The sequence below is a fragment of the Heterocephalus glaber genome, unplaced genomic scaffold (assembly GCF_053883595.1).
Source record: "Heterocephalus glaber isolate CG9 unplaced genomic scaffold, H.glaber_assembly_v1.0 deba00001428, whole genome shotgun sequence".
NCBI lineage: Eukaryota > Metazoa > Chordata > Mammalia > Rodentia > Bathyergidae > Heterocephalus > Heterocephalus glaber.
Window position 1 is genome coordinate 8,860,197 of NW_028258293.1, and position 60,948 is coordinate 8,921,144.

General features: G+C 39.4%; 1 protein-coding gene across 2 annotated transcripts; it reads right to left on the reverse strand.

The window, feature by feature from the left end:
* Window positions 1-5,223: 5,223 nt before the first annotated feature.
* Window positions 5,224-47,083, reverse strand: Slc17a6 (solute carrier family 17 member 6). Of its 2 annotated transcripts, none has more exons than XM_004851564.4 (12): window positions 46,037-47,083; window positions 43,237-43,489; window positions 41,787-41,905; window positions 24,237-24,351; window positions 23,183-23,270; window positions 21,649-21,735; window positions 18,971-19,113; window positions 14,515-14,664; window positions 9,140-9,272; window positions 8,590-8,700; window positions 8,063-8,190; window positions 5,224-7,296 (listed from the first exon to the last, which is right to left on the reverse strand). In XM_004851564.4, the coding sequence occupies exons 1-12, from the start codon at window positions 46,120-46,122 to the stop codon at window positions 6,961-6,963; spliced, it is 1,749 nt and encodes a 582-aa protein (XP_004851621.2). In that variant the 5' UTR covers window positions 46,123-47,083; the 3' UTR covers window positions 5,224-6,960. The 2 variants fall into 2 exon arrangements, with proteins under 2 accessions (XP_004851621.2, XP_021119589.2); XM_021263930.2 differs by lacking the exon at window positions 46,037-47,083 and adding an exon at window positions 44,047-44,131.
* Window positions 47,084-60,948: the final 13,865 nt, after the last annotated feature.

Below are 60,948 nucleotides of genomic sequence, written 5' to 3' on the forward strand. Positions count from 1 at the left end.
GGGAAGCAGTACCATAGACTCTGCCGAGATCTGCTAGAAAGATAGCTTTCATCTCTGACATTTATTCTCACGCAGGCTTTTGTTGGCTTTGAGCAGAACTTCATTTGGATTCATAAACCTGTTCACAAACATACACAATTCCTCCTTTACTTTGACTTTATAAAATAAAAACATTTTCCCAAGGCTACTGAATTAACTTTTATAAATTCAAAAGCTGTCAAATGTCCTTGGATATCATCACAATATCTTCATTGTCAGCCCAGAGATTAAAAAATGAATAAATAAAAAGATCAGAGTACTGTAAGACTTGCGTTTTCTGGGGGTAAATGTCATATCTGATTGGCTTACTTTGTGTTTTAAAATAAAGAATATCGCATGAAAAATGTAATAAAAGTCTATATGTAAACTCCAAGGATAAAAAATGACATTTTATGTTATTTGCTTTAGATCTTCCGTCAAGTTACAAAATTACCATATTTGAAGTTTTTTTATGCTTTGCTAGATAGTTTCTTCTTCCCTCCCCAGATGCAACTATGAGCACCATAAATCTGTGTGTCTTTCCAACTTATGTCTGTCTTCTTGCTGTAGAGTATCTAGCACATTGTTATATTATTATAGTATTTTATATAATTAATGTTTTATGGTGCATATTATTCTCCATTTGATTTATATCAAATATAATGTATAAAATATATATAGAAAAATATTGTAAGCCATCAATTTGAGTATTGTAGCAGCAGTAAAAATACCTTTAGATGGTTTCCAAAATAGCCTGTTGTAAAGAATCCTACACTGACATCATATTTCAAAAGTTAATGTATTATATTTATTTGGTGTCATGAGTTATGGGGGGTAAGGCAATGGCACCTGTTAAACACTAAAATGCAGTGATGTGCTACGCACATTATATGTTACCAATTTATTCATAAAACCACCTACAAATTGGGCACTAGAAGGCTGTATTATAGATAGAAAATGTGAATTTTCAGAGAAATTAAGTAAATTTCCCAAGTCACACAAATATTTATTGGCAGTGGGCTGTAGTCATGAAAGCTACAGGATATGGAGCCAGACTGGCTCACATTCTAACTTCACATTACACCTTGGGGAAGTCAGGTAAGGTACACACCTTCCCTGTGAGTTTCCTCAGTTCCCTTGTTTATAAAAGTGGGTTTGCAATAGTACCTATCACAAAAGTGTATTGTGAAAATTAAATGAGTATCTCTGTTATTATTCCTGAATCCCTCATTCACAACCTCCTTTAAGATAAAATCAAAGGTAAATAACATCTAAACAAATGAACAGTAAAAGACAGCAGCCAAATATAAATGAATAAGTGACATAAAAATAGCAAATGAACCAAAAGGCACATAGTTCATTTTTCTTGCAAAGGAAACCTTTCCTGCAGAGTGGTTACCTGTGCATGAAGGCATCAGAAGGAACACTGTGCATGCTGGGAAATACAAGGATTACCTAGCCCAGACTGGTTACATTAATAAAACATGTTGGCCAACAGGGTTTAACAAAACTTGAGATTTCTCTTTTGTCTGCTCTTGATGAAAGCCAAGGGTTTTATTCAATAGAAGCTGCTTAATACAGGCACAGTAGAGGATGATGTTCTGGGTATGCAGTAATTAGGCAACTGAATGCACCCATAGGAAACCTTGGGGAGGTTTGAGCATTTTATGGGACCAAACTCTAATGAAGCATCAGACCAACCTTTCCAGAAAGTGTTTTTGATAACAGCTGAATTGAAAATCAGGATTGAGAGACTGGATTAGGATGGAGACAGAAAGGAAAAATCCTTCCAGTTGCATCACTACACAAAGATTAAATTTCAGTGGCCACTATTTGTAGTTAAAATTTAAGGAGTGCAGGGGCTGGGGATTGAGCTCAGTGGTGCCGCTGCCTGCCTCACAAGTGCAAGGTCCTGAGTTTGATCCCTAGTACCAAAAACACAAGGAGCCCACATGCGGATGAGGGAAAGTGGAAAAAAACTGCACAGGTGATGAGAAGCACATGGGAGGAAAACAACAGAGAAACTGGAAAGAGAACTGGGAAATGCACTTGGGCATTCAGATGGTCTCTTCTCCTGTCTTGGACTTGATAGGTTCTGATTTTCCCAATGACCTAGACTCTTTATAGCCTGGGTATGTGAAGCTAAAGAAAATGTCCTCACTTAAAATTTTAAAAAAATATGTGAGGAGCACGCTGAAAACAGCCTGCCTTTGGGAATTTGGGGGATTAAGAAAAATCCTCTCTCGGGATGCTGAGAGCTGCGTACACAGGAGCTTCTTCACTCGGTCACATCTGCATGATCTCCTTCAGCATCTGGGACCCAGGTGATCACTGTGGGAGCTGATTCTATCTTCTCACCCGTGTCCCCCATGCCACAGGCAATGTGTGTGCTTAGTGCACATTTGTTGAGTGAAAGTGTGCATTCGTAAACGAACCTCAGAAAAGCCGGTTGCCCCAGCATTTGTGTAGACCAAGTTAGCAATAGCAAACCACGGATGGTAACTTGAATGTCCATCATGACTATAGAAGTTAAAGACAAGCATATGTGACTTTCCATTATGTGGATAAGGTCTACGTGTGTACAAAGGTATAGAGAAGAGTACAAATGTGAGCACATGAAGATATTCACAACACCACTGGTTACAGTAGCCAAAATTGGAAATAATTAACATTCATAAGCAAGGTATGAAACACATAGGTTAAATGTAAAGTCATGTGCTGCCTAGGAATAAATTCTGAGAGATGTGTTGTTAAGTGATCAAGTCCTTGTGTGAGCAGCAGAGTGGACTTACGCAAGCTCAGGCCAAATGGGTCAATCACTCCTCTTGGCCTCGTAGTGCCATCGAAAGATGTGGTGAACATTTTAGTAACTACAGAGAGTAAATTCCAAACAATAAAATGCATACTACAGTAAATACATAAGCCAGTCACACAGCAGTTGACTATCATTATCAAATATCATGTACTGTACACAAATTGTATGTGTTATACTTTTATAAAAACAGCAGCACAGCAAGTTTGCTTACACCAGCCTCACACAAAGACATGAATAGTGAATGTGCTGTGCTCTGACACTTTAATGCCTGGGCTGTCACCAGGTGAAAGGAGCCTTTCAGCTTCCATGATCTTAGGGGACCATGGTGTATACATGGCCCATCATTAACTGAAGTGCCTTTATGTCACCCAGGACTGCTGGTCATGTTATGTAATACAATGGTGAACGTTAGAACTCTGTTCAAATAGGAAGTGCACATTAGACCGTTACGTGAAAGAAATAACTTGCAAATGTAAATCAAATATAATTTCAAATTTGCAAATTACAAAATATGTGTATAAGTTTTCTGTGTGTTTGTCTTAGAAAAGATTCTGGTAAGTTAACAGTGAGTGCATCTCTGGACAGCAGAATCATTGATTACATTTATTGTTTTTAATACTGATGTTTACCTAAGGAACCTCTATCCAAGCGCTACGTTGATAATCAGAAAGGCAGTAAAGTAACTTAAAATTTAAAAGGAAAGATTAAAAACTTTTTGCTGTGGTCACATAGTCTGCATCCGAGTTTCATCCCTGTCTGGGAAATCCTTAGGAAGTTACTTATACTCTGATAGGCCTAGTCTCCATAGAAAATAGAAACGTAATGGAAGGTGCCCTTTTGATTTTACAAATCAGATGTGAAGATGAAATGGGGTAATATATGAGAAAGCATATTGCAAAGTGAAAAATAATAAATATATAAAATGAGAAAAAAAGAAGAGACAAAAGGAAAATGGAACAAGGACTGTATAATTACAAATAGTTAATGTGACCAGTGGTGATATTTGAAGACATTATTAGAACAATTTTCCAACAGGAAATATAAGTTTTATGTTATGGAATTGAGGAAATTAGATATTGTTCTCATTGTTTTAATTCTTCTCATCACGTTATGAAGAGACACCATGTGCGTCCCCTCAAGAATTAGGCTGGGTCTCTGGTCATCGTTTCTTCATGCAGGGGATGGTAGAAAGAAACAAGATAAAACGTATCCAGCTGTTTCCCACTCACATACTTGGAGGTTATTTGAGTGCTAGATGTGGGGTATTGAGTGAAGTAACAAATACTGATTTAATTAATTAATTTAAAAACAGAAATAAAAATTTTTAAAAAACAGATGTTGTGGCATAAACCTATAATTCCAACACCCAGGAAGCTAAGACAGGAGGATGGAGAGTTTAAGCCCTCCTGCCCAGGCTGCAGAACAAAGCCATGTCTGAAAAAGGCAGGAAAGAAGCAAAGCAAGAAAGAAGGAAGGAGGGAAGGAAGGAGGGAAAGAAGGAAGGAAGAAAGGAAGGAAAAGAGAAAGAGAGGAGGGAGAGAAGGGATGGAGAGAGAGAGAGAGAAGAATCATAGCTAACTATATTAATTTACTTCAAAATCCATAAAACCTTTGGGTCCCCTTATCAAATGGGTTCCCCTCATGGAATTTCAATGTCCTAATTTGGTAAATAAGTGGTGTCAGTGAAATCATTCCATAAGTTCCCCCCCTCCCCCGCAGGAAGGTTTTATGGAGCTCAGATTCTACACTTTCTTCACATACAGATTACATAACTAGTCTTCCCTTTCCACATTTCATAAGAAGAAGAGCTAAATGATCCTTTCCATAACAAAGACGTCCTGCCAGCTGCCTTGCTTACTGTTAGTTGGTTTGGTTGAAACATTACCCTATAATACTCTATTGTACCATGGTAAAGCCGTTTAAACTTTCCATGCTTCCTTTTTTTGTTGTTTTCATTTGTAAACTTAGGATGGATTAACATCTACTCTGGTGGCTCACTGTGGAGTCACACAATATGCTAACCAAAACACGATTGGCAGAAGCTCGGACAGGCTATGGGTGCAATGAGAATTAGGCAGTAGCACTGAACTGACAACTTTTAAGCTTGTTTCCAAATTTTTCTTTAAATTTAGTAGCAGTTGTGACAATATTGTCAGTGATAGATGGAATTTGACTCAGACCTCGTTCTCAGTTTAGAACTCTCCCTACAGAATCACATCCCACACAGTCTAAAGAAAGCCAGATTCTTCCCTTAAATCCCAGGGTGCTCAGGAGGTCTGCTACTCTGTGGTCTACTGTCGAGTTCACTGGGCTGCCCACAAGCAAAGTTCACATTAAAACTACAAACAAAATAAAATAACCTGAATTAATGTACAGTTCTTACAAAAGCATAAATAGAGCATTTTATTACACCTTTTTTGCTGCAACAAAATGATAGTCCACATCATTTTATTCAACACAATAAAAGCTATGGTCACATTACATCACTTTGACACAAAGCAAAAGGTGCTTTTATTTTCTTAAGGTCAAGAATGATTTGTATTTTGAAACAAACTTTATGTTTTATATTTGCAGTAGCAGGGCCTCCAGTCACGAGCACAATACAATGAACAGATCAAATATCCAGAACAGACAATTAAATACACCAATAATATTTTGAGTTGAATTGGGAAACGCATTATCATTGTAGAACAATAAAAGTGATCTGATGTTAACGTTTTAAATAAATCATTCCAACCACCCAAATAGCTACCACAAGCATCATGAAGATAATATATAGACAGGAAATTGTATGCGTTGCACTTATTGCTTGCTACACAAATGTTGCAATTCCTGTTGAGTTATATTAAGAAATGACAAGCAAAATACCTCCTCCCCCTCTAAAATTCTATGACTCTATGAAAGTAGAAATTACAACCCCAAACCCAACATTAAGTGTATGCTATTTTTGGTCTGTGTGAGGATTGTTTATATGTTTCTGTGTGTGTGGATATGTATAAGATATACAGATATATATAGATGCAATTTTAATAGAATTTACTGTCCTATATATTTAAGACAAATATCTCTTAAGTGGGACTTTGAATAATAAAATTGTCTACTTACAGTATCTCTATTAACTTTACTTTTCATATTATATATAGTTCTGTGGCACAAGATTCATATAGTATTTCATTATCAAGGAAGAAGGATATCTAAACCATTTTCTATTTCTTTTGTTTTTAATATTGCATTTTAAGGGTTATATCTTCATAATAAATTTCTTATTAGATTCTTTATGGTGTATATATCTTTTTCCCCTAATGCAAGTTACAACCAGTACAAAGTTGTAATAAAAATACATTAAAGTCTATTTCTTTTTATATTTTTTGCAAAAAAGTTATGTGATATGCTACATGAAAAATTGAATTTATTGAAATGTGAAGTGTTTCATACTGTCAGGTAATGAATGGAAGAACATGAAGCATACCCCTCACTTTACAAGTTCTCTTTCACAAAAATAAGTGTTTGTGTCCAAGCATTTCATATAAAACACTGCAAGATATTCTTTTGGATCACAAAATATCCCACATTATGCAATCTTAATAATTATCTAGTATAACTCTCAAGCTGCTGGTACTCAATATACTTCTTCCACTGAGAGATTTCAACTCCATAGTTACACTTACTCAATATTGTCAACATCTGGTGCAGCCAATGGGATCGTTTCACTTTTTTCGAAACAGGATTTCTGTGTGATATCTTGCAATTCAGTGTAACAAATATGTAAGTGCATTTTGCATGGTCAAGTAGCTTTGGCTTCCTAACTTCTGTAAGATGAGATATACCAAATGTTTGTGCTTTGTTAAATGGTGATGGATTTTAGCTCCCATGAATTCAGTGGATAGCTACTTGTTTCTACAGTAAAACTTTAAATTACAAAGGCAAGGATGGATGACCTGAATGGCAATGATGTAATTACACAACTTCTACAGATTGCACTTGGTGGTGATTTCATGGGTTTGATTTCATTTTTACAGCAAGACTTGCCTGGTTTACATGTTTACACCATGTTTTTTAAATTTTTTGTGTGCAATCACACTTAATTCAATCACAAGCACTAAAAATAAACCCAGCAATTAATTTTGTTATGAATAATCATCTCGGTCCTTATAGGTATACGAGTCTTGTACTCCTTCTTGTACAAATTCCTCTTTCTTTTCCCAGCCATTAGGCCAACCCCCATTGGCCTGTGTTGTGGCACCATAAGATTTAGTGGTACCATAATTTATATAATTCTGAGTAATGTCCCCCGTTTCTTCATTGAGTTCATCTTCATGGATAAATCCACATTTTTCTTCACTTGTTTCCTCAGGATCTGCCCAGGGCTGCTTCTCTCCGGAGGCAAATATTGCATAAAAGATAACTCCTCCATAGTGGACGAGGGCAGCAATCAGGAAGACATACTGCCACTCTTCGCGTGACTGTAGCAACAAAAGTGACACTGTAAGTGGAAACTCCCCACGATTAAAAAGCACAACACCTCCTCTGCGTCTCTACCAGAATGCATTTCATGAAATACTGTCTTTAGGAATATCTAGGTTCTAATTCTTTAAAGCAAACACTTTTATAAAAACATTCTATAAAACTATTTCTTTGACTCATGTTTAACATAAAAGTTCTGAAATAAAATTTCCAATCTGTCTATAGCCCATTGAATTTCAAAATATTCATATTCTCTTTTCATTTCCATTGGTTTACTTATCTTTTTATTTCACTTCTTTTATTTCCTTCTGTTAGACAATAATTTTGAAGTGTTGTATAGACATACGTTGATAAATAGCTGATAATAAAATGTCCCCATGGACAACTGCAGAGGAGTCTGAATCTAAGGTTACAAATAAAGCTGAGGAGACTTCTGCTTGCCTACTTCAAAAAGGTGTTAGAATAAAAATTATTTCTGCCACATCAGGGATATCAGAAATAGGTGTGTAGTGCACTGCCTTGAGTGTGATACACAGCAAAACCATAAATAAATAGATGTTAAATGGTGCTGAGAAAAATCTTGCTTATTGATTGCACAAGTGAATCTGCTCAAGGTTCCTAGAGAGATAGTTTCTTCCGGGCCTCAGTTATCTTTCCTACTCTGAAGGGTGGTGACTAAACCAGAGCATGTCAAAGAGGTCATAGTCACTCTTCCAACCGTGACAGAGACTCATCACACCCGAATACTTGTCTCCCCCTTCTCACCTTATTCTTTGTCATTGCACCAACAATGATAGGGCAAACCATTCCCGACAGTGTGCCAACGCCGTTTGAAATGCCCATTAAGATACTGGCATACCGTGGAGCGATATCCAAGTGGTTAACGTTGAAGCCTGGAATACACACATGAACATTGACTCGGCGAATCTCCAACCCCTCAGAGGTAGGCACTTAGAATGTTATTCAGCACTCCTTAGAAGACACCAGGGCCAGAGAGTGTCCTTACTGATGACGTTTTGATAATTTAGCTCAGGGATACTGTGAGAACGGAATGAGGTCTAATTTCTTGTCCAATATTTACATGATCCTTGCCGGATAGAGTGACGGAAATATTCTCTTAACAAAAGAAGCAAGTACCACTAACAAAGAAAGAAACAATAAGCCTGGGAGGCAGAGAGTAGTAACAAATCTAATTTTTCTAAATGTCTTGGTTGTTACTCAGTTAAATGTGTATACACAGGATCACCAGCCAAAATTAGGATTTCACATGTACAGAAGTAAAAGTATCTCACCAGATATGGCAAATCCGCTGAATCCCACTGCAAGTACCAAGAAGGAGATGGCGACCCCTCTAGTATGAGAATAACCAACCACCAGCAGCAATGTAGCTTCCATCCCAAAACCTTCAGAAGCAAGTAGAAGGAAACACTTTGGATATTTGTACAAATATGACCAATGAGCTAAAACTGCTAAGAGTGCTCCTATTTGTGGACCTACACACCCCATCTAAGAAAGCCTATACTAAAATACAAAAATTAAAACTAGTGATACATGCTGGAGATTACTGAGGCTTCCTTCATGTGTTATTAGGAAAATGCTGAAATCAACCTAAATTTTCAATGGCAGGAAAGGTTGTTAATTACAATAAAGACAAATAGTATCGTGCAGTGATTTAAAACTAGGAGCAATGGAAAATTTGAATCAAGATGAGCAAAGGATTGAAGTAAACAATGAGGGCACAAATGTAACTAAGTAGTCTAATATGTGTGGAAAGCTGCTCACCCTTGCGCATCAGGACTTACTGAATGAAAAGCATGTCCTGCTTGTCACATGTGCACTTACCACCACAATTCATGATCTTCCTCACTGTGGTCGTTGAAAGGATTTGCTTGCTTCTTAGAAAATCTGCAATTTGTCCTCCAATAGGTACAATGATTGTCATGACTAAGTGGGGCACGGCAGACAGCATGCCAACCTGATGCAAAACAAGAAGCAGGAGATGAATGTGGGCAGCTTAATGGGCTCGGCTTTCCAAATCCATCATCCGCTGATTATGAGCAAAGGGAGGCTAAAGATCCTCTCCAAGTGACCACTTCTTCATTCCTAGAATACACAGTAACTTCCATAGAATAAATGATAAAAGCTAAGTAAATTGGTTTTGATTCCCTTTTGTCTTCGTGATGGAGGAAAATATTGTCTTGCTGTTAGGAGCCAGTAAATTTTGAGTTCATGAATTAACTGTCCTGAGTCTTATCACTGAGTGATTCAACACTTACTCATCCGTTTTATATTCTTCAATGTCTTCCCACGAATCCATCATTCATGAGAGCAAGGCAACAAGGAAGGAAGTGATAGAAAGAAGGAAAGTCCATTTGACACACCTTAAAGGCCTGTATTTTAAAATTCATCTTTAATTCATAAAGCTAAAAACTGCACATTTGCATTATATATTAAGAATTTATAACATGTATTTAACTGGTGCAGAGTAAAGGTCCGGAATATACAGATCAGTTATTCAATTTAAGTATATCCTGCCAAATATCCATATGTAGTCCCACTGTCAGGCAGGGGTGTTCAGTCTCCAAGCTGATGTCCCAGTTTTCAGCCTAATTGAGAACCTACCCAATATCAAAGGAGCACACAGCTCTCTTCATTAATCGTGTGCAAACCACAGTTCTCTGGACACAGGAGTAGGAAGAATGAATAACTCCATTTAAATGGCATATTACCACATCTTAGCAAAGCTTCAATGCCAACATGGAACATGGAAGTTTCTCATGAAGTACACTTTGAAGCACAATTTTTGGCACATATTAAGTACCGGCCAAGTATTATTTGTGCCTAAATCCATCTTTCCAAAAAGATTATGACAGGAGTCAGAAAGGACCTGTTGTCTTGTACAGGGAGTGGAGAGTGTGGCATAGCAATCATGAACTCGGGTTTTTGTAATGGCCAACTGAGGTAGGGGGTGGCTCTAAGACAGCGCCAATGTGTAGGCTATTTAATTTTTTCTTCCACCCCAAAGGGAATTGTTAAAATACTATTATTAGATAAAGAAACAGAGGCTTAGAATGTGGAGTGGTTGTCAGAGCCAAGCTTTAAATTCATTCTACCTGTGTCCAAAGACTAAGCTCTGACCCTGTATTCTAAGCATCAATGCCATCTGTGAAAGAAAGAAAAATGAAAACAGACAATGCATGTGAATGTGCTCAGTGAAGTCCAAATTCAGCATTTGATATGGGCTCAACAAATCTGAGATAAATAAAGATATAATACAAATTGACCTTAGGGGAAACATTATTGCTTTTGAGATGACTATTTTGAAAAGTACGGCGCTTCTTTATGTTTTATTAGTATATGAGATACACAATGAATATATTTATCTATCGTCAGAGGTTGGACACCTGCATGCACAGCCTGATCCTTTTTACTTCCCCTCCATGTGCCCTCCCTCATTTCCCTTTTCATCCACCCATCTTCTTCCCTTGTGGCGAAGGTCTGTCTTCTTATTTCTTATAGTTTTATTTTGCTTCTTAAATTATTTATATTTTGGGGTTTTCATATAAAAGGAACCATGATTTATTTAACCTCCTGTGCCTGGTTTATTTTGCTTAGCATTATGAACTCAAGGTGCACCCAATTTCCTAGAAATGACTCAAATTTATCCTTCTTGATAGCTGAGTAATACTCCACTGTGTATAAATACCACATTTTCTTTATCCATTCATCTGTAAATGAACATATTGGTCATTTGCAGAATTTGAGTATTGTGATTTGTACTGATATAAATATGGATTATTTTTCTTTATTGCAATTGGTATATTTCATGCAATTAATGTGTAGAAAAAAAGTCATTAAAAAAAAAACATTCTAAAAGACAATGTGCCATGGATTTTCATTTGTTTGTTTGAAACAAGTCCCTCTATATAAGTTCAAGCTGGCCTTGAACTCAGTATACAGCCCAGGCTGGCCTCCAACTTGTGATGGTCCTCCTGCCTCAGCTTTCCAAGTGCTGGGATTACAGGTGTGTACCCACAGGACTTACTGTGCCATGTTTTTCATAATCATAAAGTGACTAAAAGCTTGAAAGTGACTGCATTTCCCAAGCCCACATAATGACCTTGTATTTTGACTCAGTATTTGATAATCTGAAAAATTCTGAAATTGAACATCCTGTTATTTAAGCATTTATTTAAGCAGTTATTACTTTTAAGCATCTATTTAAGCATTTATTACTTTCAATATGCAAAGAACAAAGCTATGATTATCATTTATTCATTTTTCCTGCAAAATGTGGGAAAAGCATAAAGGGAAATGCAAGGGAATAAAATAGAAGCTAAAAGAGACAGAAGTTGGGCCAGGGATTTAGCTCAGTGGTTCTGCCGCCTGCCTTGCAGGCACAAGGTCCCGAGTTTGATCCCCGGTACCAAAAAAAAAAAAAAAGAGAGAGAGAGAGACAGACATTTTGGATTATTTTAGCCCAAGGAATTCACATTTAAACATACAGAAACTCCCACTTCCTTAGCCAACAGGCAGATACCGATTGCCCAGGACCTCAACGTGGCCACTGCAGGGGCAAAGCCTCCTGGAAGGTGGGCAAATGTCTGCCTAGCTTCTGGGGACATGAACCATCACTTCCCACACATGGAGAATGATCAAACCTCTCTCAGAGTATCATTACTTAGGATAATCACTTACCAATTTGCTCATTATCTGAAGTGAGAATGAGCTAAATGTTTTGAGTCTATGACAGGCTCCTTGTAGAGACCCTGGATCGTTGCACATTGCCCAGTCCCTGCCCCCTTCTTCTCTGGGTCACAGCTTGGACTGTACACCTCTTGATCTCATCCATATTCTGCTCAAATGTACAGGCTGTACAGCAGCAAAGAGCAGCTCCTCAACACTTTTCCTCCTCCCCTAAAAACGCAATTCCAAAGATACGAAGTCTCCTCTCTGTTGGCTGGTCCCTATGTTCTGATCATTCAAAGCACTTACTCATTGTGGGCTTGACCTTACCCTGATCTACCACTCTCATAAGGGCTGATTATTTTCACATTTTAGCATAGGCAAAAATAATATTATACACATATGTTAGTAAATAATATAGTTCTCTTTCATGGCTAATTTATATGTGTGTGTGTGTGTGTGTGTGTGTGTATATATATATATAAGTTCTAATATATGGTATATATAACTAAATAATACACCTAACACATATTATATATAAAAATGTATATTATATAATATATATATGTATACATACATATGTACGCTTTGAATCTGTAGGATACCCAATTTCATGAAGATTTGGGAAAACCATCTTCAATGTAAATATTCTATTTCATTTAAAATTTGCTGCACTAATGAAAGATGATATTAATACTATTATTCCAAGATAAGAAAACTGAGGCTGACAATTATTCCAAAAGTGGTCCGAAGTTGCACACCACCATTCATTGTAGAACCTGCATCAGAATCCACACCCACCGAGATCCACAACTATGCTGCTGTTCTCCATCATCTCCTTAACATACTTTTCAGTTAAATAAGAGTATTTTATTTTTAGCAATCTATTAAACTCTCCAGACCAATCTGTGAGTGCAGACTTGATCCAGAATTTTAATTAAAGATATGACAGGAGATTCAAATCAACACATCTATTGTATCCAGTTTTTGCAAACTATCACTGATTTTACTGAAGCATTTTCTATTAATTGGAGAGCCATGGCTAGCACGACCAGATAATTTCATTAACATAGCCTGGCTCCTTCATTCTCCCCCTTCAAGAATAGCCTCTCAGTGTCAAATCTGTCCTAGATTATGAAAGCGGATGCACACATCCAGCCGCAGCCTTTGTGTAGGAGTGTAAGACCTCTTAGAGCTCCCAGAGGCCACTCCACGATGTTTGATCAGGCCCAGGGAGAACAGCCCTGTCTAAAGTACTCATTTGCCACAGAGACGGAGGAAACAGTTTCCTTAGAAACGAGGATCACAAAAGAGCTCTTAGAATAGCTACTCCTAAATTCAGGTTTTCAGTCCCAGCCCTCAGATACTCTTTTAAGTAGACACAATATGAAGAGTGAGAGCCCAGCCAGGTAATGACACTGGGAGAAATGACAAGACCATGGCCAGCCCCAGACAAGTGTACTCAGCACTCAGCCAAAGGCTTGGCAGGGCAGAGCATGCAATAAATACTTGCTAAGTGCTTGGATAGGTCTCGGGGTCACCTAAATTTGAATGGCAGAGTAAAGGGAATTGAGTAAATGGAAATCAAAAGACCAAGGCCTACCTTGGTATTATTATCAAGTAATTATTATCAAGTAATAAGTGATTCTATCACGTATTACTGCCATGGCTTTGGGTAATTTAAATCATTTCCTTTGTTTCTCTTTCCTCATCTGTTGAACAGAAATGATGATAGTGATCTAGTGGGTCAGCCAAAGTTGTTCATGAATATGAGGATCACCTAAATTTCAAATCCCTATATAAAGTTCTGTTTTTAAGTTCATTTTATTCTTATAGAAAATGTGAAAATGATTATATTTCCATAAGTATGAACAAATGTCTGTGGTCCTTAGCATGCTGTGCTGTGATGGGTAACAGTTTTTGTCTACACCACTAAGCTGTGAATATTCTGGGATAGAAACCATGCTTTTATTTCTGAGTCTGTCACAAAGTTTCACCTACTTTGTTCAACAAAGGCTTTTTAAATTAAGAAATGAGGTGAACAAAGTACAAGCACATTTTGTGCAATTTCTACAGCTGTATCTGTTAACTGCACAGATATATGAGAACTTTGGATAAGAGATTGATAATTATCTAAGTATATTTCCACTTGCAGAGAATACCTTCTTTTTTCACTGTTATGTAATCTCTGGCTTGAGACCTAAATCAAATTATGTTTATTTAGAGGAAAAAGCCTACAGTACTGCTCAAACCAAATGAAATGTAAGTCCCAAAAAGGTAAAGACCGGATCTGTTTTGCATGTATTCCCAGCACTAGAAGACAATTTAAAACAAAAAAGGAAACAATTTCTAGGAGAAAACAGAATACAGAAGGACACTCAAAACCTTATTTGCCTCCATTTCCCAGCAGTTATTTGTTGAATTGATAAGTAAGTCATGAAGATTAGAAAACATACTTGTGGCAAAAGAACACAATATTCTCTTAAATATAAAAAATCACCCACTATTTAAATAAGGTTGATTATACATACCTTACTAATTTCAAATCCAAAGACTTCCTCAAAATATGCTGGCTGACTGATAAGCAATAAATAAAAAGTCCAGCTTCTGCAGAAGTTTGCAACAATTATTGCATAGACTGGCATAGACGTAAAAAATTTCCTCCATGGAGTCTTGAATTTCTGAAATTCCAAAAATCATTTTCGTATTTATCAACAATCACTTTTTAGTATTTTCTAATTTAAACGGAAATAACAGATAGTTTATTTTTTCAAGATGTAGATGACATGGCATGAGTTGAAGACAGTGACTTGATAATGACAGCCACTTAGTTAACTTCTGCTATATGAATAATCACTGAATTAGAAAAATAAAATATCAATCTCTTCTGATTAAATTACTCCAGCTATAAGCATGTGCAAAGTTCCAAGTATGTAGAAAATTCCAAAAGCATAAATTACAGTCTCTGAAATATCTTAGCATTTTCAGCCACCCACTGTTGCATGAGGCCTTGTGTGATACCCAAAATATTTCATATAAAATATTGAAAATTCAGTATTCTTGAGAGGAGGAAGATAGCAAATAGCAAGAATAAATGTCCCTTGGTCCTCTTGACACCAGTTATGCCACTGCCTATCTATAAGTTCTCTTGACAGGTCATAGGAATCAATATGCTCCATGACAGTGGAGTGCACGGCCCTGTAAAAGACAACTGTGTGAAGCTAGGTTAAACCCCTCAGCCTCCACCACACCTTAGGTACATCATGTGTTATGTGTGATCTCCAAGCCATTCAAAATTAACAACATAAGTGTGGTTGACTTTGCTTCTGGAGACCGTTGGAAATTAAGCCCAGTATGCTTAAATATTTAAGAACTAAATATTGTAGAACTTATATTCCCAAATATTTTCACAGTTATTTTGAATACCACAATATAGTTTGGTAAAGTAAACATAGTCTGAAATTATTTTATTTAATATTTTCTTGAGATCTTGACATGACCAATTATCAAAAGAAGAGTTAACCACATTTTTTCTCTTAAGGATTTTTAAAAATTTTTTTAATTAGTTCACATTAGTGACAGAGAATTCATTTTGGGAATTTGGTTCTTGCCTTTAAGGTATCTTGATCATCTAATACTCCATTACCACCTCTCCTTTCCTCTCTCTTCCTCATCCCCTTCTTTTCAAATACAGACTTAATAATCATTTCTGGATTATGCGACCTCATGTTGTCAGTATTATTGTGACTGTAATTAATCTTTTTGTTTGTTTGAAACAACTACAGTGGTACTTCAGTTCACGAAGCCAGCCAGTTCTCTCCATGACTCTGGTCACAAACCGAATTGGATGAGAACCGAATCAAATTTCCCCAAGAGGTCAACACTGAACCTAACCACTGAAATTGATTCGGTTCCCATCCAGCTCTGTTGATGACCAGAATCATGGGAAGAAACAAGTTCGTGATCCGAGGTACTGGCCTCCAACTCATGATCCTTCCGCTTTAGTTTCATGAATGCCGGGGTCGTGGGCGCACACCACCACATTCAGCTCCACAGTCAGCTTTGTAAAGATCAGTAAGAAGATGTATTGTGTTGATCATAAATATATGGGAGAAAAAAACAAGACGCCCTAATAATATACAAGTGGTATTGTGGTATTGAGTAAAGTCTCTAGTGACAGTAAGGTAGGCAGGTTCAAAAAGTATAGCTGATCACATAAATAAGTATGTGCTAGGAAAATAGTCCCACATGAAAATATTTATGCCACACATAAGAAATGACTTCAGAAAATTACTAAAAGTAAACAAGGTTTCCCAGCTGGGAAATTGTCTCTTTACTCATAGCAGGGTCATCTTCCCAAAGAGCTTTTTGCTTCGGCTGATAAAGCAGTTCATTCAGTGTAAGAGAAAAATATCTCATTTTATACCCTAAGAAATTGGAGAGAGCTCGAGGTGGTAGATTGACAATGTACTATTTATTGAACTGTCTGTGTGCTTCACAGATGTGTTTATTTAAATTCAGATCTCTGTTTAGAATAGATGTGTGCATTTTTCTGTAGTCGTGTTATATTTCAATATACTCTAAGATATAAAAACAACAACCAAAGGATTTAAAAGCCACTGCAGTCGACAGCAACCTGTGAGTCTTAATTGGATCCAGATGAAAAATACATGGCTACAAAAGAAGATGAAAATTGACGATGTATTAAAATATGGATGGGATATCAGAAATTTGAATGTGATCTAGACATCGGATGCTGTTAGGCAATTGCTTTAATTGTGTCAGACCTTTTAGACTACTGGGATTACAAAGAAGAATATTATTTTTTGAGAGATGCATGTAAATTATTTGTTTATGCACAAAGTGTTTTATTTTGCTATACTTCAGCAAAACAAAAGTGAAATAAATGACAATGTTTGCACCTATGTGCCCTAAAGATATTTCTGGGTAGGGTCCCTTTTTCACAGACTTCTTTCCATGCCCTGATTGACCACCAGGGTCACCCCCGTGGGTGAAGCCTGTGGCATGTTTTTCCGAAAAGCTTGAACCTAAGCCCACGCCTGGATTTACTGCGAGGCCGTAAGTACATGTATGAAACAGCAGCGGAGGAAATACATTGCACTTGCCAAAAAACATAAGGTACAGGAAATGGGGAGCTGGATATTATGCTGCCTTATCAACCTACTTCCTATTCTTTTGGGGTTTATTTCTGGGAACTGGATTTCACAGAATAAAGCTCTGACTCCTTAAAAATTTATGTTTGATCTCGATATGTGATCTCTCAAGAACGGAGAAATGAAGAAAAATAATATGCTCATGAGGATAAAGGCTGATCCAAACTTTTCTTTGGGGGATTGGGGCTGTAGAAATAAAGGCTAACTTGGGAGGGAACTAGTCTTAGAACAGCCTGTGTTTAGCTTCTGCCCTCAGTAACTGCAGGTGGTAGGCACTAGAGTACACTATACCAGTCCCACCCACCTCTACATCCTCACTTGCTTCTTGATTAGCCCCATTAGAAAATAATTATCAGCCCAGTGGCTGAAGGAAACAGGAAGTGGAAAGTTCAAATGCCAAGCTGTCTAGTCCAAGCAACAACTACAATGTAAGGATTTACAAAACTGAAGACTTCACTTCTGAATGATATCCAATATGGGACACTTCTCACTCATTACCAACCAAAATATGCTCAGTAACAATGGATGGCCGACATTTCTGCATAGGGTGACATGTAAAAGGCAAGCATTTCCTAACAAATGAATTAGTAAATCAGAGCTGAAGTCAAACACACTTAGAATGAGCAAGGGAGCATTTAAAAAATAGGAGAGCTATAAAGGTATAAAGTATAAGGGGCTCCAGCTCCTCAACCAGTGAATTATACCTTCCAACTCTTAGTGTAAAGAAACACAGTTATTAGAATACCAAATCCTGCTTTTGCTAATGACTATTTAAAAATAATATTAAATGGCTTTATTAATTTTTATGTATGGTATATTAATGACACGTGGAGTAAAATATTTGTATTTTTGAAACAGAAATGTATTTTCATTCTCTGTAGGCAAATCCTCCACAAGAAACTAAATGCAAAGAAAAACGCTTTATAATATTATCTTTAGAAGCCATGGTATTCATAATAATAATTTTTTACACTTTTTTATTGGTACATTTTAGATATGCATAATGATCACATTTATTGTAGTGAATTTGTACCTGCACATGATATATCTTGCTTCTTCTTTTTTTCCCTTTTCCTTCCCCTCCCTTCAACTCCTCTTTCTCTCCTTATTTTCAAAAGCTTTGTTTCATTTTTTCCTTCTATTCTTTTTGTTTTGTCCTTTTCTTCCTTTCCCTCTCCCCCTTGCTCTCCTTCTCATTTGAACATTTTCTTCCCATTTCCCAATTTTAAAAAATGATGATATTTCATCAATTAAAAAAATTAAAATATGTTAAGAATATTTTTCATGTAAGCTATTGCTGGCCTTCTAATGCTTCAATGTTTTCTGAATCACATGTAACAAGCCTGAAGTCAGAATATTTATTAAACAAAAAGAGCCATTTTCATGACCAAATTGAGGTTTATTATTATTTAAAATTAACATATTGGTTCAATTTACTTAAATTATGTACCATATAGAGCTATTTATGAAAATCTGCTTAGTTCTATAGCCATACTTAAAATCAAAGGCAGATTTTAGGATACTTAAGAAAAGATAGAGAAACCCATAGCTCAGTAGCACCGCACCTGCCTAGCAAGTGCAAAGTCCTGAGTTCAATTCCCTGTACAGGGGAAAAAGAGAGAGAGAGAGAGAGATTATGGATGAAGGAAGTAACAATCATTCCTAAGTGAGGGAAGGAACATGGATACATAAAAAAGAAAATAATAATAATGATTAATACCAAATTAGTTTTAATACAGAGGGACTTATAAAATAGTCTGGTTCATCATGAGATGGGAAACAAGAGAAATATACACCATAATAAAGTTCTTACTTCCATTGCCCCTAACAGATTCGCACTCTCTCCAATGCTTTCTTCTATGTACCTACGTTCTTCGTCTGTAATAGTAGGGTGCTTTGCAGGGCTCTCATAAGACACCAAAAGCCAAAACATGTACCAGACCATTCCAAAACTTCCTGCAAGAAACAGTGCAAAAAGAGGAAGTCAACAATAGCTATCACAAATATTTCCACTTAGCAGTTACACACTGAAATAAAACTACATCTACAGTCTGCATACAGCCTATGCATGAAAGCAGTTCCCATTCCAAGTGCTTGGCTAAGTGGGAAAAATACAATGAACAAGCAAATTCTTGTGCTCAAAAGTATTTTTTAGAGATGATTCCTGTACTTATTTTCTTGCGCTGAATATATTAAAATGGTCATCATTTCCAGAGGGGGGAAAAATGTTCATTCCTTTCTCCTGTTACCACTTCCAACCTAGAAAGCAGAATACTAAATAAAATCCAGAATATTATTTTAGCCTGTCACTATATTACATGAAAAAAAGAACCTTTATAATTAGTGTGATAAAATTTTATACTAGATGTATCCTTATAATATATAATTTTCAGCATATACTATTGAACAGCCTTTGGGCAGACGAAGGTTAGAAATGCCATGGTCCCAAACTAGATGGAAGTACTGTTCATACTCTTCTTATTTAGCCCTCTAAATATTAAAACATGTGCTTATTGTACAATATAAATAAGTGAGTATTAATACCAGAAAGAATTTCCAGGAGTTTATTCTGTTTTCCTAGCATTGAGTCATTTCAGTTTTCCCTTAACTGTTCCCTTTGTCCCCTGGGTAACAATCTAAACACCTCGAGCTCTCTTATACTTTATATTTTGCCTACTGAATCTCTAAGAAATGGTCTTAATACTATACATAGCTTGTGAGTCCTGTTCTCACAACGTGCAAGCAAACATGACTTGGAATCAGGGTGTGAAACTGAAAATGTGGTGGAATGCAATGGCTACAGAATAGGACACGCCCACAGTCGTATTCTAGCTGTCACTGATGAGCCATATGAGCCAATCAGGAACCCGAATCCCTCTAAACCTTCACTATAAAATGGAAAAACAAATCATTGTATGGGATTGTAGCAAAGAAAAGTGAAAAGAGATAATGTATAAATAAACCAGAACACTGGATGGCATAAATTAAGCATCTAATAAACAAGAGCTCTTGTAATTCAGTAGTAACCATCATTACCATTCTCTAAATTTATCTAAAGTACTATGTCCTCTTCTAATTGCTTCATGCACATTACCTTTCTCAATGCATACTGCTATACAAGTTTTATCTCTTTAATTTTTAAAACATAAATATCAAATGTGTAGCTCAAGAGCTGTTTTTGTCACAGACAGCAAGTAAGCAAGTACTGTGACTTTTTTAGGCAAACTAATATTTATGCCTCTACTTTGTATCAATCGATGATAAATATTAAATGAGATATAATTTGAAATACTGATACTAATTTTTAATCAGTGCTTTATTTAAATTAGTCTTCTTTTCCCCCTTAAAAATGATCAAGCTTTGAAGAAATATACTTAGTATTTGAAGTCATATCACATCTTCGATTAAGTAATGAACTGAAGCGCAACCAGAGGGCTTGACAGGCAAACTAATTATTTATTATTCACCTTATAACCAAGTGCTTTTGCTTTTAACTTTGTTGAATTATGGGTCCTTTGAAAAATCTAATAAAAAGTGTGAAGCAAAACTTCATAAGAAAAGATATCTCTAGAAAAATGCATGCAGATGCATATATGGTTTAATATTTAGGGCCTTCATGAATCCAAAACCTGTCAATGGCCTTTGAGCTTTCAAACGGCACACACTATAAAGTAACACTTGCATGAAGGGTCATTTGTTCTGATGAGAACATTAAAAAATGAGAACAAATTAAGGTGAAATTGGGAGCATCCAGACACTCGTCTATGGCATGATGTCATTAATATTTCATGCTCTCTCAGGCCCATATCCCCAAATGCCATTAATCCGTGACAATTTCAGTTGGACTCCAGTTCTATCATTTCTCCTCCCTTCGTTATCACAAGATGGGTCTCGGAGGGAAAGACTTTAGGGGAACTTTTAAGTGCTAAGATTTCAGTTTCTTGTTGGTATGCTTCGATTTAGGGTTTCATTTTTTATTTCAAGGTGAGGGCTTAATTGCCTTTAATTCTGAGGGAGCAAAGACTAGCGAGTGCCACTGTACTGCTTGTGTACTGTAGCCGTTTATGGATATTTCACCACAAAATGGAGGAGCAGCAGTCACAACGCCACCCTCTCCCTGATTTCTGCCCCTGTTCAGCCTTGAGGCTGCAGAGCCAGGGAGATGCCCAAGGAAGAGGAGCAAAAGAGAGAGGCAGGCTGCTGTTTAGCTCTCCTCCTCATCAGCTTTTAACGAAGAGCTGCTCTTCATAATTCAACAGGTTTCATACATTACATAGTCTTCATCAGGAATTGTATTGCTTTTTAAAACAATAAATAACAATGTAAGGAAATAGGAGAATTAAAATATTGCGTTTGTTTTTGTTTTCAAACAAGGAAAAGATTCTTAAGGTGAGAAAATGAATAAAAAAAGAAATACTCAGCGATCTCTTTCATCGTCTGCAACCTTGTTTCTCTTAGCCCATACACATCTCGTAAGGAAGTGTGACGTACCATAGACGTAAAACACGGAAGACCACCCGGTGTACTGTACAAGAATGCCAGCTAAAGGCATGGCAATCACAGCCCCAGCATAGGAACCTAGGGGACGAGGAAGAACGGGAGGAGAGTAAGTGAACTCACTCGACATTTGGACTTCATGTCATGTTTCCGGGTTTGTTCACGCAAATCCAGTTGCACTCTCCGGCGCATGCACACCCACACACATACACACCCTTACCGAACGCGTGTGTGCTTGCTCACAGATACAGGAGCACGGTGACTACACTGAGAGCCACAGCCCTCAACCCAAGACAGCAGTTTGTAAAATAATGAAGGAGTCACACTGGCTGCCCTGTGTCCCGCACAGACGTGCGCTGGGCGGGACAATGTTTCAACACTGACCAGACGCTGACAAGCCATTCCTGAAACTTGGGTGTCTATCTTCTTCTAGCAGAGCCACAGTCTAGGTTTTAGGGGGGTAAAAAGTATCAAAGGCTATTGTGAAAAGAGTGTCTTAGATGTATGCACAAAAAAATGGTCCTATTTGTGCCCTGTAACTTAAGCCCCTTTAAGTTCAACATCTTTAGGCAATAATATTGCTAAGCACTCATTATGGTCTGGATATAAAGGAAAAATAGCCTAATTTCCTGTTGGTAAGATTATTTGCTGTCATTCAAGTCCCTGAGCTTTAAAATGGGTTTATGTTCTCCTTTGGTCAGCTATAGAAAGGAATTATCTTCCTGCTTTACAGTTTGGGTACAAAAATGGAAAACATTTTGCAGACAAAAAAAGAATATGATCTTAAATCATTTCTTAAATGATTCTCCTAGAATATTTTAAAAGTTAGCGCTGAATCAGTTTCACGTTAGCCAAAAGAGCCCTAAGCGTCAAAACTTTAGACTGTGGTTTAATAAATGTATATTAATTTTGTTTCCTAAATGGCAGCCAGATCATTTTATATCTAGAAATTAAAGTTTTAGTAAACAGAAAATTATAGTAATAGTACTTAGAATAGTTTAAGACTATATTGATTTTAATTATAACAGTTATTTTCTATGGGCTATGATTTTGTTATCCTCAATTTGGCCACTATAACTATAATATATTTGTATCAAATATAAATTCTAATAAATTATTAGATTTAATACCTGATAAGATTCCAAGCAAAATCAATTGTTTAACGTTAACATAAGTCAACAGTCTTTATTTCTTTGTATTTTCACCTTTGTAAATGTGTTCAAAATTATATTATTTTTTATATATTTGTTTTTGTTTAACAAAAAATAGAACTGAGATTCTCAAAAAACAGTAAGACAGTGTTATAAAAACCTCCCATAAATATGCTTGAAAAACTAAAATGAATCAACTTCTCAAAAAATATAAAACACATGATAAATAGATTGTGGAAGGAGAACACTAAGTACTAAAGAAATTGGACTGGTGGTTGAGAGCTTACCCTAGCCCAGACTCCAATAGTTTTAAAGGTGAGTTTACCAAACTTGTAATTCTTGCCACATTCCTCTTGTGCGTTCACCCCAGCACTCACCACAGAACGAGGTGGTCGCCAGCCTGCTCCTCTCCAGGGGAGGGGCCCATTTGCTCCAGATCCCGTGGCATGCTGGGTAGGTGACACCCTGTGACAGGGAGAGGCAAACATCACCTTTCAGGGTGCAAGGTCAAAGGAAAATACGACCACTGCCTTCCCTCTGGCTCTTTCCTATGGGGTGGTCACAGGTACAGAGACCGCGGCTACTCAAGGGCCCTCAGTGACTCCCTGAAATTCCATTATGAAAGGTTTCAGTCCAGACCCTCTAGGAACACAGTCTGTCTAGTGACCTGGTCAAATTCTCCTGCCTTTCAGGTCTGTCTTCCACCTTAAATTTCTTCCAATTAAGGCAAAAGGAAAAGCCTCATTACTCAAGTTGGCTGAAATTCTTAATAGGCTGGAAAATTTGGAAGATCTCTTTGGGAGGCATTAAATTCAGTGATTTTCCTCCAAAACCAGAGGATCAGGTGGGGCTGGGCTATTAGGCACTCTTACTTCCTGGAAGTAGTATCTAGAATTTAAGACATTTAAAATAACTCCCTGATTTCTATTATTTTGATCGTATCACTCTTTTTCTGTTTTGAAGGGTTTTTTCAGTGCCTTAATATTTTAGATTATCCATTTTCACCATAAACCATAGAAAGAAAGTGACAATAGTTACTCCAAACTCATTTTTCAGCTGATATTCCTTCAAAGTCCACAAGATGATGGAGGCAGCAGCCAATCGCTAGGTAAAGATACCCAGTGAAATATTTCAGTGGAAATGCGATGACTAAAGGATAACAAGGACTTGTATAAAACTCCCAAGGACTGGGGGTCAGGGCTTGCTCAAAGGTCGAGTGCTTGCCTAGCACAAATGAAGTCCTGGGTTCAATTCTCAAATATCTGATTGTTTAAGAATTTCAATGTTTCATTTTGTTTTTAATGTTTCATTTTTTTACTCTAACAGTAAATGGCACAACTTAAAAATACGTTCATTTATAGAAGACAAAGATAAATCAGTAGCTCTCAGTAACACACCAGTTTAAAATGATGTCATCCTATCGTTCCATACCTCAACAAGTCCCTGCAGGATTCTAACAAAGATGACGCATCCGTAATGCACTCTGGCTGCTGATGGGATTAGCATGTTTAGGGTAGAGGTTAGAAGTATGGCGGCTCCAAACACCCTGAAACAGAAAAGATCAAACACTGTTTTGCTTCAGCACTTTACAGACACAGATCTAAACTTCGCATGCCAAATGCAACAGTGAAGGTAATCAACAATAACTAGTAATTTAAGGTCATTTTTCTGAAATAATAAAATATATCCTGGGCTCAACTGGCTAGCCATTATAAATACATATTATCAGTATCTGAAAGTTATATACATCATCTGATGCACAAAAAGTAGAAGAAGGACCTGATGATCGTTACTTCTTCATAGACCCATTTACAATTCGAAAATACTTAATGAATCCTTTTATGTGTGCTTTGTCCAACTCTCAGTCTACAGTGTAAGCTTTTTAAGGACAAAATCCTGCTCTTCATATCAATTGCACCCCCAGCACTTAGTGCAGTGTCCGCTACACAGCTGGAACTCTCTGAAGAGTTGTTGAAAAAATAATGAATGCATAAACAGTTCTGAGTCACATTATCCAACTTGGCAACCTCCCTACAAGCTCCATATACAGAGAAAATTTATAAAGAGAATCATATTTAAATACCCCCAGGAAAAACTCACGAGTAGATCTCACAACATGTTTTCATAATAGAAATAACTGTACTTAATATATCTACCTCAGTTTTCTTTCCTTTTTCCGCCTTACCCTTCCCTTTCTTTCTCTCCATGTTTGGAGGCAGAAGAGTAGGTGGATAGACCAAGACACACAACCAACATCATGAGTACACACAGTTCAAGAAATAGTTGAGTAACTATGATGGTAAACACTTTACCCACTTGTTAGTAAGTTTTCTATGCTGTTCCACCATTTTTCTTTTGTAAAAAGTCTTCTATAGTCTGCATACTAAGAAAGAAAAAATACCTCAACTTGAGAACTTTAGAATTATTCTCTCAAAGAGATGTTTTGGGAAGATATTATCTCTAATGAGCTAATCTATGTGTCTGGATAAAGTCTCATCAAATCATTTGAATTCAGTCAAAGTTGGCTGCTGCAATTTTTCCAAGGACTCATTTCAATCTATCTATTAAAGACCTGGGCTTCTTTTTTTCCATGGTAACTTTGTTATCTTTATTTATATTTTTCATTAGTACATGTTTGCAGAACACAGTTTATAATCATATTGAGAAGTGAGTACTGTACAAGTGTACATATTACAACTTGTTTCTTTTTTTAATCCCCTTCCATTCCCCTACCTTTCTTCTCCTTTAATTCCCCTTTATTTTAATTCTTGTTGATATTATTAAACTTAGCTCATGCTTACGCATATAATATTTACATTCATTGAGGTTGCTAGGTTCATATACATGGCATATCTTTATTCTAGGCCTGGACTTCTGAGACTGGCTTTGGTTATTGTTAATTTGACAATGAAATTTGATGAACATTTTTATGAAAGACTGAACCAGAACACCTCTATTTTCTAAAATCTGTCATGCACCCTGGTCAAGCATTGTTGTGTAAAAATATCTGCAGGCATATCCACCTTCCCTTGGGGGCTTTCTCCAGTGAGGTGGTGACTAATCAGCTGAATTTCTGCTTCTTTTTCCCTCTGCCCTCCATGTAATAGTTACGTTCAGTTCAGTTTTAAGTCAAAGATGATACTGCGGGCTGGGGATTTAGCTCAGCGGTTTCGCCGCCTGAAGCGCAAGTATAAGGACCTGAGTTCAATCCCCGGTACGAAAAAAAAAAAAAAAAAAAAGTGATATTGCATGCTAAGATTTAAGGAAAAAGGTTTTGGATTCAGGTTTATGTAACATTTGTGTCTTTTTTATAATTCTTTTAGAGATCCAATGTATAAGTATTATTTTCTGTGGATATAACTTCTGTTGGCATTTTCTCTCCCCCTTCTAGAAAGGTTTTTAAATAGTCCTGTTACTAGACAAGTTGGTGAGAGATGAATTTTACTCATTCATTAGCTTAGAATCTCTCCATCTCTGCATTACTGACATTATGGGCCGGGTGATTCTAATGTGGGTATTTATGACATTCAGTAGCATCTCTGTGCTTTACCCAGTAGATCCCAGTAGCATGCTCCCTTCCACCCCCAATTTATGAGAACTAAAAATGTCCTCAGAAATTTCCAAATGTCCCCTGTGGGACAAAATTCAGTCCCCAATAGAACTGAATCAATTATGAACTATTTGAACAATGACCATGATGGTCAGAGCTGAAGTTAATGAGTGTCTATTTGACTTAATGGATGCCATGCTAATATTCCACATGCCATAAACTCTACAACCATGTCACAGCCAGGAGGCATATGCTTATTAATATATTCCTATTTTGAAAAAGAAACAAATCCTTACACAAATGAATTCACTTGTTTGAGTTTCTAACCTGTGCTAAATAAGGGAGACCTATGTCAGAAACAATTCAATCTTATTTCAAAGCCAGTGGGTTTTGCCACTGAGATTTACCTCTGGTAATGTATATGCTACAGCAAGATCATAAAACAAACACACTTGAAATCATACTAATATCCGTCCAATAATATGACAATAGCTCACTTTCATGTTTACCTTGCACAAGTGCCCTGAATAGTGGTCCCAATTAGAGACTCCCAGACATTGTCTAAATGTTTTTTGGCTCATTAATTCCTCTCTCCATTTTTATTAGTACTTGACATTTTTTACACTTTAGATCGAAATGCCTCGTGTGCTTATGAGAGGATTATGGGGGTGCTGTCGATGCAGCTGGATTACAGTTAGAAGGGGGGCTCTGGTTAGACGGGGTCCCCAGGGACAGGAGCTGGAACAGTGTGCAGCATCTCCCTTCCTGGTTCCCTTCCATTTCTCTCTGCTTCCTGGCCGCCATGACATAAGCAACCTCACTCCATCCAGGCCCCTCCATGCTGTTTCTGCTTTGGAGCCAACTGACCATGGAGTGTAACTGTGAGTCAAAATAAATCTCTTTTCCTTTAAGATGTGGCCTCAGCTATTTGTCCCAGAAATGAAGAAAGTAGCTAAGAGAGCATTTCTTCTGAAAATGCTAGTTTAGACTGAATTCTATCCAACTTCCCATGACCTTATTCTATATAATTGCTACTCACATTAACATCCAAGTAATTAAAGTTATAATTATTAAAATCTTGCCCTATGAAAGAAGCTTTTGCACTTTCTCTTACCACACAGCCACAACTAAAGCAGCTTCCCTACTCACCATTCATTTACACGTTCACGCTTTGAACATCTGTAACACTGTATTCACAGCAGAGTATTGAGTAGGGGAAGGGCCTAAGGGTCACAGAACACTCACTCCACTTTCTACATCTACAGTAACTCATCTGAGACTCACATGAGCCTCCTGTGTTAGACTTTCCTCACATTTTACAAATAAGGAAATTGAAATAAAAAGATTGGCTAAGAAAAAAAAATGAGTCATAGGTAGAGTTTAAATTTGAATGTAGAGCTCCCTGATATAAAAATCTGTGCTCTTTCATCTAAGTGAGGCTGTAAGACAAGCAGACAGGCAAGATGGGCCTCGGCGTACGAGGAGAGGGCAAGAAAAAAACAAGGAAGCAAGAGACAACATGTGCCAAAGGCCTTAGCAGAAATACACATAGGCTAACAGAAGAGGGAAGGTCCATTTCCTGAGAGGTTAAACGGGAAGGAAACCTTTCCCGGGGGATCTTCTAGCTGGGCCATGGAAGATGAACAAAAAGAAAGCAGAAATTTCAAAAATAAGGAATAGATCAACAAAGTTCTAAAAATAGAGAAAGTTATTTTCTACACAGGGGTGGATCACTTAACTATGGGAAAACTTTCTAAGAAAGGCATCGCTTGGTGATTTCATCATTGTGCAAACGTCATAGAGTATGTTTACACCAAATATGATGGCTAAATTACTGGCCAGTAAAATTTATAAAACCATCACTATATCTGTGCCCTGTCATTGACTAAAATATCATCATGTAGTGCATGGCTGCCCCAGAAACTAGGGCAGTACTGAAAATGACTGGACATGGTGCTGCAGGAGTAAGAAAGTCTAAAGAAGAATGGTGACTGTGGTAAGCTTGAAGAAACTTAGATAGGACAAGGTAGTGGACAACCTTGGGCAGATGGTGTAGTTAGGGTTGATCATCAAGAATGACTGAAGTGATCATGTCCCTAAGGCAAAGTAAGTATAAGACTTACTGGCATGAATAGGAGAGATATTCATGAAGCCAGGAAGTGCAAAGTGGCCAAGATGCTCATTTCAGATATGATGGTGGATTTCAGAGAAACAAAGAGATCAAGTTGCTTATAGTGGATGGGGGGTATAACCACAAATATGGTGCAGAAATTTTTATATGACTCTTCCTTTGTCACATAATGGTAAGCTACCTAACCTCTTTAGACTTCTGATTCCTTACCTGTAGAAAGACCAGTACTGTGTATTGATTAAAACCAGTTGTTTGAGCTAGAATCAGACCGTGTAGGTTCAAAGGTCATCTCTGTCACTGATTACTAGAGTGACCTTGAGCAGTTGATTTAACTTTCTGTGCGCCTATCCTAATCAAAGTGAGGATATTAAAAGAACCTCTGAGTTATTACATAAAGCACAAGGGTATTCGGCACATCTGAAGAGTATTTGGCACATCTGAAGGGTATTTGGCACATCTGAAGCATTTAAGGGATGTTAGAACTAGTATGATGATAGTATTAATGTATTATAGCACCTAAGACTGCGGCGAAGCTAAATGAAGGTCTGGCACCTGATACTAAGAATAAATTTATAAATGTGAACCAGGCAGGTAGAAACAGAGCTAGTTAATAGTTACGAAATAATTAGAGTGTGAAAGTCATTTCTGACAACATCAATGTTACAAAGCTAGTACCACTATCCCTATTTCAGAGATGGAGTAACCAAGTCCTAGTGGGCTTAAATGACTTGCCAGGTCATAGAAATAGTAAGCTGAGACCTGTGGATTTACACTTATTCAGTCTGAGCATACACCTTGGATATTGAATTTAATCACTAAGATCAACTGTACCGTAACAGCAGCAGAACAAATACTAATACAAAGGGTGTCAGAAGCAGAGAAATAAGAAAAACTTTGAAAACTGAACATCTTATTGAAAGATGGATGATCACAGCAGAGGGCAGTGCCAGTAGAGTGCTATCACTTCCCTCTCATGTAGTAGAATGGAGAGACTTATTTATAAAGAGATTTGTCCTTTTATAAATAAAATCTGGATTTTAATAACAAAATGAAAGAAGTAACTTAACTGACTCCAGAAAAGAAGTTAAAACCACAAAAAAATGTTTACCATAGTAGTTTCCAGACTTTAGTATGCATGATAACACAGCGGCCTATTAGAATCCGGGCTGCTGAGTGACAGAGTTTCTGATTCGATGAGTTTGTGTGGGCCTCAGAATTGCACTTCTACTAAGTTCCCAGGCAATGCTGATGTTTCTTGTCCCACTTTGAGAATCACTGGCTGAGCAATGCTAGATATCTTCTCAAGTCATCACAAAAGAAACAGAGATCTAGAATGCATAGAGGTGGCTGCTGTAAAATAAGAGGCCCACCATGCATCACGGAGTGCAGATATGAGGTTAGAATGGAAACACCCACTGAAAAGGAAGATGTCCACTAAAAAAAGCACCAGTTGATAGTAAATCAAGAACCCAAGTGAAGCCAATGCACAACCATAATCCCAGCACTCTAGAAAGCTAAGGCAGAAGGAAAGAAAATTGGAGAATCCGAGTAACTTAATGGCTTAGCAAGACCCTGTCTTACAATATAAGTAAATGAATGAACAAACAGCCTGGGAATGTAGTCAAGTACAAAAGGCCATGGGCTCAATGACCAGAACCACAAAAAGAAAAAAAATAACTTCAGTGAATTTCTCTGGTCAGATTTCGATTGTCTTCACTGACCAGATTGACTGAACAGCTGTCACATGCTTTAGGACATTCATACAGCCTAACATGGGAGCAAAAGATAAAATAATTATATCATAAGAACTTAATTTACAACCCTCATTTCTTACTCAGTATGGGCTCAGGCAAGTTGTTATCATTTAAATTTTCTAAACCACACTTGCTCCATCCATAAAATTAAGATGCTATACGAGGATCAGTGGAATAGATTAGAAGATGCAGAAACAACTCCAGACATACTCAGCCACCTCATCTTTGACAAAGGAGCCAACCACCCTCACTGGAGGAAAGCTAGCCTATTTAATAAATGGTGCTGGAAAAACTGGATTTCAACCTGCCAAAGATTAAAACTAGACCCATACCTATCACCACGCACTAAACTAAGATCAAAGTGGATTAAAGATCTAAATATTAAGACAGAAACACTAAACTTGCTGGAAGATAAGTTAGGTAGAACTCTTGAAGACATTGACATAGGAAAAGACTTTATGAACAAAACCTCAGTAGCACGGGAACTAGCAGAAAGAATCAACAACTGGGATCTCATCTTATTAAAAAACTTCTGCACTGCCAGAGAAACCACCAACAGAGCTAAGAGACAACCTACAATGTGGGGAAAAATATTTTAGCAGCTATACCCCAGACAAAGGACTACTATCTAGAATCTATAAAGAATTGAAAAACATCAGATCCCCCAAATATAAAGACCCAATTCAAAAATGGGCATCTGAAATAAACAGACATTTCTCAGACAAAGAAGTAAAAGCAGCAAATAAACATATGAAAAAATGTTCAACATTACTGGTCATTCGAGAGATGCAGATGAAAACAACACTGAGATTCCACCTCACCCCAAAAAGAATAGCTGCTAACAAGAAATCAACCAATAACAAATGCTGGTGGGGTTGTGGGGAGAAAGGAACCCTTCTCCATTGCTGGTGGGAGTGCAGACTGGTGCAACTACTGTGGAAGTCAGTATGAGACACCTCAAAGAACTAGGACTAGAGGTCCCATTTGACCCAGCTATTCCCCTGCTGGGGATCTTCCCAAAAGAATTAAAAGAATCATACCACAGTGATAGATGTGCACTCCTGTTCACAGCAGCACAGTTTGTAATAGCTAAAGCTTGGAAACAGCCCAAGTGCCCATTAACTGGAAACTGGATAAAGAAGATGTGGTTTTTTTTATAAAATGGAGTACTACTCAGCCATAAAGAATGAGAAACTAGAGTCATTTATAGTTAAATGGATGCACATTGAGGCGATACTCTTAAGTGAAATAAATAGGACCCACATGTGTAAATACTGAATAGTTTCTCTAGTGTGAGAAACTGAAGGTGTAAATAAGGATTAAAATGATTAAAATGAATAATTGATCATTTGAAATAGGAAGAAAAGGTCCAAAGGGGTAGGGGTGGTGGGAGGGGAAGGGGAAAAGGAAAAATTATGAGAAAAGAAAAAAAAATGGAAATGAAATCTATGTAAATAGGGAAGGGTGGGGGGAGTGAAGGGTGCACAGGTAATGGGAAAAAAATAAGAACCAAGATACATCACGTACAGGTACAAGCACCCAATGACAAATGTAAACGTATTGTATACCTAAAACGTACCAATGAAAGAATTTAAGGAACAAAAAATAAAATGCTGACTTTTTTTTTTTTTTTGGTACTGGGGATCAAACTTGGGTCTTTGCACTTGTGCAGCAGGCAGCAAAACCACTGAGCTAAATCCCCAGCCCCCCAAAATAAAATGCTATGGCTCCATACTTCAAAGGAATACCATGATGATTAAATGATCAATTTTGAAAGGATCAGTGTCTGTTCTGTAGTAAACGGTCTCTAAGTATTAGCTACCATTATACAGAAATCTCCTGTCCCTTGATAGACATTTCAGAGGATTACTACTCCTCATCATCCTTTCCTTTCAGAATGATTTTGCCCAGTGCTACTTCTCGACCACCATGGTTGCAGAGCTGTTCCATGCCATGCTGAAATTCTAGCTGCATGAAATGTGTAAAGAAATGCATTAGGCATTCCCTCTCTCATTCAGTTCTACGAGGTTGATTGAGATGCATTAGCTTCTAATGTGTCCTGCAGAGTCCATCTAAAATATCTGAAGGGAAACTAATAATAATAAGGAGACAGCTGACAATTTTCTCTAAATTTCTTCCTGTCTTAGTACCTCCCTTGATTTCTCAATCCCACCTTTCTCACTCTCCTTCTTCTTTTCTTAATGTACACATCCATTTCATCTGTATCTTTTCGAACTGGTCTCCTCTGTGAGGTGCTTCAAAAGCTTTGCAGGTCACCATCACAGTGTTTACCCCAAGGCATCCTGTGACCTTCTCACCTATTGTTTCTCTTGGAGAATGGAGCCAATGTCTTCCCTCCTTCAATCCCCACAGTGCTAATAGAATGTTTTGTTTACAGAGCATGTTCTTAGGGAATGCCCATCCAATTGTTGTAGTCTAAAGATATTAAATAAAAAGCAATAATAACTTCCCTTCCTGAGGCATACATGGTTGATAACAGATCTTTCTTCTTGGAATCTTCTTTATCTCAATACCGTTTTAATCAATTAACTACTTATTTGTTCTTGAGCTTTTAATGGGGATGAATTGCTCTTCTGGTAGCCTATCAATTCTAAGAGGCTGCGTTCACAGAATAACTGCTGGTTGGCAACCATGGGTTAGAATTTAGAGTACTCTTGTGGATAAATTCTTACTTGAGATGATTGCTGAGATCAAGTGCATGGCCCAGTCTGGCCTCAACCTCAAAACTTCCAAACAATGCTGGAATTTTCTGAAACCAACTGCAGTCATGCTTCCTGTTCATCTTTGCATTCTCTACAGCCTCTGTTCCCAAGGTAAATGAGGTGATCTAGTGTCCTCTTAAAGAACCTCACCATTTATGATATTTAATGCAGTTATGTTTACTGTAGTATGCTTGTTTGACAGTCATGATATTTGCTTGGTCTGATGCTTAAAAATATGCATTGAACACATGTGTGATATTGCAACAGACAGAGGGGCAGATTATACCAGGAAACATCTAATATTCATGTGTTTCATTATCCCTAGTAAAGTCTTAACTTTGCCACATATAATTGGATTTCATACCACTACTACCCTGAAAATAATGTCTATCACTGCAGACATTTTCAAGCTTGTTCTCTGGTCAGAAAACTTATCTAACAATCAAAGCCCTGTAAATAAATCAAAGCTTAAAATTATCCCCTGGTCACACTCTTTTTGATAAACTTCTCTCTCAGAATTAAGTAATACAGTGAATAAGGGACTTCAAAACAGTTCTTAAGTAACACATAAAGTTATTTAATAGGAGAAATGTGTTGAGTGAAGAAGAATGTAATTTGAAGTTGGACATCCTGGGTATCATAGGAGGCTCTGCCTCTTCCTACCTAATGATATTTGGGGAAGTAACTGATAATTTTTTCAGTTCTCTCTGGAGAAAAAAATGTTATCAAGATGTTTGTCTTCCAAAGTCACTGCGAGGAAGAAAGATGCTCTACACAAAATGTTAAGTGATATCCGGGCTTATTCTATTTCATTCTAATTCTATGTGCCGCCTGAGATGGGCTCTCCACAATTAGGAAGATGATTTATAATTCATAACTTCTCTTTTCCTACCCTTAATACAAATCTCTATGCTTTAGAAAGAGATAGAAAATTCATTGCTGAATAATCCACTCCTCATTGAAAGCTCCTTTTATCTTCACTCCTTTCCACTTTATATGGAGAATCATTTCTGTGTTTCAAATCAGTGAGCTGGATTTCTATCTCCACAATTTTATTTTTAACTGTGGGGAGGGAGAATTCTCTTCACTAATGCACTATATAAATTAATCAATCATGTTATTTCTTGACTTCAGTAGGTCTAAAGAAAACATTTGTGCTGTTTTTAGGTTCACTTTTCAATTCCTTTGTCTTGTAGTGTTCTGTTGTAGATTTGCTTCAAGTGCACTTTCAACATTTTACCACAGACTACATAGATTAAGTGTTATGTGAAATATCAGGAAATAATAATGCAGTTTATCTGAGAATGGCTTCATGAATTTGTGGTCAAAGAGGAAATTCTTCAATGTGATTAACCAATTACACATTTGTAAAATTAATCTTTGAATTTTGTTTTCTGTTTGCCCCTTATGGCTCTTTTGTTTTGCTTTAAAATCCAGGTCAATGAAGAAACTCAAGATCTGCTCGCCATGTTGTCTACATCAGGGTGAACAATGTGCAGCAAGAGAAACATTGAGCTTTTTCTAAAATAAATAAATTTCCCCAAATAAATAGCTAATTTCCCTTTTGGATATTTTGATTTTTAATTGGAAAGTAAAATTTTCTATAGTATCAGGCAGTATATTTATTTCACTACCCTATGTTAAAATAAGCCATCAATGAAAAATTCTAGTAAGTTATGAATATTTTTCAGTAATGAGCTAATAATACACTTTCACTAAATAAATAAACTGCATTCCTATTAATTAAATATTTATTTATAAATATTTATATTGCTGAATCTCAGCCAGACTGATACATCATTTTACATAGTCCTTATAAATGACTGCTAAAGTGCTAGCCTAAAACCCACTTATGTTATAAATATGTCAGAGACACACCATCAGTTACTGGGTGGGAAAGAAAATGGAATAAAATGTTCAAATTAATGTGTAAAATCTTTACTTGCCTTCCCCTTAGAAAAGAAGTAGAAACCTACCAGTGCTCTTAATTTTTCAAAAGACAGTATTATAATCTCTGAGAAATGAACTGAGGGCCATTTGCTTATTGAAGATGCTTTCAAAATGATAAATCATTTGAAAACCACTTATAATTGTTCTCCTGACTTCCTCTGCTCAAATGACATACTAAAATGAATTTCTCTTTTACTATTTTCAAGTTGAGGCCTAATTTCTGTTTTCCTCTATTTGTTACACACACACACACACACACACACACACACACACACAAATATATTTCCCTCTCCTTTCTCTTAATGCATAAAATGATCAAATTTTATGCAATCATTAAGGAGAACTGGTACGTGTGTTAGAAGGCTCTGTAATACCAAGGAGGACAAAAACGTTCAGAAAAGCGCAGGAAATTGCTGATGACCTGCAGCACATGCTGCCAGCTGATTAATATCCAACGGGGCCATCAGGAGTTAGCTGTGAAGCCCCAGTTATATTCATTTCTATGACACAGCCACAAACAGCTTGGAGGACCATTCCCACCCGAAAAAAGGAGAGGAGCCAGAAATACTGGGGACTTGGCACTTCCACAGATGATACCCATTTTCCCCAAGTCAGTCAATTTGATTTCCCTTTGGGTGATGGCTTGTCACTTAACAAGGCATGAGTGTTCCTCTCCCCAGGTATGGGACAAATCCTCTCCTGGAGGGTCTGCAGAGTAGACTGATTCCGTCTGTTTAATTCATTTAATCTAATCAAATCAGGGCCAGGGTGCCTCCCTTTGTCACATCTGATGCCCCCATCCCCATATTAAAAAAGGAGTACACAGGCACAAGCCAGCCCTCCAGGTCCCTTGGTACATCATTAAGTGGTAAAAATGACTTCATCACTCACGACAGAGAAATTAGACAGCCAGCCCCAGTGGTGGCAGACGGCAATGGGAAAAAAGCTCCACCAGCTGCCCACCTGATTCTCTCCTGCTAAATCACGTCCCTCCCCTCAAAGCTGCCTCTGCACTGCGTCAGTGCAAAGTGGCAACAGCGCAAGCCAAAGGGGAGAAGGGCCTGGGGACCAGAGGGGCCTGCCCACGTCAGCAAAGCCTGCCTGAGCCCTTGGAGTCCCTACCCCGGGATCCCCCTTTCCATCTTGTAGTAAAGGTTATTTTCTTTTGTCAGGAAAAAGAAAACCGAAGAGAGAAAGCTACATTAACCTGGATACCGAACCTACATGTTTGATAGACAGCTAGGTGAGCGAGACAGGGTGACTGCTGAGCCTCGAACGAAGTCTTGGTGCCTATAAACCATGTCCACCACAGAGGGTAGCGGGTCTCTTGCAGCAGCAGATGTTATGCTCAGAGTCTGGATTATTTTCTTAAACAAAAAGAATTTGCAAACATTTCTGACTGAAAATGTTGAGAAATCTCTCCTTGAAATAGATGTTGCAACGGATGGGTAAGTAGAGAAAGGAAAAATGGTAGATGACAGAAGATACATGCTAGACAGACAGACAGGCAGATATTGTGTTTGGTAACGGGGCTTATGCACTCACTAACAATTCTAATGGTGAAAAATAATTCAAGCGCATCTTTATTGTTTGATTTCTGAAAAGGAAAAAAGGACAGCGCCAATAAAAACTCTCCATCAGAGGGTTAAAATGTGAAGATGCTATGTTTAACATGTCATTCTTCCTCCCTCAGAAGAGCTTTTTTCATTATCTGGGAAACCAGAATATTTAAATTATATACAAGCTCATTTTTAGAAATGAAATCTACATTAGTAAAGAGCTTTAAAATCATGCCTTTTTATTTATTCATTTTTAAACATACACTAATCTCTTATATTGGGGATAAAAATTATGTTTTATTAGTCAAAATGCCAAGGAAGAATCCCTTCTCTTACAGACAAAGGTCCAAAATACCCTCAGTCATACTTAAGTTTCTGAGCTAGAAACTAAGAGCTCAAACTAGCAAAAAACTGATGGGGGACAAAAAGTTATAAATCCTATTTTCTCCTGCAGAATATCACACTATTTGTCTAAGCCATTATAAAGTTCAGTTTGTCCTTTGCATAGAAAGGAACAGAAACACCAGTGTTGTCACCAAATACTTTAGGAGCCAGTACACACATGCATGGGTGTGTGTACACACACACAAACACACACACAAACACACACACACACACGGGGGTGGGGGAGAGAGAGAGAGAGAGTGAGCTAGAGAGAGAGAGAATGTTTCTCCTGAACAAAAGGGGGAAAAAAGAAAAAAACTGAAGATCCCTTGGGTTTGTGAAGGCTTCTGGCTCTAATTCCTGTTTCCTCCCTTGGATTTGGGGCATGATAGATTGTGGCTTCTCATTCAGAGAGCAGATGGCTCAGTCTGGAGCTGAGACTGAATTTTTCAATGAAGCACACAGGATGAGGCAGAGAGGGTAAATGTCAGCTGAGAAGTAGCTTACAGTCATGCAGTACAAGACACCTGAGTTCTAATCAGGGAATCCGCGTGAGCTGAGGCCAGTCACCACCTCCTGATGCCAGGCCTGCTCCATCCTAGTCTGTGACCTTGGAGGGCTGGATTAGGTGGTCCCTGCCCAGCTTTACACTGGTTCCTGACACAGCAGGTCTCTGCATGCTACAGCTAATGTGTCACCCTCTGTTTCTTATTCAAATAATGAACTGTTCTTTCCTTAGCAAAATTTGTTTACAAATGTAAGAAACACCCCCAAAAGGCAAAATATCTGGTATAAATTAAACCCTCTTATATAAAATGTAGGAGTCAGGGAGATTAAACTGTAGCTTTCAACAGAGAAGTCTAAATTCAAGCTTAAAAGGATTTCTATAAGCATATGTATGCCTGGCAAGATTGTGTTCACTAAATTGCTAGCATTCTCTCAATTCTTGATTGAAGCTATGTTTCACATAGCTCTTAAAAGCTATGAAATAAGCTTCTTGGAATTTTCAGTGGGCAATAATTCCAATTCTAAATAATACATAACGGGGAATAATTTTTATAAGCAAAAACATGATACTATAACCACAGGCATTTTTGTCACAATAGAAACAATCCACTTGTATTATAATACTTAAAGCAAATACAAACATAAATAAGTCACAAAGCTTCTAATTCTTTTCTTAAATTTAGGTTGTGTCAGTAATAAATGATAGCATCCAACAATTGCCTAGTTTCAAGCACCTCAAAAACTTCACACATGCAGTACTCCCTGACTTAGCCATCATGATGGCTGTGAGGTAGATACTTTGTGTAGTCTCCTTTTACAGAAATACAAACTGAGGCTCAAGAGGTTCAACACTAGCAACTAAACAACACATTCAGGTGTCCCAACACATAAAGGTTTTTGCAAGAGTCTAAACCTTACTGCTTTATTTCTTTGACCCAAAATACCTTGATATGATATTCATTTTATTTATTCAATAATTATCTATGCTGGATCAAGCCATCTTCATTCAAGGTGTTATCAGTATAGCAACGGAAAATATGGAGAAACTTCCTGTTCTCATGCAGCCTACATTTACTGAAGCAAGACACACACTAGACAAGGAGATAAATACATACACTACTGGTAGGACAGGTGACAGTGAATATGGTGTAAACAAATTAAAGCAGCATGGAGAAATCAGGAGGACAGGAGCAGGTGGGAAAACTTAAACATAGGGTTTAAATAACATTATTACCTAGGTAAAGGCAAGAATAATCTCTGTAGACACAGTGTTACACATTAAATAGATAATGTTGGCAAAACTACTTTTGGTGTAACTGGCTGTCTGTTTATGCCCCTTGCGAAAACAATTTTTGTTTTATATTTTATTTGATTTGTCCAGTTAAACACTTGCCCACATTCCTTGGAGCAACGCAGGGTAAAAAGAGTCCTTAGCAGTTTTATGTTTGTCACTGTCTGAATCACTACTAACCCCATTTTCTGTATTATTTAAAGAAAAACATGTCTGTGCCCTAACATGTTTTTACCATGATATTATGTTCTCAGCTTCAAACTTTACAGTTTTTAAGAGAATCTTCCTCTGACTTCACAGCAGGCCTCCATGAGGTGAAACTGTTCTCCTCCTCATGTGCAGTGGTTCTTTAAGAAGACAGTGGAAAGAGTGATGTAAGAGCCCTCCTCCGAGACTGTCTTTCCCTCCTGACCTCAGCTCTGCCCCTCAATGAGCCCAAAGCCAAAAACCTTAGACTGTGATCAATAAAAGACCATGGGGCTGTATTCTGGCCAGGAAGGTGTCTGCCTTTTCTTGATCAATAAAATGGAGAAGCCAAATCATTGTGCTTAGTTTTCATTGAGAATTGGCCAGCAGATGTAACCAGGTGCCTGTTCCCGGGGGATCTGGCTCCCTTAGTCCTCCTTCCTCTACTCCAGCCCTGCCCTGAGCTGTGACAGCAAACTCTTTCCAGAGTGAGCTTATTTTACACCTGGAGGGAAAATAATCTGTCCCCAGCCTTCTACCCAGGGGAAATCTCCTCCTCCTGTCCAGTGACCTACATGGTGGGGCTTACACAAATGAGCAAGCAGGGCTTGTAGGTAGGAGACTGGCCTTGCTGTGCTGTTTCTAGCATTTTGCAAAAAAATCATAACAAGAAATATGTATTTTCAAGCCACTTCGACAAATCTGTCATGTTTTTATTTATGAAAAACCTAAAAATAAAATTCTACGTGGTATTTGCAGGATTAGGTGGTCATCAACCAATATATTTCATAGTACATGTATCTGCATTATTAAATTACTTATGATTTTTATTATCCTTTCTTGATATAATTTTTCATTTCATAAGACTTTTACATTAGAGAAGAAAATGTTATATATACTCAGAACCTATTAACTGTATTTGCAGTGTTTTATTTTTTAAATGAAATATACTTACAAACTGTCACATGTATATGTGGCTAATATCCTATATTTCTATGATATTTTACAACAAATTTTAATTTTCTCAGTGTTTCAGAACACAATATATGTTGTATAAAAATATTAAGTTTCTCTCCCTTGAATATACACTTAAAATTAAGATAAATTTGGATCCTATAACAATGGCAACATTCAGGAATTTTTCCTTTGAAGATATGAAACCAAACAAATTGAACTTGAGTCAGCATTAACCTGTTCATCGCTACACAAGAAACAAATGATAACAATGAGCTTGCATTTTTTTTTAAATCGGGAAAATCTGTTTACTGACCTCCTAGGGTTCCCAAGAGGGAAACCTGCAGCAACCCTGTCACTGTTTCCAAGCAGGGCAATTTTAGCATTTTAGCATTTTAGCATTTGGCAAGCTGAATAGTCTGACTGTGAAACAACTCATAAAGGCACCGCCATTATGTTTTCACTTGACATCACATTGAGTTTCTTGTATCATTGTTTTCTGCTAAACTGTTTGTTGGACTGTTCCTCCTGAATTAAAAATACTTCACACACATGCACATGCACACAAACATGTGTACATATAAAATTTCAGGAATCTGTTTTGTTTTAGAAAATAATTTTAAGTTATAGCTAAATGGATGCACATAGAGGCCATACTCTTAAGTGAAACAAATAGGACACACATGTAAACACCAAATAGTTTCTCTGGTGTGAGAAACTGAAAGTGTAAATAAGGATTAAAATGAATAATTGATAATTTGAAATAGGAAGAGAAGGTCCAAAAGGGGAGGGGAAGTGGGAGGGGAAGGGGAAAGGAAAGAAGGGAAAGGAAAAGTTATGAGAAAAGGAAAAAATGGAAACAAAGTCTTTGCAACTAGGGAAGGGTGGAGGGGGTGAAGGGTGCACAGGGAATGGGGAAAAAATAAGAACCAAGATACATCGTGTACAGGTACAAGATCCCAATGAGAAATGTAAACATATCATATACCTAAAATGTACCAATAAAAGAATTTAAGCAAAAAATAATAATTTTAAGGAAGATTGAAGACATGATACATTAGAGATTTGAGAACCCAAAACGTAAGGTGTTCTGTCAGTAAGATTAAGTGGAGTAAGGATTGTCTTTAACTAATCCTGCCTAACATAAATTTTTCTTTAATTTGTGACATCCACACAATTGGGATCTTCGTAGCTAATCATTGTCATCTAAAATTGACTCATGTGAAAGAGAACCCTTGTCTCCTGCTTGGTGTGAATGTGAATCGCCCCGTCCCCTGTCCGGCAGCAGGGACTCAAAAGGCAGGATGCCGGACTCCTGGAGTCTCCTCTCCACACCTTGCGGCCTGTCCAAAAAGCCTCGCTGCAGACGCATCAGGCCTAACATTCACTTCCCAGAGCTCTTGCCCAGGGCTTGGAGACCCTGAGGAGCCCCGGGAGGGAGGACCGCGGCCGGCCGCAGGAGCCCGAGCGGGCCGGCGCCGGCGGGGAGAACCGGGCGGTGGGAGGGGCGGGCCCGAGGCGGGCGGCGCCGTCCCGGTCTGGCCTGGAGGAGGTGACCTTGGCTGGGCGGCGAGGCAGGTGGGCGTCTGAGCCGACAGACAGGGCCTCTACCTGGGGTCTGTAAGCGACCAGGCCTGCAGGCCGGGCGGGGCCCGGTTCCTAGCGAATCCGCGGGGCGACTCCGGGAGCCCGGGCGCCCCTCGCACCTGCTCCGCCTCCCGCCTGGCCAGGCCCGGACTCCGGGCGCAGCCGGGGACTCCTCTCCCCACCCCGGGCGCGGGACAGCCCGCGTCTCGGCAGAGCGAACCCTCCGCCGGGTCCCTCCCTCTGGGGCGCCCCGCACCCCGGTGCCGCGGGGCCCCAACTCCTGCCCCGTCGGAAGACCTGGCCCGGAGTGCTCCCGCCCCGAGGAGAAGCAGCCGCTCCGGCCCTCGGGGTCCCGGCCGGGGTCCCCACCCTTGGGGCTGCCGTGCACCGCCCGGCCTCCTGTACCTGTTGGCCGCCAGGCGCGACGCGATGTATCCGCCCGGAATCTGGGTGATGATGTAACCCCAGAAGAACGAGCCGTGGATCATCCCCACGGTCTCCGGGTCCCAGTTGAACTTGGCTTTCTACGGGGAGAGGGAGGGAGGAGACCGTGTTGAGGAACGGAATCGCTGCCGGCGCCTCCGCCGGAGACCCCTGCCCAGCCCGGGCGCGTCCTGCCTGCTGGGCTTGGGCTTTGCCTGTCCTAACGAACTCGCCTCTCGTAAGTGCAACGAAGGGCGCCGGGTAAGTGATTTACAGAGGGCTGAACGCCCAGGTTCTGCGGCCAACTGCTCACTGGAAGATCGGATCGCCACGAAAGAAAAAGCTGTGGGACCCCAGCCTTGCAAATGTGCCTGCCCGGGCAGACCTCCCAGGCCCTGCTCGGAGAGGGGCGCTCAGCCAGCGAACCCGGCCCAGGGGCCACGCGGAGCGCACAGTGCACCGCACCCCTCCCGACCCACGCAGGGAAAAGGCCGAAGGAGGACCCAGAGCTTGGGCTGCCTGGGACAAAGGGCATCTTGCCCAATTTGGGATGGGCCTGGAAACTTTTGGTGTCAGTCCCCGGCCCGGTGAAGTGGGGGCAGTCGGTGGAGACTGCAGCATTGCAGGGGTGGGTGGAGGTGAAGGCTTAGCTAGGCCTGGGCGAAGGCCCCACAAGGTGAGACCAGAAGGAAAGGAAGTGGCCCGGTGTCTGCACCGGAAGTGTAAGAGATTTCTCCTCCAGGGAACTGAGTCACCTCTTCCTCCCTGAGAATAAAATGTGGAAACCAAAGGCAATTTGCAGGCTCTACTTGGTGGCCCGGAGCCCAGTGATGATGCTCAGCTCCGCCTACCCAGAGGGCTCCCCAGTTTCTCCTCAGCCTGCTTTACAGTCTGGCCACTCAGGACTCGGAACAAAAGGAGCCACAGTTTATTTCTGTGTCCTTGGAGTGACCTCCCCTTTCTAGGGGTCCGGGCCAATCCGCACAGTAAAGATGAGGAACTAGAAGCCCCGAACCCCTTTCTCTCCTGAGCTGCAGCTCCCCTCCCATCCCCGGAGATAAATCTCCCCAGGGCCTCTCTCCGCGCACAGCTGGATGATCTGGTTTCTGTTTGGTTTCATTTTGATTATTTAAAATGTTTGGGTTGGGATCTGGGGGCAATGAGGGGCTAGTAACGAATATCCTGTTCTACTGTTCTACTTCTCCGAGTGAAAGGAAAACAGCATTTGTTTAACTTGGGCGGACTCTGTCAGGCCTCCACCTGTGTGGAGTCTCGATTCACCAGAGCCCAGCGAGCTGCATTCTGGCTTCCGCTTTTACACGAGGGGAACAGGGCCCAGAGGCAGAGCGGGGGCTGCCCTGGCCGGGGAAGGGGATCCGAGCTTCCAGGCCTTGCTCTGCGGACCGGAACCGTCGGGCTGGCAGGGGCCCACCTCCTTGATGACTTTGCCCGCGCGGTGGACGGTGCTGTTGTTGACCATGTCCACGATGGCCACGCCCAGGTTGCAGCGGATGCCGAAGGAGATGCAGAAGCCCAGGCCGCTCATGATGGCGATGATGTAGCGGCGCGGCAGGCCGAAGCACGTGCAGTCGCACAGCGGCGCCTTCCTCTCGGGCACCTCCAGGGGCTTCCCATCCTCGGTCAGCTCGATGGTCTCGCCGGCCTCCTGCTTCTTCTCCAGCACCCTGCGCGTCAGAGCGGGGAAGGCGCGGGCGCCCGGGTTAGCCGCTGGGGCACAGGCCGTCTCCGGACACGTCGGGGCTGGCCTGCGGGACCCTACCTCGCCCCCCCGCCCCCGGGGGCGACCCCAAACCTCAAAACCTCTGTGTCCTTTTCAGCCTCCTGCAGCCCCCCATGCCCACAGCAGGGACGGACGCTTCAACCTTAATACCTTCAGCCCAAGACATCGCACCCCATGGCCCAGGATCCACCCCTCAGCGCCCGGACTGGGCAGCAGGGAGCTCTCGGACCGACTCTGGGGGGCGGTCGCAGCTGGTGGGAAGGGGCAGAGGGGCCCCACCCGCCCCGCCCCCCGGGTCTCCTCCCGCCACTGCGGTTCCGATCCCCGCAGGAGCAGGCCGGCGGACCAGGACCAGGCCAGCAGCCACCCCTCCTCGCTCAGCTGCCCCTGCCCCAGCCCAGCCCCGGGATGAGGCCTCTTCTAGACCAAGAAAACTGAGACTGCCGAGCACTCTCTCCTTCCCCGTAGCCGAGGGCGCACGTTCCTTCCTCACTCCCTTACACATTTTCCCTTTTCTTTTCCTTCGAGTGGGAAACAAAGGCCTCCGCAGCATGTGGCCGACACCTAAGCTTCCTACAGCTAGGACATGAATAATTAATTATTCACAATCTTGCGTCATTACTCTCTCGGTTACAAACACCGAAAAATATCACTGGGCCCTTTTACACAGATGGAAAATGTGACTCCCAGTTCTAACTCCCCTTACTTTTCTAAGATTTCCACACCAAGGAGGAAGACCTCATTTAAAAATGATTTTTTGAAAGAGTACTGCATAAAATTTCACCCTTCTGAGTCAATTCCTTTCTGGCTTTCGTCCTTGGGGGAAAGGGGAAAAGGGAACCGCAAAGGAGAGGTGGGATTGTTTTATTAAAAGGTGTTATTGTTCTAGTGCCTAACCTATCTGTGAAATTTCTATTTTTAAAAAGGAGAAACGTGAAAGGCAACAGCTCTGTAGCCCCTTGAGATTGATACTCTGGATATTTAAACAAAGCAGGTCTCCGCTTACAATTTGCAAATATTTTCCAAATCCTCCAGGTAACTATTTTCAATCTGTGTCCTTTTAAATCTGCACGAACAAGGGATTTTTCCGTGTGTTTTTTTTCCACTCATACACACCAGTGAAATAAAGGAAATTTTCAGGTCAGTAGTTTGGGATGTTGCCGCCAAGAAATTGTAGGCGAGTAGAAAAAGAACATCACATTCCCAAAATCTAGAAAATATCACCTGGAGAGCAGGTCATAAAGGTATTGGAGGAGAGGTGAATGCTACACCTGAAGTCTGATACCAATGTTAGGAAGCACTGTAATTTTTTTCTAGAAGAAAACAATTAGCCAAGCTAGTATTTTCACAGGGGCTGTGGATGCCTATGGATGCAAAGTTGAACTCTGCACCTGAAGTCTCCCCCTGGTCCAGCTGGGCTGGGAAAGAGCAGCCCTTTCCAGGGAGGCTGAGGGAGTGCAAGGCCCCTGCGGTATCTACTGCCGCATAGGCGTGGAAGGGAGCCTACACGAAGCCCATCAGAGCAGAAGAGACTGGAAAAGCGAGGAGACACCTTGCTGACTTTCATTATATCGCTTACGATTTACCAAGGCTTCAATTTCCCAAATATGAAAATGAGTGCTTTCATGGAATCATCTGTCCTTTCTGGTTGATTTTTCTGGCATTGTTAACAAAAACTGCATAAATATCACACACCTAGAAGGATTGGGCATGATTCAGTTTATAGCATAATTAGTGCAATGACTACAAGGGGGATAAAAAATTTTAAATCATTTGTAGGACTTTCAAAGTCATTTTGCTCGTTGTTGTTATGGTTGTTCCTACAAGCACCTTGACATTTCACATGCAACAACTAGACTGCTAGAAGAAAGCTAGTAATTGAAAATGCATATGCATTGCTTCAGGTTCAGAGAAAGGAACTACTTCAGGTATCAATTATTGATATATTTTGATTCCTTTTCATTCAGTACAGAAAGAGATTCCCTGAAGGATTCTCTACTATGGTTTTGAAGCTGAGATCCAAATTTCTTTCTGCCATTAAGAGACTATCCTGGTTAATTTTTAGAGAGTTATATTTTGTTACTCATTCTTCTGCATCAAAACAATTTAATTTGAGGTATTCCAAGCACCAAAAGAAAGGCTTTTTGAGCAGGTACTGGTCATTTCTTAATTGCAGAAAGGATAAGTCCTCCATAAGACAGGATGAGAATTTGCAGGTACCAAATCAAAATACACACACACAACACACACACACATGCACACACACACACACACACACACACACACACACACACACAGAGCAGACAGGTTTATTTAGTGCAACATTCCTGCATTAATAAGCAGGTTTCCCCAGCAGCCTGGCTTCTGCAATGGGCAGCAAAACGACTTTCCGATCATATTACAGTCTCTCTAAGAAACCAAGGTTTAGTGAAATATTCCTGCAGATTCTTTTCAAGGCGAGCCCAGGTACACAGGGCTTACTTTCTCTTACCTGTAGATCTGGCCGAGGGATTTTCCAGCAAAATTCTTTAGCCCTTCTTTCCCTGGGGCCAAAATCCTTTGTTTTACGGACTCCATTCCGGAAGACTGCTGTCTTGTCTTGCCAGAGTTAAGTAGTGATTGCTATGAACGGCGAGGGCTTCGCATATTTTCCTAATAGCTAACCGTGGTGGTAGTTCTTTCTCCTCAGCGGGCTGGTATTGGTATGCCTCCAGCAAGGGTGCCGGTGAGAGAGGGGCGGGAGCGCGAGAAGGAGAATACAACAGAATAGCTGCACGCAACCCACGGGTTTCCTAATAGGAGAGTTGGTAGACACAATCGGAAAGTCTCATTGGAAGGGGAGGATCTGGTGGCAAAGGGCGCACGCAGTGCCGTGGTATTTGGGCGGGTGCGGGTGCGTCCTTGTCTTGCTCGTCAGTTTCCCGAAAAAGATGTTACTTCTCGAATTCCCAGGCTCATTGCAATCAAATCTGCTGGCTTTCCAATGGAGGGGCCAGAGAGACCACAGCACCCTTGCGCGAGGGCAGAATCAGAAGAATGCTACTTTGTAAAATGATGCCTTTGCCGCAGGGAGCTGGGAGCACTTGCAAAACTCACGGGAGCATCTGAGGTCTCAGGTGGGAGACGCCGCTGTTCGTTTCCCTCCCCTCCTGGTCGCCTGGCCTCGCGCCGGCGCAACTCTGCTCTGCGGTGGAGTAGAACTGGGACGGAGGCGCGTGGCTGGCCTCTGAGGACTTGAGTAAATCACAGACACACACTTCTGACTCGGGAGGCATCAGGGAGGAATGGATCGGAAGGGCTGGCGGCGCCCGCCTGGGCGGACAGGTTCAGTACCACGGACAGCGCCCTGGACGACCGGTTCAGCACCACAGACAGAGCCCTGGCCGAGCAGTTCAGCACCACGGACAGAGCGCACTCCTGGACGCCGGGGCTTCCCCTCCAGCCAGGGCACAGCTTCCTAAGCGAGCTGGGCGGACCGCCCTGGGCGGACCACTGGGGCTCTACAGGAACGGATGCTGTGGAAACCAAGGAGAACGATGTCATCATCTCCGGAGTTTGCTGGAAGAATGGGCCCTGCCGGGGAGGAGGACTTTATTAAAAATTGACAAGTTACTTCCAGTTTGCTACCTGGTGCCTAGAACATGGTATTGCAGGGAAGGAAGGTTCCAACGTGTTCCACTTGTGTCTGTGGCATTCGTGAACTCCAGGCTCCCTAGAGTATGAAACATATGTACTCGAAATGCACAATTATATAGTTTATTTGTTCAATTCAACCCGTGATAAGAGAAAGAAGGAAGGCAGGTAGCTGGAAAGAGAAAGGAAGAAAGATGGAAGAGAGGGAGAGGACAGAAAGCAAGCAAGCACTTACTTAAAGGCAAGACAGAAAATTTAATGTAAATTCTTTAGAATTTTAGGCTGTTTTACTTAATTAACTTACAGCTATTCCAAAATATTAATATACTGATGAAATTTGTAGCTATAGCTTGTGCTTATCAGCAAATGATTAATTGGTGATGTCTTCAAGATTTATTTTAATATATTTGTCTTCCACTGAAATCTTATTTTTTCCTTTGTAATGCTTTCTCCTAAGGCAGAATTTTTGAGAGAGTCATGTAAGATTTTTTTATTTTATATGTTTAGATATAGGATCAATTATTTATTTAATTAAGCAAAGCAAGAAATCTGTGCTAAACTGATGTGAATTATTCATGCTTTCCACATGAATCATAAACTTCTGAGATACAATTCAAGCAAACGGTTATAAAGCAAACTGGCCTTGAACCACATTCTCAAGGTCAAAATCTTGGCTGTTATTTAAGCCAACAGGGGGAGTAGATTTTACTTAGAGACCATAGGATGAAATCTCAGGTCTAAATACAGAATCATATAAGACTATTCCCTGAACACTTCAAATGATAGAATGGATATTATTTACTGAACAGGTAGCTGAAAAAAATATTCACAAGTAGCTAAAACCATTTGCTGCTAATAAATATGATAACTGTCAAATTGTACTCCACTATAAGTTGTAGCAAACAAAAGATACTGGAGGCATATTTGTTTTAGTTTTATAAATACGTATAACATATAAGTTTGTAATATAACAATAAATACAATTTTTTTGAAAAGTCTGGACTTTTTCAAAGTACTATCAAAATACTATCTACTTCCAAAGCAAATCAACTATGAAGAGACAAAAAAATCTCATTAATCTCCTCACAAGCAAAAAACAAAAATACTCAAGGTACTCAGAACTTGACTCACCTGGGTGTTTTTCAAATTTTTGACTTCATTAATTCATTACATTTAATTCACTCAGAAATACGCATAATTTTGTATTCTGGGAATTTATGCAAAAAATGAAAGCTTTAATAAACATCTCTGAGGTTGGAGTGCTGATAGAAAAACAATTCTGCTTGAGCTCTCCCTAAATGACTAGATATCTAACCCACCAGGAAAAAAATATGATCACAATTCACTATACATTTATGAAGGGACACCAACCAATATAAATCCAGTAGGAAAGTATTGTTTCTAGAGTAAAATAATTACATTCTTTCATCTTTGTTGAAATTAATACTATCTGGCTCTCTTCTCCCTCCTCTTGATAACAGTTTGAATGCCTGAATCACAGTAAGTGCTAATATTGACTTACTCATTCTGAAAATGTTCAGTGAGTGACAAGAATTACACTCAGTCTGGGAAAACCTCCTAAAAGATTCCATGAGCTACATAGGAAATAGACACAGAAATATGACCACAAAGAATTATTGGTAAAAATAAACAAATGAAATAACCCAGTCTCATTAGGCGATTTTTCCTTGGCTGTCTAAATACTTTAGAGGAAATGAAAATCAACGAAGATGGTGGCAGTCCAGTGGAAGGGTGGTAGCATTTGGAAAGGATCCTAGCTAGTGGGGAATTCACTGGTGAACTCCTAAACAAAGGGAAAATGTTGTATGAGGGAAATTGCAGGACTTGCTACTGGGCCACCTGAGACTGAATACAGCTATTTGGACTGTCCTTAAATGTATAGCTGCTCTCAGTATAAAAGACATATATTCGGATTCCATTATCTGACCTAACAGATTTCCTTCATGTGTGGGCACTGATTCTAAACACTGAACACATGTACTTTGGTGATACTGATAAATTTGTTTATAGGCCAAGAAATGCTAGAGAAATGCTAATAATTATCCACATGGCATAAATTTAGGTGTATGTAAAAAATGATTTCCTTTCCTTTCTTCCTGACCCTAAAAATCTTACTATTTTTTGTACTGGGGATTAAACTCAGAGCCTGTGCATCCTCAGTAAGTGCTCTGCCTATGAGCTACATCCCCAGCCCTTTTTATTTCATTTAGAGACAAGATCTCACTAACTTTTCCAAGCTGGTTTCCAACTCAAGCTCTCAGCCTCCTGAAGCTGAGATTACTGGCATGCATGGACATGCTCAGCTTCTTACATTCAATTTTACATTCAATTTTAACAATGCCTCAAATGCCATCTAGACAATGCTTCCTCTGAGAGAATTCTCTCCCCTCCTATTAAGGTTTCATTGAATATAAGAAACATGCATAGCATACTACAATTTATGAATGGTTTTCATTTACATGATGACCTCATTTATTCCTCATAATTTTTTAAAGCTAAAATGCTTTTCTATCTGTTTTATGGAAGAAGAAATTGAAGACTTAGGATTTGCCTGAAGACGTGTACCTAGCAATGAAGATAAAGAAGTGGTACAGTTTGGAAGAGTTTCTTAGAATTTGAAGTTTTGTTAAAATACGCTCTGATTAAATGAGCCCAGGGTGGAGCCTGGTATTCAGCAATTCTAAAAAATTTTCCAGGACTGCATGCCCTTGAAGCGTACTTTGAATATAAGTAACTTAAAGGATGGTACATGAAATCAGAGGACAGACTTGAGTCTAGATTCTTGGGATGATCAGTACTGACACTTTGAAACTATTGCTTAGCATTAATTATTTCAATGTCTTTATTGGCACAAATGAAAGCTTGCCTTGATTACTATCTTATGTTCCATTTGTAAAAGTCAATAAATTTTTCATGACTATAAATCTTTATTTTTGCTTTGTCCCCTGCTGAGCTCTTCAATCATATTTAAGCCAGATAGTTCACCATAAATTAGAAACAAAACAAAAATATGAAGACATGTTGCATTTTGAAAGGTCTATCTTCTTATATATTTTAAAAAGTCTAAACTTATTCTTCGTACTCCTATGAGGAGATAGTAAGTTTTATAAGAAATTGACCAAATAATTGTATGAATAGATTATTTTTATATCTGCATACAATATTACTCAACAGCAATGCAATAGGTTTGTTTACATTTGTTTGTGTCCCTGTGTGAGGGAACGCTTTGGGGAGATTTAAACATCTTGCAAATATTGCCCTCTGGTGGAAGCACGTGTCAATACTTTAGAAATAAATTGTTCTCAATTACATAATTTAAACCACTGCTTTTTTTATTTTTATATTTTTACTTTTCTTTTTAACTACTTGTTAAATTCAAATGTTCACCTGGAAATCTGAAGTGTTTTTGGTGAGAAACACATTTACAATTCCCAGTAGGGTACAAAATGTCTTTTAAGAATGCACTGATTATCTAAAAACCCCTCAGTTAATAAAAACTTTAATACTATAAGGAAAGGTAAATTTCATTATGAAAATACCTAATACCTTAAGGTGACAAATTCTGAAATTATCTTGAACGCTACATTGTACTTTATATTTTGACAAATACTCAGCAGAAAAATGCACCTCCTTTGGGACAGGTCTTTTTTTCTTTTTTAGAGTACAAATGAATTAGCTCAGTATTAAATTTAGAAAGTGAACACTCCTAAGGAGAAAATTGCTTTCCATTGATTATTTTTTATAGTATGCTATATTTGACTTTAGACCCCTAAGTAAACATTCATTCTAATAATTGCTCACATCTTTTAAATTGAGGCTACAAAATAAGCCCTAGGATTCATCTGTGACTTTTTCTCTTATCAAAGATTTTTAAGTGGACGGTTTTTACTTCAGCTTTATTTGATTATACTTTGCAGTATTATCCTTGGAGACATTTCTAAGAAATTGCCATTGTACAGTTTCTTGAGAAGGAGAAACAGAATGATTCAGTTTGTTTTAAGAACCACATCTGAAGGACTGGGGATTTAGCTCAGTGGTACTGCACCTGCCTCACAAGTACAAAGTCCTGAGTTCGATCTCTGGTACCAAGAAAAAAAAATCCCGCCACATCTGTGTACATAACTCATTACTCTGCACTGCTATCTTTAGTGGCCTACTATAAAATGTGTTTTCATTTATCTGTCATTTATCTGGTTAAAAACTATAAGTGGCGAGTTTTAAATAAATATAAATCATGGCTTTAAATATGTATTTTAACCTTAAAATATATGTATATAGTCCTATATGAAATATACCCTTTTGTGTGTATTAGAAATAATCTTACATTTTATTCCAACCTTTTCTTTCTGTACTCAAGAGAAGAAAAATCTTTATACACTCTATGCCATTGTGCCTTGGGAAAAATCCAAGTTTTAAAGTGATTTAAAAGCACTGCCACAGCTGGGGATTTAGCTCAGTGGTTCTCCCGCCTGCTTCACAAGCGCAAGGACCCGAGTTTGATCCCCGGTACCAAAACAACAAAGAACAAAAAAGCAGTGCCACAAATTCTAATTATAGCAATCTTTCCTAACTCTAGGATCAAATTTCTAGTTTTGAATTCCACATTCTGTACATGATGTGGTAAATCAGAGAAGGACTTTGAAACAGTTGGCCTCTGTAAACTCTCAAAAATACTTTTCCAAAAGTAAAATATATGGTTGTTAAAGTGAATATTGGGGAAAAATTAAAAATAGAGAAAAGAGCACAAGGTCCCAAGTTCGATCCCCAGTACAAAAAATAAAAATTAAAAAATAGAGAAAAGATGCAACTTATAAGGAAATGAAAGAAACACACATCGTGGCTTGTGATATTTTAGATATAAGTAGATCGAATGACAACAAGTACTACATTGCTGGATATGAAGAAATCTTACCTAGGTTCAGTGTCTTTCCCTCTGGGTTCCGTAAGGACCCTGTCTTGCCTTTACCACCCTGGATTCCCCATCTCTCCTGTGAGCTCCACACGTCTGTCAGCAGACTGCGGGACACTATCTTCCTGTGAGAAGCCATCTACCATTATTGAAAGCCCCCTTTGGCTGTCCACAGCTAGGGATTTCATATGTAACTTAGCACCAATTTCTAAATTACTGAAGATGTCAGAGGCAGAGGGTGGGGGCATTCGCACCTCTAGACTACTCAGAATGACTCTTTGTAAAGCAAATAGATAAATGCATAATTTTATATGAGGACATATATTTAGAATCAGACGTTCTCATCGCTAGAAGCATACCGTAGTCACGTTTTTTGGACAAGTAAATACACCACCACCAGAAAACGATGGTGTTTCAAGCTGTTTTCTAGCTGCTGCCCTCTAGTGGTAAAAAAAGAAAAAGATTCCTTTGAGTTAAAAGAACCGACCTAAAATATTAAGGTTTTTGAGAGTGGGTGGGTGAAGATGTTTCCCAGGATATTAATATTATATATCAGTTTTTCTCCTGGTATAAAGAATAAAAGACAATGAATGAATCATGGTTGAGAAAGTAATCTACCACTTATACAGTTTTTGGTGCACCTGGTTTAGGATGAAGCAGCCTCCTTCTGTATAAAATTCAGAGTTCTTGGTAATTCCCGAGACTCTGGATACCAACAGCCATCGCTCACCGGGAAGAAACAGTCAGTGATCTGATAAAACAGCACTGAAACCTGTTCTCTAGCTTGGCTAACTTTTCACATTTTAAACCACCGAATACCCTTTCATTACACTTCCACCAATGTGAGTCAGTAGCGGAGAACATCATAATGTATCAACTTGAAGTGTTCTATGAATGGAGGACTGGATAAACGGAGAAAGTATAGATAAGCAGAGTCGGGCTTTAGCTCTAAATTTTAAAACGTGGGAGTTATGTAAAACAGTCGCCGAAGAAAATCAAAGACACAGTAGCATCAAACAAAGCAAACTCTTACATGGCAAGATTAATCAGTCAACTTTTACTCAACTTATTTGAGCTGTGACTGTGTGTCAGTTCTTTTTCTGAGTACCAGAGGAGCAGGTAACATAGAGATCTTGCTTCCACATAACTCAGATTTTAAGTTAACCTTTTGAAATCGATAATCGCAATTTTTAAATTTGTGAGTAAAGAAAGGATCCTTGGAGGAGAACCAGCCCAGGATGTGACATGGATGCAGGGTCCCAGCTTGGAAAGCACTGCGGCAGGAGTCCTCGCCAGCTGGTAGAGTGACAGAACCACCTCCTCCCTGTGGTGAGAAGGAGGCTCCCGGCACATTCAAAGCCAAGGCTGGGAAGACTGTCTGCACACACACAGGCACAGCAGCCAGGATTAGGACACCAGCCTTTGTGTAAATAGCTTGAAAGACATCAGTTCAAGTAATGTGAGGAAATTGCTTCTGAGGGCTAACTGGATTTATACTGAGCACATTTCCTTTGTCCACAGCACGTAAGTCCAGGTCATTACTGTATCATCTAACACCGGCCATTGGAGATCAAAGGAAGTGAGTGGGCAGGAGGAAGAGGTCAACTGGCAGACAATACCAACCCACTACCCTTCCTGTTTCTACCCTTGGGCCCGGGCAGGGACAGGCTGGCCACCTAGTACTTCCCTCCTTAGGACAGAAGCAGTGGGCAGTGGATTGGATGGACTGACTTCTCTTGACTTGGAAGCCAATGGACTCTCAGATTTTGGCCACTGCAGCTTTTTTCTTCTTGGGAAAGTCCTCTGGATTGAAGTCCATTTCATAACAACATCAAACCATGCAGAATGTACACAATAGCAGTTCCACTACGGAGAGGAGCTCAGCTCTCTTAAAGTGTTTCCTACCTAAGAAGCGACAACATCAGGAGAGGTTAGAGTGAGAAGGTTAGAGCAAAGTGTGAGAAGAATTTTAATTAGCTCATTTCTCCCAAAGAGGCAAAATTTTGGCAATGGTGGAAATTAAAGCACTATTTGGGTGTCATAACAACATACATAAATGTCTCTATCATAGCTTTTTTGTTTAGTTTAGCTTTCATTTTATCAAAGTGATAAATGTACCTAGATTTAGAAATCTTCATATTTTTCGAGCAACAATCTTTGGATTCATTCTATCTACTGACAATATTTGCTATTGGGAAGCCTCACTTCAATGAAGAAGATAAAATGCGTGTGTGTGAGCACATACGTGTGTGTGCATGTGTGTGTGTGTTTGTTGGCACAGAATAAGTACTGAGTGCATTACAATCACTATACTGCTGTTGGTTGATTTTCAGCTTTCCATATATCTACTGTAATCTTCTTATGAAGAGTTACTTTTAATTCTGTGTGTTTCTGACTCTCTTTTTCTCTTTCTCACTCTCTCTCACTTAGAAAAGATAAAAACATGAAAACATACACACATATATTTCCTATCGCTGTTCGTTCACTCATTTTATTTAATGCAGAATTCTGTTTTTATGTAATAAATATAATACAAATATTAAGAAACTCTCCAAGGTCACACAATTCTCTGAAAATTCCAGCTCAAGCAATCTGTCTCTTATTGTTATTATTTCCTTTGCTATTTGTTTATTCAACATTGGAACTCCAGGCCGACCTTATTTGCTTTTTATTTTGAGACAAGTCTCACTAAGGTGCCCAGCCTGGTCTCCCACTTGTGATCCGCCTGCCTCTGGCCCCTGGACTGCTGGGAATAGAGGCAGGTGACCACGTCCTTCTATTTTGTCTTTATAAATGCAAGTTCCTTTTCCTTTGTAGCTCGCTAACTCTTTACTTTTCAACTAACTCATTCCAAACTTTTGGGTCTTGGGTTAGGTGTTATTTCTTCAAAGAAGCTTCTCTGACAGCCTAAGTAAACTTGAATAGCCCTCAGTCCACTTTCCCATCCTTATTACAATTTCATAATGATTGATAATTATAATTGAATTGTCATTCAAGAAATTTAGGTAGTTAATAGCTGGCCGCCAATGGTCACCTTTCATTCTGCCGGAACAGGAGATATGATTAGTTTGTATGAACTCAAATCTACTTTTTAGGGGCTAAATTCTGGCTCCTGTATTCTTCCTTCTTGGGTGAATTTCTTAATCTACTGAAGTCTGACTTTTCCCTTCAGAAATGGTTATAACAACATTACTGACCTCAACCAGTTTTTGTATGGACAAAATTAAATCATGCACACAAAATGCATCACTCACTGTAGAGTGAACACCAGAAGAACCTAAAATTACTAATCAGTATTAATATTTTTAGTGCCTGGTATCTATTTGGGTAAGTGAATGGATTAGTACTAATTGAGCCAAGTTATTTGCCCGTCTAGGAATACAATTCCTACACAGAATAGTGTAGCAAATCTAAGGTCCCAGTGACCTTGTTCCTCATTACAGATTATCCTCTGACCAGGCAGCTAGAAAGCCCTGGGGAGAACATCTCAGTCCCAAAGAGGTTTCACTGTTACAGCCCTTACAGTCCCATTTAGAAACAGAATTTTTTAAAAAGGTCCAGGGAATCCAATGTGTTTCTAACCCTAGGTGGCCTTTTGGACATGGAGGCACTTCTGAGAGGTAAGTGAGAAGCAGCAGGAGAAGGCAAGTCTGGTCTCCTGGAAGGCGAAGTGTCACTGGGGCCACAGTATTTGCATGTGAGGAGACATAGAAACAAGTCAGGACTTTGCAACTTTCCACGTGCTTTTCTCTACAGTGTAAGGAAAAAAACCTGCTGTTGAATAAACACAAAAAGGCAGCCTTAAAATTTGAAGGAAAATGTTTACCATCCTCAGAATGGGTTGTTGTTCTGGGATACACAAGCCCACTGAAGAGCATTTTTATTTCCGCACTGCACTTACTGCAGTACAGACAAGTTAGTGCCGCTTTGTCATCAGGCTGACCCAGTTTAAAACTGGTAGAAATGTCGCTTTCTTTTTTACAGTGAATCATAACTCACGTGGGTTTTAAATCCACTTTTTTCCAGATGACAGTTTGATGGTTGAAGTCATTTATATTTCCTTAAATAGAAGGAGCTGAAACAATGACAACTTTTGGTGAGGCATATAATTTTAGAACTTAAAGATCATTTAGTCTAAAGCCATTAATTCACCAGTGGTTACCCTGGGAACAGATATCTGAGGTTCAGTACTGTAAAAAAGATCTACTTCATCCTTACCAGAGTCCATGAGCCTGTCACCACACACTGGAGTCGCCTGCCAGGGGAAACTTCTTTTTAAATTTAAGATGTGACAGCATGCATGACATCATGCTCTTGGACCACGAGAGCTTGGAGGATTCATTTCATGTGCTACAATTGTGCTACCCCACCAGGTCCTCTCCTCTTCTCTCTCCTTCCTCTCCTTCCTCTTCTTCCTTTTCTTCTTCTCCTTCTCCTTCTTCTTCTTCTTCTTCTTCTTCTTCTTCTTCTTCTTCTTCTTCTTCTTCTTCTTCTTCTTCTTCTTCTTCTTCTTCTTCTTCTTCCCCTCCTCCTCCTCCTTCTTCCTCCTCCTCTTCTTCTTCTTCTTCTTCTTCTTCTTCTTCTTCTTCTTCTTCTTCTTCTTCTTCTTCTTCTTCTCTTCTTCTTCTTCCCCTCCTCCTCCTCCTTCTTCCTCCTCCTCCTCCTCTTCTTCTTCTTCTTCTTCTTCTTCTTCTTCTTCTTCTTCTTCTTCTTCTTCTTCTTCTTCTTCTTCTTCTTCCTCTTCCTCTTCTTCTTCCTCTTCTTCTTCTCCTCCTCCTCCTCCTCCTCCCACCCTCCTCCTCCTTCTTCTTCTTTTCTCTCTCTCTCTCTCTCTCTCTCAGAATTTAATAACTGGCAAGGATATGTAGATAAAAATAAAAAGAAGTTTTTAATAAAAATTGTATATTTACAACATTTAGAAGAAGACCCTTGGCTTCCTTTGCTCTATCTTGCTTATCACTTCTCTTAGCAGCAAAGTCATCCCCGGATGAAATATAAAGCATTATCCAGGTGACTGTACAGCCCAGCCAGATCATGGCTGAGAGCACCCAGCACCCCTTGTTCTGATGGGAGCCTCTTTTTTCCTCTGTTTTGCCTTTCTTCCTTCATGTGATTGCACAGTGCTTGGTTCACTTCCAAGGACTAGGCTGAGGAGGTGTTGAGTTTCACTCAGACGCTGCAGCACAAGCTCACCTCAGAGCTTTGTGACTGGATCCCCAGGTAAAGGATTTCTTCAGTTCATATTGGAAATCCTTATAAAAATCTCACCAGGATCCATGATTGATAAAGCACCCAAGTAGGTATTTGGGGATTTCTCAGTGTTTTAAAATCAATATTCCATTCATTCATTTACTCAAAAGTATTCTTTGAGAATCTGCTATGCTCTAGGCTCTATTCCAAAGAGTGAGGATAAAGAGGTGAACAAGAGAGACAATCTTCTGTCTCAGGGAGATTTTTTTTTGCTGGTTGGAGAAACAAAAGCAAACACATTAATGTCAACCCAGTTTCTAAAAACATATATCACTGAGTATTTATTAAAGTCCAGGAGCTGTTTGAAGTGCTTAGAGAAAAATATCTCATTTCATTCTGATTACAGCCCTATCAAGTAGGTGTACAATAAAATATAAAATTATATCACCTAATGCAATGTAAGATGACACAATTAATTGTCTTGGTTTTTTCTATGTGCCTATAGCCACATCCTGGAAAGTGGGTGATATACAAGAACAGACATTTATTTCTCATAGTGTTGGAGGCCAGGCAGCCCACAATAAGGGGGTGCATCAGGTGCAGACTTCCTCGGAGCTTCCTGAGAAGGCAGAAGGGCAAGGGAGCACTCAAGGGGAGGAGGAGGCCAAATACGAGTTTAATTTTATAACAACCAACTCACAATAGCCTCTCTAGAAATATCAGCATCGATCTTTCACAAGGGCAGGGCCTTCCTCAGGCAGTCACGTCTCATTGCCCCACACCCCTAAAGCCATTGCCCTCAAGATGACATTTCTAACATAGGAACTTTTGAGGACACATTCGATCCTCAGCAATACCAACCTAAATTCAGAGTGGTCCGAATGAAAGTACAACATTCGCACTTGTGTTTTTATACTTTTGTTCAGCAATATTATTAAACAATCACACTGTCTTGTGTACCATGCTCATTGTAGGAATAGAATGATACGAAAGTCTGTTTACCAGCAAGAAACATCTGGCTGGTTCAGGATACAGACAAACGAATGCACTGTTCCAATGACGTGTTCAGGGAGCTACGGCAGAGGACTGAGCAAAGGGCAGCAGGAGGAGAAAGCGAGAGAGGGCTGTTCTGTCTAGATAATGATGTAAATTGCCAAGAGAAACGGCCCTTGAGCTGCATCCAGCAGTATATTGAATTCCCTTTCACTGCAGGGTGCCGTTGCATTAAAACCAAGTCAGTTATGTGATGAAAATGGAAGAAACATAATGGGAATGAAAATGCACCACCAATGTTCTAGGTAAAAATTGTTTTTAACTCATAATGTGAGAAAGAGCTGACATTTCTGAAATTCTTCTTTTAGGTGTACATCCTGGAGTTCAGGATACCTGCTCCATTCATACATGGAGTTGTGCTCTCTAAATAGTATAAGAAGTGAGCAAAAAATAGCAGCATGCTTAACACTAATCAGTGTGATCAGATCGCTGCCTCGCTCTTTCGTCTTCTCTTTGGCGGGACAAAATCATTCCGAGTTCACAATCTGTCTGCACAGAGCTTGGCTCTGGCCCTGCACCACCCTGCCCTGTGCACTTCACCAGCACAGGGGGCTTGGCCTTATCTCTCCGGGTTCTCTCTTCTGCTCCCTTGTGTCATCTGTATATTCATCCATTATGTCTTTTAATTTGACTTTGAAATAGTTATCAGTGTTTTCATCATTCCTTTTAAAAAGTAAAAGGACCTCCAAAATTCTTCTTATTTAGTCCAAAACTCCAAACAGTAAAATAAGAGCAAAGAATATCAAATTTACCTAAATCTCTACTACCGAGCTATAACTCTGGTTTCCATTTTGGGAAATCTCTCTCCAAAATGGCTCCTTTCTGACTCTAATGGGTGAGAATTACTTAGGAAGCTTTGTAAGACTGCAGATTCCCTTCAGCCTCAGGTCTTTTGATTTAATTTATCCAGGGTACATTTAGGATTCTGAATTTAAAATATCATGGGAAGTTTAAAAATTGGAAGCAACTCTGATATTGAAGATCTGCATCCTAAGTCTTGAAGGACAAAACAGTAAAGACTTTACTGCTGCAGGTAATACCCTGTGCTGTTTAGAACAAAGGAAGACAAATCTGCACGAGTGTCCTGGTGTTAGACATCACCCCTTGCTTGATTCCTGCGTCGTCAGTCCCTGCTCCTTTTTCCCCTCTGGGCTTTCCTGGTGGACATCAGAGATCCAGGACTCCTCACAGTCTCTCTCACAGCTACCCTTAGCCACAGAACCCAGTCCTGGGCAACAAGCGCTTTGGGGAATTGGAGTCTGCTTCCTGATAGAACAGAAAGGTTCAAGGAGCGCCATGATTGCTACTGACCCCTCACCCTTTGAAGCAGATGGCTGTCACAGTCATGAGTATTCGGTTTCTTTTGGATTGCTTTGGCGTTGGAATTAGGATCTAAGCCCATTTCTCAGGCGCACTCCCGTGCAAGTGTGCTGGCAGTGAGCACTGTTAGGAAACAGCTTCTGTATGAACCACCCATGTGTCACCACTGTGGATAACAGTTGAGGCATCTACATTTGGCTGTCATCGGTGGCTGTGGTGGCAGTTTCCTGGTGGTGGTGATGAGATACTGTATCTGACTCCATCTTATGTTACTGTGTTTTCAATGTTACCCTAAACATCTCGTTTCCTTAGGAATCTCCTTAGTCCCAGGGAAACCTAGACAATTATTCATCTTATAACTAATGAGATATTGCTAATACAAATGTGATAATAAATTAGTTTTACTGTGTCTTTTTCTACTGCTAACAACACAGTATCCCAGACGAGGTCAATATTTAAGAAAAGAAGTTTATTTTGCCTCCTGATTCAGGTCTAAGTCTGAGTGGCCACGTTTGATGCTGTCCTCTTACAGACTTTACAAGTGGCCCTCGATGTTATGTGGAAACATACAGGTAGCACAGGAGAGACCTCCTCAAACTGGCTTTTATAGCAGATCCTTCCTGAGACAACCCATTAGATCTGTCCCAGTTGCACCTCTTAGCATCTCACAGTGAGGATTCATTGTCACCATGAGTTTCAGAAGGGCAGACCATACTAAAAGCACAGCACATTGGAATCATATGCCTGGAATTTAGTGCTAAGCAGTAACAGTGGCTGCTATTCCGTGGTGAGATTTTGGTACTTTCTCTGTGGAACTCTCTCCTGAGCTCAGGGTGTTTTTTCCCTACCATTCTAATAGTTTCATGAGCTGATGAATATGTTTGAAGCTTAGAGTAGCAAGACCGAGTTTGTTGATTTCAACTGAGGTCCCTAGCACACTTTCATTTTGCTTCAAACACCACTGTGACCCTGAAGCTACAGTAACCATCTTGTAATATGAGATGATGAAAATGAGGCTAAAAATCTACAATTAAGAAGGGTAGAATGGAAATAAAAAATGAGCTTGTGTTCTTACTGACATAATTGAAAAAATGAACAAGTCCCAGAACTGCTATCTGTAAGATCTTTAGTACCTGAGGTAATAAATGTGTGCTGTATGTATTCTTCCTGGTTTTGAAAATGATCTGGTTTGAATCTATCTTAACTGACATGGACTCATGCTCTGTAACTTGCATTTATTTCTTACTCAATAGTGTGTGACTTTGTATTTCTCTAAT

Excerpts from the sequence above, each read along its gene's own strand:
- Slc17a6 (XM_004851564.4), bottom strand. The coding sequence starts at position 46,122 with ATGGAGTCCGTAAAACAAAGGATTTTGGCCCCAGGGAAAGAAGGGCTA. Across the intron at positions 14,665-18,970 it reads ATCTGTTAGGGGCAATGGAA|AAATTCAAGACTCCATGGAG; the intron begins GTAAGAACTTTA and ends TTGGAATTTCAG. Across the intron at positions 8,701-9,139 it reads GAAGATCATGAATTGTGGTG|GTTTTGGGATGGAAGCTACA; the intron begins GTAAGTGCACAT and ends TTGCTTCTGAAG.